At 43.9% G+C, this 72,089-nt stretch overlaps 1 protein-coding gene across 2 annotated transcripts; it reads left to right on the top strand.

Moving 5' to 3' along the window:
• The first annotated feature begins 24,169 nt into the window (after positions 1-24,169).
• LOC147901933 (uncharacterized) lies at positions 24,170-71,165 on the top strand. 2 transcript variants are annotated; one of them, XR_015541043.1, is made up of 9 exons: positions 24,170-24,290; positions 24,682-24,920; positions 44,007-44,052; positions 44,369-44,580; positions 44,926-45,118; positions 45,191-45,355; positions 53,506-53,585; positions 65,749-65,869; positions 70,074-70,204. XR_015541043.1 is itself a non-coding variant. In XM_087375302.1 (8 exons), exons 1-8 carry the CDS (start codon positions 24,236-24,238, stop codon positions 70,752-70,754), a joined length of 1,671 nt encoding a protein of 556 aa, XP_087231428.1. In that variant the 5' UTR covers positions 24,170-24,235; the 3' UTR covers positions 70,755-71,165. The 2 variants fall into 2 exon arrangements, 1 of the variants encoding a protein (XP_087231428.1); XM_087375302.1 differs by lacking the exon at positions 65,749-65,869 and having other exon boundaries at positions 70,074-71,165.
• Positions 71,166-72,089: the final 924 nt, after the last annotated feature.

The raw sequence follows: 72,089 nt of genomic DNA, 5'->3' as shown, positions 1-72,089 counted from the left end.
CTGTGGCTCCAATTTCATGCTGATGTTTGGAGCGATTTGTGCTTGGTTGATACTCATTGAAATTCTCGAGAGGTCCCATCCTCCTCTTGACTGCATGTTTGTGTATTGCCTCCAAAAATCACCAATGGGATTACCAGGCATGGGAATCCTATCTGTATCTTGTTGCAACTCCCTTGTGGGTGTGCAAATTGGATTATCCAATTCTTGAAGCTCATTGATGGAATCATTAATGGTGTCTTCTATTGAAAACTCAAGGGAGATTGGAGGAACATGTGGTCTTGGGGGAGAGGAAGAGGTTATAGGGGAAAAGTTTGAGGTCGAAGCAAGTAGTGAATTCGAGAAGTTAGAAGTAGGGATGTTGGTGGAAAGTGGAGGGAGAGTAGGACAAATTGATTTAGCAACCTGATAATCCTCAAGGGATGGATTGTCAAGTGTTGGAAAAAAGTTAGGTGTAACTGGATGATAGGAGTTAGATTCTTGGATTAGGCGATAGTGTTGAGAAGCATGGGCAAAGAGGCATGGATAGTACTGGAGTTAGGTAGGGATGTGATAGATCAGAATAGAGAGTGGCAAGAAAGGGGAGATTAGATTGAAGGTAGACCACATATTCCTCTAGCAGATCCTTGTCGCTTCTGGTAGGCATTGACATCTTTAATTTTGGATTTTTCTGGGAGTTGTATCCCATGGAAGTTGCTGGTGATTGTTCCAGTAAAGGTAGGAGTCTGGCTACTACCCGAAGAGGGCGGCTTCCCATCAAGCATTCATATAGAAGTATTGCATCAATCTTTAACCGTATGAGATTTGCATGCACTGAGAGATAGAACACATTCCTCTCATCTTCATCCATGTGTTGGCATAGATCTCGGAGATTCTCTGTGCTTACTGGTCTAGTCCAATCAAGACCAGATACTGCATGTAACATTTTGATTTGCAAGTGTCTCCAAAGTATGCGTATTCTTCCTTCAAGGTGATCCTTGTCAAAGAAGATAGCATAGCGGAAGTGGGAACACCCAGGTATGAGAAAGAACACCAGGAGGGCAAGCAGCCTCCAACACATAGTCTATTCCATACTAGAAGGAAAAAAGATAGTACATCAACCAAGTGAACACACTAAAAAGAACTAAAACCACAAGATAAGACCTAACATGACTGATAAGAACTAACCATGGGTATGAACCATGGTCTAACTACTACTAACTACTAACACACCAATCATAGTGCTGATAGGCATATCCAGCTATCTGTAACATATTTGTGGGATAGCATACCCAAGCTTGTCTTCTAACACTCCCCCTCAAGAAGCTCTCGAAAGCATGTGAACTTATCTTTACCCAAGGACATGCAACCTGATCTTCAGTCTGAACATGAATGAGGTCAACTTGCCTCATCAACACCATCTCTCTGATGAAATGGTAGTGTACCTCAATATGCTTTGTTCTAGCATGATATACGGGATTACTTGCCAATGCCTTATACCTTTCTACTGATCCATCAGATTTGCATTCCACTTTGTATACTCATTTACATCCAATGGGTGTTTTTCCTGCAGGAAGCTCAACCAAATCTCAAGTCTTATTCAAGGCAAGGGCATCCATTTCTTCATCCATGGCTATCCGCCACCACTCATCATGCACAGCATCATCTAGATGGCTTTGTATGTCCCACAACTTTTGCCATGTATGCACAATGTTTTGCCACAAACCCAGTGTATGTCAACCTGTCAACAGGGTATCTTACCCTTTGAGATCTTCTCACAGACTTTCCAGACATTGATTTTTCAGCTTCTCCTCTCTTATGAGGAGGCACATACCTGCTGCTTTTCGCACCTAGTGCGGAAATAGAAGGAATGCCCAATTCACTATCCAAACTGTCGTTACCAAAAGAATCATAACCTGAATTAGATGGTCCAGGGGGCATATCAACCTCAATCTGAGGCACTGAAACAATCTCATTCACCTTATTCTTCCCTTTATCTCTCCCCCTCACTGACATAGAGGTGTCAGTGGTGGAAGAATGCAACCTGCCTGACCAAGGACTCATAGTGGAATCACCACTGGCTATAGGTCCTGACATAGAAGTAGTATGTGGCTGATTTTTATCATTCAACTGAGCATCCAAGGCTTGATGTGGAACCACTATATCAGGTTTGCCATGCGAAGATACCATCTCGTCAAAAATAACATCACGGCTGATCAAAGTCTTCCTAGTAGAGGGATTGTAACACTTATAGCCTTTCCGGTCTTGAGCATAGCCTATAAACACACATTTTTTAGCCTTCGGATCTAATTTTCTCCTCTTCTCATCTGGTATATGCACATATGCCAAGCTACCAAACACTTTTAAATGACTGACATCAGGCTTCTGTCGATACAATTTCTCATATGGTGTGAGCATATGAATGCCAGCAATAGGAGTGCGATTCAGCACATACACTACAGTTGCAAGTGCTTTTGCCCAATAATAATCAGGTAAGTTCTTTTCATTCAACATGGCTCTACCAGACGAACCAATCACCCCATTCTTACATTCAGCTAGCCCATTCTGCTGTGGTGTATATGGGCATGTAAGCTCCCATCTAATCCCATGATAGGCCAAGAAGTCATCAAATTTATTTGACAGATATTCACCTCCATTATCTGATCTCAAGCATGTGATATATGACCCAAACTCCTTTTCAACATGTTGCTTGAAATGCTTGAAGGCAGGCAGGACCTCACCCTTATGTTTCAAAAAATACAACCATGTATACCGGCTGAAATCATCAATAAATGTGACATAATATGATGAACCTCCCATCGAGGTAGTCTAAGCAGGACCCCAGACATCAATGTGAATCAATTGTGCAAGGCTCTATTAATTTCCCACATATGCCTAGTAAATGGCAACCTGGATTGCTTCCCAAATTGGCATGCAGGACATACATGCTCCAAAGCATTATACTTAAACTTTGGTAGGCCAACAACAATGCCTTTATGCTACATATTTTTCAGCTTCTGAATATTAATATGACCAATGCGTTTGTGCCAAATTTTCAAGTCCTGAACAACACCCGTACCATGGGTGAGCATGCCAGCCTTCAATTCCGGTATGCCTGCATCTAAAATGAACATTCTTCCTTGTATTTTCCCTTTTGCAATAAGTTTACAGCCATTATCAAATTCTTCAATGAAATAGCCATGCTTTTTAAACCGCACCTGCAAGTTTTGCTCAGCCATTTGCCCAACAAACAACAAATTCTTCGTGATAGAAGGCACATGCAACACATCAATCAATTTCTTAGTTTGGCCATCATGCATAGCCAAAGATACAACACCCGTATGAGTACTATCATACTGAGTATCATCACCGGTGCAAACGGATCCACGCAATCCAGGAGTCATCTGTTCAAACCACTCACCATGTGGTGCCATATGGTTAGATGCTCTTGAATCTATGTACCACACATCCTCAAAGCCACCATCAGTAGCCTTATGATCTTGTACATATGTCATAGCAAACAACTGGTCTATGGGTGTGTCATGTGTATGACTTAAAGAAGCGAAATGACCTTGCTAATTTGCCCTTCCTCTCTGATTCGCTTGCTTCTTGAAGCAATCCCTGGCAATATGGCCAATCTTCCCACAGTGGCATACCTTATCCTTATTGGGCTGATCCACATGGTGAGGTGGTTGCCAAGCCCCTCTATATCGTGATCCAGATCTCCCCCTACCTCGGAGAGATCCTCCTCGTCTATGAGGCTGATTTTGATTGCTCCAATTATGGGCTTGAGCCTGTGATGTATATCTGACATCACCTCTACCATGAGAGGCACTATTGCCTCTACCACCTCTACCTCTCTGATTAGAGTAAAAAATAGCATCTCTATTTCTAGAGCTACTAGCAACAGTATTCAGCCCAAGCTTCACTTCTTCACGTATCAAAAGAGCAACCATTTCATTGAAATCCGGCATATCTAGCCTCACCGAAATGGAAGTGTCAAAAGACTTATATTCAAGACCAAGTCCATTCAAAGTGACTGCAACCATGTCATCATCATCCACAGAAGCATCAATAGAAGCTAATTGATCAGCTCTGCTTTTAATTTCAGTGTCACGTACTCCTGTATTGTTCTACCTTGCCTTGACATATTGTTAAACTTTTGCTTCAGCTGAATTTTCCTGGCAGTTGTAGTTGTGCCATAATATCTTGTCAAGATATCCCATGCATTCTTGGGAGACTTGCAATTGAGAATTTGCATAACCATGGCATCTAAAATAGATATTGAAAACCAGTGAAGCACCCTCCGTGCTCTTTCTAGCCAAGCTTTATGATTCTTAACTTGTTCTATAGTAGCATTTCTTTCTGGCAAATTAGGCTCTTTCTTATCACCTATAACCAAATCCCAATAGCCTTTTCCAATCAGAAAGTTCTCCATTCTAAATTTCCAAATGGGATAGTTATGGTAATCTAATTTCTCACCAACAATTGGGATGATATTATCAGACCCACTTGCATTTGCCATAATTACAAAAAAACAGATTCCTACAACTTTTTACTATTTTGGACTGTCAATATCTTTCACAGCTTAGCTTAGATGCAAATACTGTCAAAAGCAAAAATGTAGCTAGTGCATGGCTCTACAAACTTCTAGTTCAGTGCAGATCCAAATTCCTTAAGAATTTTTTGATATCTGCTGCTGAAAGCAGCCACCTACACACTTTTGATTGTAGCCCAAGAACTTCCAGTTACCACTGCACAGCTGATCAATTGGAATCAAAATGCCACTTTTCTCCTTTCAATGGCAAGGCAAAGCAACACACCAACCAATAATGGCAATCAAGGTGTCCAATAATGCCTCACAATATTCCAACAATTAATCACTAGCAGCTCATAACATGAGCAAAGAAAAATCAATATGTAGCCGGAATCAGAGGCATAAAAAGTACAACCGCTTGCTAGGCATCAAGATCCTCAAACCAACCACTGTATCACAGCAAGATCAAAGGCATCTGATCCATTGCAAATATTCAAATATCATTGCAAAATCATGCATCAACCATGGACCATATCAGGCCCCAAGATGCATCCACCAGTAGTATGCCACTAGCATAGGATCACCTGGCAATATGACAACAAATAAGCATAACCTCATGCATAGTAAGGCATCAACCACTGTCAACCATTGTCTCTGTAAGTGTATGTACCTACAAGAAAACCTATCCCCAGGCATCTGACAACATGGTAGCAAATAATTCAGACCATTGTTGTAATTGTTGGCTATGATGTTGTATGATCTGGAATGTGCTATGGCCTTGCTTGTATTGGACATACAGTTGATTCCCATGTGCCCATGTGGAATTTTGATCTATGTCTTGAATAGCAATCTGTTATATGGTGCCACTAGAGACATTTAGGGGTTGTGACTCTAGAGTCGTGGAGTCGTCAACATTAATGACTTGTGATTCCTGGAGAGGTATGCTATTTGGCTCTCTTGCAAAGTCATTATGTGGAATGGTATCCTCTCGGATTTCCATGCTCGAGTCCTTTTGCGGGAGCAAGACTGAACTGAGTTGCAGTATTCTTTGGTAGAGTTCCACATTGTCATTCTCTAGAGTCTGTTCAGATATTGTTGCCCTTCCATGCTATCCTCATTGAGAGTAGGTGGAGGGTCTAATTCCCATTCTGGCAACAATATCAATACTTCAAAGTCCTCTATATCTTGTGTTGAGAGGGGTGTAGAGTCATCCTCTTGCTCTATTGCAAACCCAATTATTATGGCCAATAGATGGGCAATGTAGTTTTTGCCATTATGGGTAGTGGATACATAATTGGTTTAGCAGCAAGGATATGTGTTGAGCCCAATCTTGTAGTTTTGCTCTACCAAGGAGTGTAAGAGTTTTTACTGACATATAGTTTTTTCTCACTCGTGAATGATTGAAAATGTCAGCCAAAATCTTAGCTACCTCTTTGCATATGGGGTCCAGAATCATATCATGGTGTATTCCCCCACTTTGTGACTTTGTGTTAGGTGGGAATAAATCCTGAATTTCAGAGAATCTTGCATCCAAATATTTCTTTAGATATTCTTCTTGTGCATCTGGAAATGAGAAAGCCTCCTACATAGTGGATCTACTGAGTTAGATATGTAAGGTCTTTTCTTTATATGTTCCTGTTCCATACTTATCTTTCTCCAACTCTCTACTTTTATATGATGTTATGAATTGACAAATGTATTCTATCATAGCAGGTGTTGGTGGGAAGGATTTTAGCTTCTCAAATTGCAAGAAGTTGTAAGCATTAGGTGACATGGCAAACGTTCAGACTCGTGGCCATATAAGTTGTATTGTTCCATGTTGCTAGCTCTTTGTTGGTCTAGTCCTCAAGGTGTTCTGCACCTGCATCCTGCATAGTCAATTGCTCTGGCTCAATTTCTCATGCCTCTAGTATCCCTTGGTTCTATGGCATTTCTTATTGGCATGTTGCATTTATTTGCTCATCAGTATCACTGTCCAGAACCACTAGCCGTGGTCATTTTGGTGTTGACCTTTGGGTAGGTGATTCTGGACCGTGTCCTTCTTTAGGTTAGCGATTTGAGGAGGGCTGTTGTGATTGGGGCTTAGGCCATTTGGCATGGTGTCGCTTTGCCGATGGCGTTGTAGACCTTTTTCCCATCTTATTGAACTATCTTCACAGTGGCATTGCACACATGAATCAGGTCCGAGTTTGACAGTGCCAATATAGTGCCATGTGCCAAGAGTGCATGTTTCTTTTGTGAGTGGCTAATGCATTTTACTCTTTTTGATGAGGGTGCCATGTGTATGGATTTAAAACAAGTATCTCTTGGGGCTTTTATTTGTGCAATTTATTTGTGGTGCTCGAAACGTGTGGGTTCTCTATGCATGACTAGTGAGGTAGGCATTCCTTCTATATGCTTAATTTGCTAAGGGAATCATAGGGCAGCTAGGACTCAATCATCACCTCTGAGCCCTATATGTGCATAATTTGCTAAGGGAATCATAAGGCAGCTAGGACTCAATCATCACCTCTGAGCCCTATATGTGCGAAGGCATACATATGCTAGTGAGTGCAAATGAAACAATCTAGTCCTAACTATGGAAGACTTGGGACCCCCAAATCTTCATTATTGTCGAGGATGTCTTGCATGTTGATGTAGTAGCGCTTCAGTCGGCTCCCGTTTATTGATGTTGTGAACTAGACTCCATCCAGTGTTTCTAGCAGCTCCGATGGGATTCATTTTTTTGACTCTATAGGGTCCTTGACCTAGAAATTTGAGCTTACCCTTATGGACTTTAGTATTGTACAGCAGAACCAGGTCATCTTCCTTGATGTCTTTGTCTTTGAGGTTTCTATCAAACCATGCCTTCCTTCTTTGTTTTTCTGTTGTCATGGCATGGTAGGCAACTAATCTGGTCTCTATATGTTTCTCTAATTGGTAGAGTCTTTCTTTCAGTGATGCATGATCTCCCATGCATTCTTGTACTGCTATGTGTAGACTAGGTATTACAAATTCCAGTGGGACCACAGCATCAAGGCCGTACACCAATTGAAAAGGTGTATTTCTTGTACTAACCTTGAGTATGGTTCTATATGCCCATAAGGCTGCATTTAGTTTCTGTGCCCAATCAGAACGCTTTGGTTCTACTACCTTGCTGAGGACAATACATAGAATTTTGTTGGGCAGGGGGACGAGGCCTTATAAAGGGCCTTAAGGCCCCTTGTCCATGGAGCTAGCGGGCGGGCGTCAGGCGCCGCAGGTGGGCGTCGTCGCCTATGCTAGCGGGCGCCGCACCTGGCTAGTGGGGTAGCCAAAGCCCAAGGCCTTCAAAGGCCTTATAAATTAGAGAGAGTGGGGAGGGGGGAGGGCGAGAGAGAGAGAGAGAGAGAGAGAGAGAGAGAGAGAGAGAGAGAGGGAAGAGGGAAGGGGGGGGAAGGAAAAGAGAGAGAAAAAAAGTGGGGAAGAGAGAGAAAGAGAGAAGGGAGAGAGAGACGAGGGAAGGGGGGGAAGGAAAAGAGAGAGAAAAAAGGGGGGAAGAGAGAAAGAGAGAAGAGAGAGAGAGAGAGAGAGAGAGGGAAAAGAGGAGAGAGAAAGAGAGAGAAGAGGAGGGGAAGAGAGAGAAAAAAGCGGGGTGGAGGAAAGAGAGAGGGGGGTGAGGGGGATGGAGGGAGGGCGTGGGGGAGGTGGGGATGGAGGGGGTGGGGGAGGTGGAGGGGGGGATAGGGGTGGAGATGGGGTGGGTGGGGGTGAAGGGGGGGTGGAGGGGGGGAAGGGGGGGTGGAAGGGGTAGGTGGAGAAGGGGGGGGAAGGTGGGGGAGTGGAGGTGGAAAAGGGGAGAAGGGGTGTAGAGAGAGGTAGAGAGATGGTGGAGATGGCAGATGGAGGTGAGGGAAGGAAATGGGGAGTGGAGGAGAAAAAGGGGAGATGGGGTGTAGAGAGAGGTAGAGAGATGGTGGAGTAGAGGTTGATGGAGATGGGGGGTGGAGGAGGTGGGGGATAGAGAGAGGTAGAGAGATGGTGGAGTGGAGGGAGTGGGGGATAGAGAGAGGTAGAGAGATGGTGGAGTGAAGGGTGATGGAGATGGGGGGTAGTGGAGGAGATGGGAGGTAGAGGGGGAGGGGGAGGGGGAAAAGGGGAGATGGGGTGTAGAGAGAGGTAGAGAGATGGTGGAGGGGAAAAGGATGGTTACCTTGAGTGGGGGAGATGGGGGATGGACGAAAAAAGTGGAGGTGGTGGGGAGGAAGACGATGGGAGGTGGAGATGGAGATGGAAGGGGGGCGTGATGGAAAAAGTGGTGCTGGAGGGGGGATTGACGGAAAAAGTGGTGGTGGTGGTGGTGGAAATGTTGGACAGAAATTGGAGGACAGAAAATAAAGAAAGACAGAAATTATGAATGTGGGGAAAGAAATGGGGGGGTTGGTGTTGCTTTTATAGGATGTGGGGGGATTAAGGGTTAATTTTGGGTGTTTAGTGTATTAATGTGATTTATCCTTTTGCATCATTTGTAAGCATTTTTTCACTCCTTTGCCTTGAGAGATGTATCTTGAATGGTTTTTCAAAGGGGTTCTTTTCACACATGCAAACACATGCTCCACTTTTGCTTCAGGCGCTAACCTCCCCGCGGTAGCGGCGCCAAATGTTGTCACTAATTTACCCACATGCAGGTTCTGAGGGCGTTGGTCACCTGGTGTTCACAAGTGTAGCATAGGTCCTTGGGTCATGTTCCAGTGAGAGGTGTAGGCTAAAGCGTGGAAAGCAGATCTCATGTGTGCGTGAATGAGAAAGGGGGCTTTATTATAACGATTGATGGAGGCTCTTGCCTCCACGGGAGTTCAAGGGTTTAGAAGGGGATTTCAGGGTTAGAAAGGGGGACGGGGTTGAGAGAGTTAACTAGGAATTTTAGGGTTCAGAGGGGGTTGCAGGGTTTAGGAGGAGTCCAAGGTTGAGAAGTGGAGAGCTAGTCTCCTTCGTGGATTCGAGGGGTAAGGGTTGAGGAGGAGGGAGGGAGGAGGAGGGAGGAGGAGGAGAAGGGAGGAGGAGGAGGAGGAAGGAGAAGGGAGGGAGGAAGGAGGAGGAGGAGGAGGAGGGAGGAGGAGGGAAGAGGAGGATAAGGAAGGAGGAGGAGGAAAAGGGAGGAAGGAGAAGGAGAAGGAGATGGGAGGAGGAGGAGGGAGGAGGAGGAGATGGAGGAGAAGGATGAGGGAGGAGGAGGAGGAGGAGGGAGTTCAAGGGTAGAGAGTGCAAGGGTAAGAGAGTTCAAGGGTAGAGAGTGCAAGGGTAAGGGCATGCTAGAACACGATAGTGTAAGAGAGCATGGACGCAATGGAGATCAATCGCATGAACACAATAATGAGCTTGAACACTGAACCCCAAAGAGTGGGAGCTTCGTTCCATTGAGAGATATTTATACATGTTGGTCTCTACACAATCCATAGGTACCTTCGTGGTGGGACCTCTTTTATAGGAGACCTTTTGGACAAGAGTCCCTCCACTTTTGGGGGGGACCTTTTGGGCCTCTACACAAAGTGGGGGGACTTTTTGGGTCTCTACACAAAGTGGGGGGACCTTTTCGGTCTCTACACAAAGTGGAGGGACCTTTTGGGTCTCTATACAAAATGGAGGGACTTTTTGGGTCTCTACACAAAGTCGAGGGACCTCCGAAAGTGTAGGCTTTTAGTTTGTCTTTCTTTCTCTAGATCCTCATTTTGCAAGTATGATTGGATCTTTTCTAGAGAGGATTTTGGCTATCCTCATTCTTTAAGATTTATCATACCATCTTTCAGGCTCAAGATATTACAAGCGGAGCTTTGCCGCTACTCTACACACACAATGCTCTCATAGTTGTTGTCCTCGACTGCACTTCTGGCCATTGTTGCCATAGGGTTAACAGTGGTTTTGTATAGCTAATCATTTGAATAAGTTCAATACGAATACAAGCTAACTAAGGTCGTAGGAGTAAGCTTTGATCTCATTTTGATGATAAGGTTTTAGCTCTCCTGATTTTGTGCTCATTGCTAGAAAGTTGGGATGGCTTGGTCATAGATGTAAGTAACTCTATCTCTGAGTCAAACACTTTAAAGTTTAATGATGCAAATCCAAAGGGAACCTGGAGTATTGGCATTGTGGGAAGAAAGGACACCTAAAGAAATACGGTGGTTGCAAAAGAAAAAGGAAGGAGATGGACAACAAGAGAATATGGAGAAAGAAAATGTAGCAGGTACTATGCTGCAAGATGCCTTAATTCTTTCATTGGGTAATATTACTAATGCATGGGTAGTAGATACAAAGGCTTCATTTCATGCTACAGCTCATAGGAAATATTTTCAAGACTATGTACAAGGTGATTTCGGACAAGTTCATTTAGGTGACGATGAAGCATGTAAGGTTGTTGGAAAGGAAAAGGTGCTAATAAAATTGCATAATTGAAACCAATGATTGCTGAAGGAGGTAAGGTATGTTCTACATTTAAAAATAAACTTCATTTTAGCAGAACAATTGGATGATGAAGGTTTCACAACCACTTTGCAGGAAATTTATGGAAGGTCACTTAAGGATCAATGGTAATAGCAAAAGGAGACAAGGTAGGTATGATGTATTTATGCACTGGTAATGCTTAATCCTCTATTGTTTTAGCTTCTATAGGAGAAGATACAGCTTTGCGGCATCATAGGCCTAGACACATGAGTGAGAGGGGATGCAGATTCTTCACTCATAAAATTGTTGCTAGATTTAAAGCAGGCCCCACAGCTCGGGGTGGCAAAGAACAAATGGAATTTGCTACGAAAGCCGGCTAACAGGAATATTCCTGCGTATGGAGACGTAGTAATAGACGAGGTAATAGCTGAAATAGGATTAGTTTTGGCTAAAGCGCCTGAATCCGATATATATTTGACACGGGTTTAACTTAATGCTAAAACTGTGGCAAATGCATTGGTGGTCATTAATACATAAATAAAGATACCAATTAGTGATGGTTAAATCCCTTCTATGGTTCCACGTGAAAAACCAATTGAGGGATAACCTACATGTCCAGTAGGACTATAAGCTAAAAGTCTTTTTACTTCTTTTTAGGCCATGGCGGCCAGTGCTCCTGGGATCATGAAAGCGATGCTGCGGAGAAAAAAGAGTTATTGCTGATTTGGATTTTTGTAAGAACTCTGTTAATGGAAAACAAAAGAGAGTCAGATTTCTCAAAGTTGGGAAAGAAAAGAAGATAGAAAAGCTAGAGGTTGTGCAAACAGATATATGTGGTCTTCTTGATGCACCATCTCTTGGTGATTCTCATTACTATGTTACCTTCATTAACGATGTAACTAGGAAAACTTGGGTTAATTGCATTCAAAGAAAATATGATGTCTTTGAAACTTTGGAAGCTTTGGTTGATAATGAGACAAGAAAGAAGTTTAAGGGTCTAAATTAGGTATGGAGGTGAATACTGCAATCAAAGAATTTGATAGGTACTGTCCATACAATGGAATTCATAGAGAGAAAACAACTCCAAGAACACCATAACAAAGCCTTATGTTAGAGAGGATGAACAAAAAAATCATGAAGTGCAAGGAGTATGAGATACACACAAGGTTGCCCTTACAGTTTTGGGCTTAAGTAGTGATTAAACATGTTTACTTTTGATAAATAGGTGATCTCCAAGTTCCTTGGATGGTGGCATTCCAAAAGAGACATGGACAAGTTTAAAATTCTTTTCTGAAGGTTTTTTATTGTGAAGCATTCGTCCACGTTGATAAGGAATTTGAAAACAAGGCTTGAGGCAAAATCCAAGAAGTGCATCTTTTTTGGATATGAAGGTAGTGATTTTGATTGTCTGTGGGATTATGAAAGTAATAAAATCATTTGGAGCATAGATGTTGTATTCAATGAGACTATTATGTGTAGACATCACTTGAAAAAAAGGAAGAAAGAAAATGTAGATATAGAATACACAACTCTTTATGAAATCACCCAACTGCACTTAGAAGGTCTATCGAGATAAGTTGACCACTTGAGCAATTTTCTCCTTCTTTTATTCATGTTCTGTTGAATTATTTTGATGAAACCATAGAAACGTATGAAGAAGAAATAAAAGGAGTGGGGGCTAGGCATGAAAGAGGAAATGGAATCTTTTCTACAAAACCAAACCTGGGATCTAGTTTGCTTGCTTATGGGAAAAATAGCATTACAAAATAAATGGGTTTACAGGCTAAAGTAAGAAGATGAAGGAAAAACAAGGTACAAGGTAAGGCTTATTATAAAGGGGTTTGCACAAAGGAAAGTTATAGACTTTGAAAACATATTCTCTCCTATTGTTAAAATGACTTCAATCAAAGGTAATTTGGGTTTTATGGCTGTAGAAGACTTGCATCTTGAACCATTAGATGTGAAGACAGCTTTCCTTCATGCAGATTTGGAGAAGGAGATTTACATGTAATAGCCACAGGGATACGAGGTCAAAGGAAAGGAGGAATTGGTATGCAGGTTGAAGAACAGTTTATAAGACCTATTGATAGCTCCAAGGCAATGTTATTTGAAGTTTGATAGGTTTATAATAGAACAAGGTTACAATAGATGTCATTTAGACCATTGTATGTATCCTCAAAAACCATAAAATGGCAGATACAAGATCTTGTTATTGTATGCTGATGGCATGCTTATTGCAAGCTCTAACATGTAGGATATGAATGTGCTCAAAAGGAAGTTGGCAAATACACTTGCAATGAAGAATTTGGGTTCTACAAAGCAATCCTTGGACAAGGGGCTAGGGCCATGGGCCAATTACTAATTAATAATAAGCTATGGGCTAATAAATTATGGATGAGGGCATATAAAGCCTTGTGATATCTTGAGCTCACTCGCTTTCTTCTCCCTTGTTCCATTTGACTCCCCTTGCTTATAGTTTGAATTTGTGATATGGTTGATTTTAATTTTTAATTTCATGATAGCGGCATTAGAGCTTTAATATTCTTGAGAGGGTAGTCTCAGCAAGCATATGGATAAATGTGTAATATGTATAGCTGTAAAAAAAAAAAGAGAGAGAGGAGAAAATGGAGTTTGCACCTGTCAAAGCAAGCTGCAATAAACATGAGACTATTTGCCAATTTTTCTTGTAATATTGAAGTCTCATAGCTGTACAATGCCTAGACTCCATAGTCTCATATCTACTTGTGGTTGAAGCAGATTCCAAAAGGTTCAAAACTTCTCCTACCATGCCACTCCCATCATCTCTCTTGTCACTCTTGAGTGGTGTAGCACTGAGCTACACTCATTCTTGTCATCTCTCTTGTAGATCATCCTGAGTGGGTGTAGCACTGGGTGTAGCATTGAGCTTAGGATCACAGCATCATCCCTTCCCCTCCTTATCCCCTCCTTGACCCTCTTAGCCCTAGTCCCAATTTGCTATCGCTCGTTTGGTGGTTGGCCTATGGGTTTCTCATAGTTGAATGTTGCTCTTGGTCCTCTTGGTCACTTTCATTATTTGAGCAAGCCAACCTACTTCGTCTCCAAATCCGAATGTGGCCGAGATGGTTTGTTGGGGTATTTTGATTTGTTTTGGGTTTAGGGGCAGTAAATCTCTCTACTTTTGCTATTTTTGTTTCCTCCCTCCCTTGTCAGGCACACTCTTTGGGAAGGGCGTCAAGTGTCTTATTTCCCCTTTTTCAATCTGCCCCGGTTGCATCAATGGAGGACTTCTACCACTCCCATCAACACATTGGAAAAGGATAGGTAGGGGGACACACTCTAACTTCTTCTATAGTATGTTGTAGGGGCTTTTGTCCTTAATAGGCTGGGGATTGATTGTTTCTCCCTGTCTATGCCTTTTTTCTGGTTTCTTTGTGGAGTTTGTGGGATGGAGATTACTCTCTGAACTCTACAATAATCACAAATTAGTTTTGAAGCAAAAAGATATTTTTTTAACGATTTCCCTATTCCTTTCGATGAGACTGAGAGTCTCAAGAATGACTTGTAGAGGCAACCATTGCTTGATTTTGGTATCCATTGCATTTCGAGAGTTTGAAAACCACTTCATTCTTGAATTTGAGATGTTCAATGTTTTTTGTACATGTGTTGGAACAGTTTGAAGCAACTGGTGGACTCAAGAGGTCCTAAAACTTATGTGTTGCTCATCATTCACACTCCAATGGTGTTTACAAATAGATCGGTTTGCTAAAAAGTTTTTCAATCTGGGTGTTGGACTCGATGATTGGGACCACGGTTTTCAAAACCGTCCATTCCATTGCATTTTAGAGGCGTGAAAGCCCTTATTTGTCAACTCTTGCATGATTCCGTGGGGAGAAGTTTTGTCTCTTTGAGACGTGAATCGTCTGTTTCTCTGTAAAAAATTCATTCAAAGGTCGTACCTTAGGCTTTCAAGGTTTCATTTATAGGTTAATTGCATGGGTTGACTCCCCGTTTCCCATTCATCGGTTGGGATTTTGGAGTTCTAGCAAAAGAGATATATTTGCAGAGTGTCTTGCTGAGCTCAATTATACAATGACGACCATGTTTTGAGGTATCTCAGGTCTTATTTTTAGTGGCAGTCATTGCCATGGGGCCTTGATTTTTGGGACATACCTTATGCAAATCACTCTGGTTGCAGTCTAAGTCGTGTGCGCTCATTCATGGTGTGCATTGGGTTGAACTAGATGCTTTATAGGCCATTTAGATGCATTGTAATCCTTGTTGGATGCACTGATAGGCCTAGATTGCCTTGTGCAATGCTTTATTAATGGGACGTTTACCATAAAGATGCTATTTTATGCTGAGGGACAGCTTTGACACATTGCAAACTAATAGTGCTATGCTCCCTTGGATGAGATATTATTGATGCTTATGCCCATGGATGGTATTTATGCTTGAGGCATTTGGCTCTTATTGGCATTGGTTTTGCCATTGTTTTGTCATTTTAGGTTGCCATTTTCTTTTGGGCCAAATTTGCACATATGGATGCATAGTATATGCACATGAGTTAGTTGCATTTTTCGATGCTTTGATCCTTTGAGGTTTGGTGATACTACCTCCCATTGTGGCATACATATTTGGGTGCATCTGGTATTTGGTGTGATTTCTCTTTTGCAGGCACTAGCATTTGGGATTTTGCTTTATTTGCATCATGGCATCCTCTTCGCTGTCTGAAAAGGAGTTTTTCAGTATTAAAAAGTTTGATGGGACAAACTTTTCTCCATGGAAAGAATAGATAAGGGATGTGCTTATTCAAAAAAAGCAAATTAAACCCTTGGAAGGGATTGCAGCTAAGCGTGCAGCTATTTGAGGATGATTGGAATGAGTTGAATGCATTAGCAAAGTCTAATGTTAGACTTCATCTTGTAGAGTCAATTTATTTCATAGTAGCAACAAATGAGTAGACTACGAAAGATTTGTGGAAGAAATTATGTGCCACTTATGCGAAGGAAACTGCCTCTAATAAAGTTTACCTCATGAAGAGGTTGTTTAAGCTGTAGATGAAGGAAAGGGTCTCCATTGCTTCTCACTTGAATGAATTCAATATTATTTTCAACCAGATTCAGGTTTAGAAGCTGAATTTTGATGCAGAGACACAGGCAATATTCCTCTTGTGTTCATTTCCATCCTCATGGGATACCTTCCGTATAGTTGTTTATAACTCTGCACCTGGTGAAGTATTGAAGTTTGATGATGTTGTGGGTAGCTTGTTAACCGAGGAGATTAGACAAAAGTCTATGGATGGCAAAAAGCAGGATGTAGCCTTGAATGTGCAAAGGGGCAGATCACAGTTCAGGGGGAAATCCCAAGAAAGAGGAAAGTCCCGTAGCAAATCCAAGGCACAGAACATTGAGTGTTACCATTGTGGCAAGAAGGGCCACATGAAAAAGGATTGCTACAAGTTGAAAAGAGAGCAAAAGGATAAGAACAAGCATGCAAATTGGGGTGCAAATAAGAAGGAATAGAGTATAAGCGAGGATAAAGCAAAAGTGAATAACGAGGAGATCAATGCATTCTCACGGATGATAGTAACAATGGCATTCTCTTCATGTCTAGTCTATCCTGCAGAGTTGCTTACCACTTCAGATGATGCATATTCCCAAGATTGGATTTTGGATTCTGGTGCTTCATTTCATGTTACTCCCCATAGGGAATGGTTCTCCACTTATGCAGTGGAAAGACAGGTTGTGTGCATCTTGGAAATAACTATGCATGTGACATGGGGGGACGTCCCCTTGTACTCCATAGCAAAATCCAATTGCAAAAAATATGAACCGCACCATTCAGGAAAGGTTGCAATGTGTGCTTTCCAATGCAAGTCTTTCTGGTGGTTTTTGGGGTAAGGCAATGAAGACCGAAGTGCATGTGATCAATAGATCACCTAGGAAGAGTTTGGATGGTGGTATTCCTGAAGAGGCATGGAGTGGCAAGGAGCCCTCTTACTCTCAATGCGTATATTTGGATGTGAGGCATATGCACATGTGCCAAAAGAGCTTCGGAAGAAGCTAGATCCTAGGTCTAGGAAATGCATCTTTCTAGGTTATGGTGAAAGTGGAGAGATGGGCTATCATCTCTGGGATCTAGAAGCAAAGAAGATCATACAAAGCCATGATGTGGTCTTTAATGAGAAGAAGATGCATAAATCACCCATGAGGGATGTGGAAATGAGGAGAATCACTTTCCAGGATGTGAATCCACGTACATATGTTGATAGATAACAAGCTATCCATGCACAGAATGTGTAGGAAATGGTGCCACTAGGTACTCCCACAAGTACACAATCAAGGGCAGATGATGGATCATCTATTGGTGGAAATAATGAGCCCAATGAGGCTGATTTGCAGGCGGGATAGCAAGCTGAAATTCCCTTGAGAAGATCAGCTAGAGTGTCTAGACCGCCTGAGAGATTTGTTCCAGGGGCAAACTATGGAATGCTTAGTAATTGCGGGGAGCCTTCTTGCTATAGAGAGGCTATGATGTGCAAGGATCAGTGCAAATGGGAGTATGGTATGCAATCAGAGATGAATTCACTCATGAAAAACCAAGTATTGGGACTTGGTTTCTTTGCCACATGGAAAGAAAGCATTGCCATGTAAATGGGTCTATAAGATGAAGGTCACAGGTAATGATGTGGCTAAGTATAAGGCCTGTTTGGTCGGTAAAGTGTTCAAGCAAGAGAAGGGTGTGGACTTTAATGAGATCTTCTCTCCAATTGTGAAGATGGCCACACTTAGATGGTACTTGGACTTGTGGCAGCAGAGGATATGGAGCTTATGCAGATGGATGTCAAGACAGTTTTCTTGCATAGGGATCTGCATGAGGAAATTTACATGGTATAGCCGGAAGGCTTTGAAGAAAAGGGCAAAGAACATTTGGTTTGCAAGCTAAAAAAGAGTCTCTACGGCCTTAAACAAGAACCTAGAGAATGGTATCAGAAATTTGATGCTTTCATTCAATCCCAGGGTTTCAGAAGAAGTGAGATTGATCATTGCCTCTACACTAAAAGGGCTAAGGATAATAGCCTGATACTCCTAGCACTTTATGTGGATGATTTGCTATTGGCTAGCAAGAACACTTATGAGGTAGATGCATTGAAGGCCAAGTTGCATTAGGCCTTTGACATGAAGGATTTGGGATCTACAGGTCATATTCTTGGTATGCGCATCATGTGACTGGAGTAGGAAACTCCTTTGGCTTTCACAAAAGGAGTATGTTACAAAAGTATTGCAACATTTCAATATGGAGGGGGGGAAGGCAGTAAGTACTCCATTGCTTCCATATGTGAAATTGAGTCAGGCAGATAGTCCCAAATCAGATGAGGAGAGGACCATGATGGCCAAGGTTCCTTATGCATCAGTGGTGGGAGTCTTATGTATGCTATGATAGCTACTAGAACAGACATTGCATTTGCAGTGGGAGTTGTAGCCAGTATATGGCTAATCCAAGAAAGAGGCATTGGGAGGCAGTTCAATGCATCATGAGATACATTAAGGGTACCAAGGAGATATGCATCTGCTTTGGTAGAGGAGAGATGCATGTACTTGGGTACACAGATTCAGACTATGTAGGACATGTGGACAGTAGGAGATCCACTTTTGGCTATGTGTTCACCTTTGCAGGTGGTGCAGTGTTGTGGATGTCTCGTGCACAGAAGTGCATTGCTTTATCTGCCATAGAGGCCGAGTATGTTTCAACCTCAGAGGGTTGCAAGGAGGCTATATGGCTTGATTGGCTAGTGGGAGATTTGGGGATTCATACAGGTGTACCGACATTGCATAGTGATTCCATTAGTGCTATTCAGCTAGCATAAAATATAGTTTTTCATGCAAAGACCAAACACATTGAGGTCAGGTACCATTTCATCAGGGAGGAACTTGAAGACAAGCACATAGAGCTTGTTAAGGTTCATACATATGACTGACAAAGAGTCTACCTAGTCAGCAATTTGAGTATTCTCGTGTATTGATGGGCATTGGATAGTATGCTCATTGGATGTTCTCCCTTAAAGGCACATTGGCCTTTAAGTGGGAGGTTAAAGGCCACCGTGCCTTAACCCCATTTATGTACAATAGTCAAATACATATATATATGGATGACATAGAAGATTAGGGTGTTTTGCACCGACCAAAACTTGTGTGGTTCTCTTCTGGCTCTCCCTCTCTCTCACCCTATTCTGTTTCACTTCTGTTGAGAGCACTCTCAGCTTCACATTTGTACTCATTGACTCAGAAAGTGAAATACACATAGAGGTCAGTTGCAATCCAAGCAAGTGGGATGTTATTTACTACAGTACTTGCTAGGGATACTATTTTGCTTTATAGTCATGTTGACCATGACAGATTATTCCATAAGAGTGCATCGAATGTGGTGGGGTTCCTAGTGGATGCTTTAGGTGCTTTAGTTAGGGATGCATAGCTAGTTTGCCAAACGATATTGTATGTGGTTGATTCTATGTTAATACTAATGTTGTTAGTGTTATTGGTGCTATTACAACTATTACACTATGTATTTTGATGTTTATATATTAAACATAATTGTGTTGGGATGTGATGATTGTTGTAACTAGCACAATTGGTGGCTTGAGTATAGATTATGAGTTGGATAACAAGGAATAAGGTGATTTGGGTCGATCAAAGTATTGAATGCTTGATAAAGGTCATGGGCCAATATTGTAAAAATAGTGAATACTAAGCCATGGGCTAATTCATTTCATTAATTATGGATGAGGGCATAGTAAGCATTGTGATATTTTGAGCTTATGGAGCTATGTTGAGAATCCTTTCAGTTGTGGACATGGGATACTTCTATTATTGGTTCTTTTCTTTTTGGAATCTACAATTATAAATACTCTAGATAGGAAGTAAGAGCCACCATCTAGAAGTGGTAGATTGGACCCCATGATGCATTGCGTTCTCTCTCCCTTGTTCCCTTTGATTCCTTCATTCATAGTTTGAATTTGCGACATGATTGATTTTCAATTTCATGACAAGGTAAGATCCATATTCAACAACAACATAACAAGATCTAGAGGTGTACTAGACTTGATTCACTTAGATGTATGCAGATATGCACAAACTAGCAGCATTAGTGAATCAGTTTACTATCTTTGATGCCTTATGGACATCCTTTGTCTAACTAAAACAATTTTTTGCTAAGTTTCAAACTTATAGGACAATATTGATGTATATGTACATGTCCATTGGAATTGATCCTTTTACATGGATTGGATTGGAAATATTGTCAAATATGTAGATCCTTGTCCTTGGATTGGATTGGCATTATTGTTAATTATTTAGCTTGGATTGGATTGGTAATATTGTTAATTGTGTAGATTACATCAATGCATGCTTCAAGCGGTTTCATCTTTGTGAGCCATGATTTATGGCCTATTATGTGAGATCATGCACTGTTATCACATATCATGGATCTTGACATTCTTTGTTTTGTCCTACATCATGATAGTTGCATGTTCCTTCCAATTGAGTATTCAAGCTGAGAGTATACATTCTGAAAAGTTGGTTCTTGTTCATCAAATGTGGTTTAACGCTTTCTATGATATTGTAAAGTGCTTACTTGGTATAGTCTCTATGAATGAGACCATGAGAATGGCATCTTTCTCTAAAGTGTCCTCTAATGTTATTTTATTTTAACATGCATTGTAGTGAACTCATTTTCATTTGTTGCGCTTACTCAACTAGAGTGGACTATTAATGTTTTATTGTAGAGGATGCTAGTGCAAATGGAGTTTTTTGTTATTACTATTTTGTAACGTGATTGGTCGATGTAAATTGATAGATCATGGGTTCTTGTTTCATTTAGGCATCAACAAAAGGATTTGCATTTTGCCTTTGGCTATCACAAGATCTTTAGGACCTTTTAATATTCAATGTGATTATTGTTTTACTTCTTTGATTTGTCTTATAGAAGTTGTGTTATGATGGTTCCTTGTTGGTATTATTGGTGGATGCCATGATCATGGGGGACTTTTGGGAATGATGTTTTTGTGAAGTCAATGTAGTGAGTAATACTTTCCAAAGCTGAGTATAGGATATTTAGTTTGATGTGTTGAATGAATCCTGATGTAATTCGAGCTCAAAATGGTTTTACAACATGAAAAAAAATCATAAAATGATGGTTTGTTTAACCTTTGAATGGTTGAAAGTGCCTAAAAGTGATGGCAATATCTTGCCATGGATGTGCTTGAAGTAATAATGAAGTTGAGCTCAAATCGGATTTAATTTCGTTAAGTTTTGGGTTGCATAATTGTTTGTCGAAGTCCTAAAGGATGAGAACCAAGCATCGTGTTTGCTCTATCTTGCAAGTGCTCATTCATGAGTATCATGTAGTAGAATTTGCTACTCTCTATTGAACCTTATCTCAGTTTGAAATCATTAACTTGTATGCTAATTTCTATTATCAATAATGCAAGTGGTGGAGTGTTGAAACTAAGGCATTGAATGCTTACTATCTTGTGCATCAAAGGCTATGCTATGCCTTGGTGCATGCTTAGCATTAGAGTTAACACATAGCTATTGGCTCTTTTGGGCCATCTATTTGAGCAACATCGAAGGTCTTTGTTGATGTGTTTGCTATCAGAATAGATTGCTATTGATTGAACTTTCTTTAAAGCTCTGTCTTGCTGTTGATGGCTTTTTGTAAGCTGACTGTGGTTATTGAAATGTCTTCAATTGTTATGTTATCTTGGCACCCTTACTTCTAGCTTGTTTGCCTAATGCTATGGCTATAGAGGCTTGTGGATGAGAAGCTTTGTTGCTGAAGCTCATTCTTTCCTACTACATCTCGAGGCTTAGTTATTTGCAATTGTCTTCAAGCATATGGGGCCACAAGCCTTTGTTGAAGGTTGTCTTGTGCCAAACTATGAGATTGCTATGTAGACTAGAAATTGCTATTTTGGGCAAGAAAGGTTTACCCAATGACAATTTTGCAATTTTAAAGCCTAAACATAGGTTATTTGCTTAGACTTTTGAGACTCTAAGTGGTCTCCTTCAACATGGGAAGACCTAAAATGATTGGATTGAGGCTATTTCTTGGCTTCTGATGGGTAAGAGAGAGTCCAATGATGGAATTTTAAATTTGGAAATGAGAGGAGGCTGCTTGTAAAGCCTTGGGATTGTCCCATAAGTGTGCATGCTTATGATTGGCTTGTTAGAAGGGGTCTTACCTTCTCTTTCATTTTCTCTTCTCTCATATACCCAAACTTCTTAAGCCCATTGCAAATGGAGGAGCTTACCTAAACCTCCTTTATTTAAGCTAGAAAGCTCCAAAATTAACTAAGCTCCCTCTACAAGACTATGCTACTCTAATGAGAGCACCCTCATGAATGGTTTTATGCTTCTAGCACATGAAGTTTTGCTACAATGAAAAAACAACAAGGTGAGAGTGCATGTGACTAGGTAATGCAAGTCATCACAAAACAATAGACTAACATAGTGTAGAATGTTGTTTTAGCATTCTCAATCATGTTGATGCATTGATCAATAATATTACATATGTTACACCTAATGTGGGATTGCATCCTCAATATGTTAATAGATCTAAATAGATTCCAATGACTAGAAAAGTAAAACTAAGAAGATGCTCTCATTAGAGTAGCATAGGATGTTCTACTACAATTAAAACATAAGGAGGTGCGAACAATTGTAGTGCTCATGGTCATATAATGTTGTTTACCACTCTCAATCATGTTAATGCATATATCAACAATACTACATTCATTAGACTAAATGTTGGGTTTGTGTCCTCAATATGTTGATAGATCTTAATAGATTCCAATGGCTTTCTATGTCTCATTATGAGTCCATATAGGTATATAGGACAATTTAGTTCTCTAATAATAACTAAAACCCAACCTTCATCTTAAGTCATTGCTATATAGTTGCATAATCATTATTTTTAAACACACATTCCAATTGAATGGATATGCTTTGGAAATTTTTAAGTATTGTTGACCCCTGGCCAACCAGATCCTGACCCATGCAGCAAGTAACCAAGCACCCTGGTTACCCCACCTGCATTGGAAAGATCAAGGCAGAAGAACAAGTAGAGAGTATTGGCTTCTGAGTACTACACCGTGTCAAGAGTGAACTGGTTCCATGAAGGCACTCAAATTCACCTAGAGGCTTTGACTGAGATGCAACCTTCAGGCATTTTCTAGAAGAATATGAGTAGTCATCCATAGAAAGTCTCGTTCCTGAAGAAGTGACCCACCAAGTCCCAGTTTCGAGCTATACGCATAGGTTCAACAAGAAGGACACGTATCCAGAATAGAAGCAAGGCATGTTCCAGACCAGGAACAACAAAGAAGACCTGCCATGAGACAAAGCTGGAGTAGGAATGGGATTAGGGTCAAGGTTGAGGTGTGACCGAGAAGTAAGGACAGGGGGCACCAAGGGCCAAGTATCAAGCCCAACACTATCACATTCATAGACAAGCAAAGCCGGAACACGGGGATCAGATCAAGAGGAACGCCGAGTACTATGGAAGGTCAATGTGGTCAATCGGCAGGCATGTTCCTACCATGAGAGCCGCTTGTTCCAAGATGATGTCATGAGCATGTACATACTCGTGTTTGCTGACATGGTGGGCCACATTGCCGACATTAGCATGATCTGGTGGGGCCCAAGCGGATAGCCACCAAGCCAAAGACAACTACTCCAATTAAGGTGATATTTCAAGATTTCAAAGGACCCGACGATGAAGATCCGTACAATCATTTGCAAGTTTGCCAAATTAATAAGACTAAGACCAAGGAGGAGTATATGAATTACTTCCCTTGCACCTTGGTAAAAAGTGTTCAGAGATGGTAGAATCAACTCCCGATTGGTTATTTCATAATTGGGAGCCTTAGTGATATGCCTTTTCAAAATGCTTCAAGCAGGAAGACAATGAAGAGGATGTTTACACCAGGCTAAAGCGATCTCAAACAAAAGGAAGACTACGATTTAGTTTTGAGGATGCGGGCTCTCATTAACCAGCTTAGTACACCTATGGATGATAAATCATTGCATACTTGGCTTTTCACAAGTTGTACCCAGATGGACTCTAAATCTCCTACTTCCTTTTAACCCTGGGCCCTCCAATTTTATGGGCATTTAAGATACAAAGAGAAAGGCCTAATGAATGATAGATATATTATTCACATTGTTTATTTTTAAAAGGTATACTTTAAAAGCACGCAATATTTAAAAGCACTCAATATCCTTTACTTCTCCTTAAGGAAGGACCAAGAGAACTCATAGTTTGTGAAAGTTGATTGTCGACCCAGCCATGGCTGCCTCTTCTGCTACGCCCCCTCCTCCTCAGCTTCCTTCTTCCCTTCCTGGTAAGCATCCCAATTCTATCTTTGCTCATTTGGGTTTTACCTTACTCGCTCCCGGAAAGCGGTGGAACTCAATTTCTGTGCCAAATTCTCCTCCTTGGTTGCCTTCCTCTCTCCTCTTTGTGGGTAGCCTTTTCTGAACAAACATTCATTGCAATTAACGCTGTCGACGCTTCTAGACTGGCTGGTTTTGCTCTCTACCGATGGGTGGTGTATCTGGGTTCTCCTTGGTTCAGAGCGGGAAGTCCTTTGAGAATTGGATGTTAACCGAAGGAGAACACACCGCTCTTCCCTAATGAACAGTTGTCATCCTAGTGTCAAAAATCGAGTCTATCATGAGGATTACGCAAAATTTTAGTTTTCGGTAACTCTTACCACTTGAGGTTTTCTGCAGGAACTATGACACAGGAAACGGATGGTAGCCTGGAGGCAAAAGGCGATCCACCTAGAGCAAAAGACGACAAATGGTCTTTCATTGAACCACAGCCCATTCGAGAGGAGCAAGTGCAAAATGCAGTGAAGTTTCTTTCACATCCGAAAGTGAAAGGTTCTCCCATAGTACATCGCCGTTCCTTTCTTGAGAGGAAGGGATTGAGCAGGGAAGAAATCGATGAAGCATTTCGACGTGTTCCAGTGAGCGAAACTTCCCCCTTCATTTGATTGCGAACTTATTACATAGTGTCGATTAAAACTCTTGGGCAGCCATTATTTAACAAGCTAGATCACGGGATCCAAAAGCAATAAGTAATTCCCTTAGTTTGGAAGTGAAATATCTAGCTGCCCTGAATTGGAAGCTACCTCGATTGGAAAATATGTCCCCCATCCTCCCCCAATCAGCTAGAGGGGAGCTCAGAGGGATCCAAAAGCAATAAGTTATTCGCTTAGTTTGAAAGTGAAATATCTAGCTGCCATGAATTGGAAGCTACCTCGATTGGAAAATATCAAACCCCCCTCTCCTCTCCCCTCCCCAACCACCACCACAAACGTCCCGTACGTGTAACCAATGTGGCTAGAAAGGTCATTTTTGGTGTCGATGTCCCCAAAGGACCGGAGGGGTCCAGTAACCAGGTGGCCAATAGTGTGACTGCTGCGACCACGTACACTCCAGCATTCTAGTAGCACGGTAGGTGCTGCCAATAGGCTTTCCGGATCTAAATGGAGGAGTGCTTGCTTGTTTGTGGCAGCAGGACTCGCCGATCAGGTGCACCGAGCAGGGAGTCATTTATCGAGGCAACCTTCAGGTAGACCTTAGGGTTGTTCCTGCTGACTCAGGTGGTAGTTTGTTACCAGTTGATATTTTGTTTGGACGTTATGACCTGGCAAAATCCAGAGGGGGTCTTCTAGTGTTCTGCTGCAGCTATTGTATGATGCTGTTGGAGATCCGGATGGGTCAGTAGATTGCCTGTGTTGGAACCCAGACACAGTTGATTGATCCTTGTGAGCTGTTATCAACCCGCTGTCATTGGAGCACTGCAGCTCATCGATCTGGTGACAATGTACTAGTTTGGACTTGACAAGGGGACTATGTAGCTCTACGATACAGGTGCTCATGCAGGGAAGTAGACCTTGCACCGGAGGCACTAGTAGTTGGATTATTGTTCCAGGATCCTCTGTTGGAGTCATGTACCAGTACCAGCAGTTGGATTGTTGTACCAATTGACCCAGTGTACCAGTACCAGACTAGAGCAGTGTAACTACTACCTGTGGCCTGGGAACAACAGCTCGAGGTTTCTAGTGATCGTGCTGAGGTGGTTCATGCCAGAGGGGGCTTCTTCGATAGTACCTGTGGCGGTCTTCAACGTTGGAGCATCACATGATGGATTCCTCCAGTTGTTCTAGCGGCGCACCCAGCTCCCTGGCGTCTCTGCTCCATCCAGGAGCTGAGAGGGGGTGTTGGAGGTCAACATCTCCTGATGTCACCTTAGAGAGAGAGGGCCTTGCTTGTGGGCCCAGTGAGTAAGGATAGCATAGAGGGTGAGGTCCTTTATTGTGGGTGTGCGCGCCCCCGTGAGTGTCGGTTAGTTTGGCTTTCGAGTGCCTCATGTGTTGCCACGTAGGCCACGGAGGTTCCCAGGAGGGGTGCAGAGCTGTGTGGGCAGGTATGCCTCAGTTTGCTGCTCTTAGGCGCCTCTTATGGGCCTCTTGTTCTGGGCTGTGGAGTAGAGTGTGGAGGTCGGCCACCTTGCTGGCCATGAACTGGGGCTTGAGCCCTCCTTATAGGGCAGTAGGCAGCCCTTTAAGTGGGTCAGCCCACCTGGCCTGGTCGGTCCATATGCTGCAGGGGGTCGGCCCCCTAGGTGCCCTTTTATAAGGCTGTGTGCCCAGCCATATGAGCTGGAGTCGGCCCACATAGGGGCAGTGAGTCGGCCTGCATGCTGTTGCCGACTGGAGCAGGGTGAGGGGCTATATATAGGCCCCTCCTCACTCCTTGTTAGAGCATCTTCTGGAGCTGGAGCAGTTTTTCCAGCAGTGCATCCAGTGGAGCTGTTCAGTCCATGATCTAGTGGAGCCTGGCAGAGGTGCAGAGCCAGCCCACAGCATCACTTGTGGAGCAGTTCATCCACTCCCTTGTGCTCCCAGTTCACTCGGTTGTTGAGTTGTGTGTTCCGAGCTCTCGAGCAGCCCATTGGTTCCGAGGTTTCCCCCCGTTTGTAGCGGGGTTTTCTCCAGAGATCACTTGCAGTTCTCTTGTGCCTCTCTCCTTTCTCTCCTTTTGTGTGTGTGTGTGAGGCATGCTATCTCTCTCTCTCTTCTGTTCATTTCCGCTTACTAAGTTCTGTTTCTTCTTTTTTATTTTTCTCATTCACTCAAATTTTTAAATAAAAATTTCATTTGTTCTTTTGCTTGTTCTATAAACGAAGTTAATTTGTAAGATTGGACACACACACACACACATAATGATTGAGTTCTTACCAGGCAAAGGATTGTTCTCTGTGTGTGTGTGTGTGTATGTACATACATATACATACATAATGATTGAGTTCTTACCAGGCAAAGGAAGTATTGGAGACAGACCCTAATAAATCTTACGGGTTTTGCTTTGGATCTTCCCGACAGTGCGAAGGCTCACTCTTGAAGTCTCGTGAGAAGTGATGGATTGAAACCAAATGGGTAGGCCCTCTGCAACTAATGTGTTGGATCAAAAGGTATGGAGGGATTGGGGTCTTTGTATATGACACCTTAGTTTGTGCTTGCCTTGCAATTCTTATGTGCTTTTGTCACTTGACAATCAATGTACCACATGCACTTGCTGCACTCACCAAACGAGCATTAAACACTTTACGATGCTCGCTAGTGAATATCGAGAGCTCTATGCATGTAAAATGAGTGATCATAGACATGCAGAGTCTAAAGACTAGAAAACCTCCACTCAATCAATAATACAGTGCAGGTTGTTTGATATGATGAAGGGGACTTAGTTCTCAGCCAAGTGGTAACTGCTGTGGAACATTGTGATACCCACGGATCACACAAAGCTTTAGATCCTACTCTACTATGTGGACACAAGCTGTGATCAAGCGAAGCATGAAGCTAGAAAGCAAATGAATAAGCATGTCCAAAATAAGGACATAATTTACAAGGAAAGGACCTTAACTCTACTATGGGGAGACCAGTGTGCTGCTCTACTGGTGTCAAGATAAAGGCCTGAGAACTTGCGACACTGCTGCTCACTTACTCCTACTGCATGCCTCTAGTGGAGGACTTCGTGGTGGCTGTCGGAGGAGTGAGCCTTAAATGCTCTCTGCTGTGTAGAGCTGCCAAGTGGTGGCCTGTGAAGCGCCGAGTGTGGGGGGTCCAAATCCCCCGCCTCCTCGCTCCAGAGCCCCCTCCAAAAGGTCCCGGGAGGGACGACTCTAGAGGGCCTTCAAGGCTCAATATATTCAAGTGTCACACAAGCACACTTGTGTGTAGTATATGGGACTAATGTCCTGAAAATCCATGTGTCAACCAGCAGCTGCCCCCCTTGCATTAAACCATTTTCCACGCACAATAAGTGGTGAAGGCCACCACCTCCAACACCTTTCTGTGGACAAATCCCGAAGTGCAGCTGATCAAACCAAAGGTGACCCCATGACCAAATCAAGGCGGGGCCAACCAAACCAAGGCCATGTGAGATAAACCAAACGGGGGCAAAGCTGCCCCAATCTCCACGCAACCAAACAAAGCCCAGCTTTCCACAGGTAGCTGCCGCCAAAGCGCACAGGAGGTACACGTGTCAAACAAATCAGGAGCCGCCACTACTGTCGACAGAAACAATCAAGTCATACTTTTAAATTTGGCAACACGGATCGTGACAATCTGCCACCAAAGTCCACAGCCGCCGCGTGTTGCGCACGCGACAGCTGCAATGCACAGTCCACCGGACAAACATGCTTTGATACCATATACTTTGCAAAGTGGTAGATTGTGAAGCGCCGAGTGCGGGAGGGTCCCAATCTTCCGTCTCTCTCTCTCTCTCTCTCTTTGCATACGTCCTCTCATCCTTATCTCTCCCATCATTTCCTCCCCACCCACTTGCTTTGTCCTCTCATATCGCTGTTGGCCACCACTCAAGAAACTTTCACTATGGGCCACCGCACACGAGAAGGAAATGCGCAATCCAGAAAGAGAGAGACGAATTTGTTCACACGCTAAAAAAGCATCAAACCATTTTCCACCCACAATGAGGGTTGAAGACCCACATCTCCAACATGCTGGACTCAACTGAGGAGCTCGCAAGTTGAGCCTTAAATGGGCTCTACTGGACTCAACTGAGGAGCTCACAAGTTTATCCTTAAATGGGCTGTACTGGACTCAACTGAGGTTTGCAGGTTCCCATTTATAGGGAGGACACTTTATGATGCTCGCTAGGGAATATTGAGAGCTCTCTGAATGTGGAAACAATGATCACAGACATGCAGGGTCTAGAAACTTGAAAACCTCCACTCAATTAATAGTACATGTGCCGATTGTTTGATAAATGAAAGGAACTTGCTTCTCAGCCAAGCCCTAACTGCTATGACCCAGGTGGATCACACAAAGCTTTAGATCCTACTCCACAATGTCCACACAAGCTATGATCAACCTTGCACATATTTAAGGTGATAGATAGTGAAGTGTGAAGCTAGAAAGCAAATGAATAAGCATGTCCAAAAATAGGACAAGACTGTCTACATAGAAAGGACGATGTTGGAGGCAAATCTTAGTGGTGTCTAGTTAGGTTAGAGGGGAGTTGAGTCTTTTGCCATGTGATGATTGCATGGAACTCTCCTGCATGGAGTTAGGGCAGTGACGGGCGGGAACGCTTATCGTGGAGATTTGTTATACTGGCTCTGCTTGAAGCGTGGTGTGATTTGCTAAGCCCCACCTTCGAGATTCCAGCTCGCAGTGGCCTTGGGAACTCTTCTTTAACACTCATGGCGAGATGTGGTGTGGCGCAGTACTTCATCCGAGATGTGGTCGTTTACTGTTATGAATGCAAGTGTTTTATTTCATGCAGTCTCTCTACTTTACTTCTTGTGAGCTTTCGTATGTAATGAACTAAGTGATTAGTCTTGAATTCATCAGCTAGTATTAGAGCAAGTGACGAAATGGAGTCTAAGTAAGAGGCGGTGAAACTCGTGACGTTTACTGGAGAAAACTTTTTTGCATGGCAATTATGCATCCGCTTATACCTCATGGAAAAAGGTCTGTGGGCTATTGTTTTGGGATTAGAGAAGAAATCATCTGGTAAAGCATCTCAAGAGTCATCATCTGCCGGATGGGAAAGTTGTAATGAAAGAGCGCTAGGAATCATTGGCAGAGCTCTTGGAGGAAAATACAAGCACCATCTCGATTTGACAAAGAGTGCATCTGAGAACTGGTTGACATTGGAGACCTTATTTGGCTCTTGGCTTAAAAACTCCAAGGTAATGCTAAAACATGATCTATTTAGCCTGAAAATGGATGATAACGTTGCATTGGGTGAACATTTAAACAGGATGAGGCCCATCTTAAGGTAACTTCTTGATCTGGGTGTCAAAGTCGCTCGACGATGACGATACCAAGGCTGCTCTCATAAGTTTGACAATAGTGCATGGAGGGATAGTGAAGATCTTGCGGGTGAATGGAGACTTGTCTTTAGCAGAAGTGATCGCCGCTCTCCTTGACGATGAGCGACGTCAGAAATTGGACCAAGAATATGTTATGGAACGAGCAGGTGCTTCAAAGGTATCTATTAGCAAGGGAAAGGTTGTAAAGAAGGATAATAGACCCGACCTCAAATGCAGGTACTATGGCAAGACCGGAGATTGACTCACTCTTGCTCAACACTAATTGAACTGATAGATGATGTACTCAATACACAAGTGATGCTGTGGATGTGAGTGAGAATCAGAGGGAGAGAATATAGCGGGCCTCCGAAGAGGAATACATAACTGAAATGTATGAATGCCCAAAGGGCTGAATACAACTGTATGGAGGGGCTGAAACCCTCACTGCAAAACTAGAAAGAAGTAGACTAACTAGAGGAGGTGAATCCTCACTAGATCCCTAAAGAGGCTGAGGCTACCCTAGTGGGCTGCTGTGGGGAGGCCTAGATGTTGCTTCACTGAAGGTTGGAAGGCCTAAGGTGGGATGAAGAATGAGGACCAAGGGGGCTGCTTTTATAGGCCCCCCTCGGGCCCCAAAATGCCGATCAACAAGCTGTTGCTGACCGATTGGCTCCCTCCTATTCACCGACCATGCGTTATTGGCATAATGATTTACTGACTCGGTGTCCCCTTGGCATAGCTCATAGAAGTGACTTTGGAGCCTGTCTAGGTATTGAGGTGGTAGGAACTGTGATTGAAGATCTTTCATGAATTTTGTCCAGCTGTAAAAAGGTGTCTCCTTGTATGCATCATAGTGGTCTTTCTGCCGCCTGAGCCAATAGGTGACCCCCTCGCCTGTAAGGTGCATGAATGCTAGGATGCACCGCTCGTTGTCCTTCATAGTCATCACTGAAAAATAGCTTTCTAACTGATTGAGCCACAAAGACAACACTAAGGGTTTTTTCTTACCATCGTACTGTGTGAAGTTGAGCTTCTCGGGAAAGAAAGGCTTGGCTGGAGGTGGAAGTCTCGCCTTGCTGGTTGGAGTAGAGAAATGAGAAGCTGCTGGTCTTGTTCTTCCTTCTCTTCTCGAGTTGTACGTTCTCAGAGCTCCTTGGCCTCCTAAGCCTCGCGGTCCAGAGTTCCTTGGCTTCATGAGCCTCTCGATCACGTTCGTCTTGTGCTTCCGGAGCTGCCTATTCGGCTTTTCAAGCTCTTCTTTTGCTTTTGGAGCCTCCCGATCGTGTTCTTCCTTTGCCTCCTGAGCTAACGTCTCACACTCTCTGGCAGCCTTCTCACGATCTTCACACATCTCCTGAAGTTGGGTCATGGGGGTGAAGAGGAGCCTCGGAGTGTTGTTGCTGCATCTACATTATAGTCTGTGCCATGGTTGTCATGGTAGACATAGAAGTGTCTGCAGGGTTCTGTGGTGGTGGGGGGTTGGAACCTGATCCCTCCTCCCCTTTTGTTCCCTAGTGCTCATGGTGTCCGTACCGGATCTTGTCTAGACCATAAACAATGGGAGCTGTCCCTAAACTGACCCTCCCTATTTTAGGAAAGAAAATTGAAGCTCTGATACCAATGTAGCTGGAGATAGGCTGACTCACTCTTGCTCAACACTAACTGAACTGATAGATGATGCAGTCAATACACAATTGATGCTGTGGATGTGAGTGAAAGAATCAGAGGGAAATGATATAGCGGGCCTCCGAAGAGGAATATATAACCGAAATGTATGAATGCCCAAATGGTTGAAACCCTCACTGCAAAACTGGACAGAACTATCCTCACTAGATCCCTGAAGAGGCTGAGGCTACCCTGCTGGGCTGCTGCGGGGAGGCCTAGATGCCGCTTCACTGAAGGCTGGAAGGCCTGAGGTGGGAAAAAGCATGAGGACCAAGGGGGCTGCTTTTATAGGCACCCCTTGGGCCCTAAATACAGACCATGTCAAGCACCCTTGATTAGTTCTCTATTTCGTATCACGGGAGTAGCACCATGTATGTCCTCCCAGCCATATCTCGCTGAGGCTAACAAGCAGACAGATATCTTCGTTCAAATTCTACGTGAATAATTCACTTCTCTTCTCTCTCTAGCCTCAGCAAGCCCCAATTCCCTAGATAGATCTAGATGCCACATGTCATCCATATAGGGCCTTCCTAATGCAATATTTCACCCCTCTCTTGGGATGCATTAAATTCTTTGCCCCTAGGCACAATGTGTGCACTAGGCCCTTGGCCTTAGATCTACCTAGTCTGGTGCTATCAGCCCTCACCTAGGACCTTGACATTAAATCCCTCCCGATCATTTACATGAAGCGCAAACACATATATTACAGAGATAGATCCTTTAAGGGAAATGTCGACTGATTCTTCCAAGGTCATGCTACCTCAGCTAGAGCGTAACAATCCTTCCCTCTTTACACATCAGCGTCCTCGATGATAAAATCTGGGAACACTCTCCGCAACTGATATACGGATTCCCAGGTAGCTTCGGATAGAGGCTGACCATGCCATGCAACCAACACCGTGGGTATCTTCCGATTTCTTATTTGCATTGTTCCTCGGTCCAGGATTCTTGTTGGTTTGCGCCTCGCATTATCCTCTATCTCCTGAAACAAAACCACACCTTCGATTAGTGAGTCACCTGTATGTAAAAATTTCTTTAAGCGCGAAACATGAAAAACCGGGTGCACCTTACACCCCTGTGGCAATTCTAATTTATAGGCCACCTTGCCTATTCTCTTTAGAATTAACCACGGCCCACAGTATCGAGGTGATAACTTAGCACACTCTCCTGAAGTCAACGACTTCGAGTGCGAAGGAACTCTGAGAAAAACTTTTTCTCCTTCCTTAAATACTCTTATAGACCGGTTTTCATCCGCATACACCTTGGCTCTATCCATAGCCTGGCGGATATTAGCTCTCGCAAGTGCTAGCATTTCCCGCATCTGAACCACAAAGTTTGCGGCACTAGGCACTTTCTGAGGTACTCCAACTATAGTTGGATTGGCTGGTCTATAACCATTGTTCAGCTCAAACGGACTGAACCCAGTAGAGGAATGTTTTCTATCATTGTAGGCAAACTCCAGCAATGGCAACCACTTGTCCCACGTATGTTGCCTCAATGACACATATGCCCTCAGCATATCCTCTAAAGTTTGGTTGACTCTCTCCGTCTGACCATCCGTCTCAGGATGATCCCCACTACTCATTCCCAACTCAGTCCTTAGTGTCTCAAATACCGCTGTCCAAAAATGACCGGTAAATCTGACATCTCGGTCTGACACTATGGATCTAGGCAATCCATGCAGACGAAATATATGTCTGATAAATAAATCCGCCACTTGCGGGGCACTAACAGACTCTCTAGTCGGAATGAAGTGAGCCATCTTGGTTAGACGATCAACCACCACAAGGATAGAATCGTACCCTCCTTGTGTTGTAGGCAGCCCTACAATAAAGTCCATGTAAATGCTCTCCCACTTACTTAGTGGTATTTCCAAGGGCTGTAAAAGTCCGGGTGGCTTCACCCGCTCGGCCTTACTTACCTGACACGAGAAACACCGTGTCACATATTCATGAATATGCTTTTTCATCTTTGGCCAAAAGAAATCTTGCTTCACGAGATCATATGTTTTCTCGACTCCTGGATGTCCCGCACACGGGCTATCATGGTACTATCGAATGACTCTCTGCTTGAGATCATTCTGACCAAGTACTACAACCTTGCCATTTCTAACTAGCATACCATCGCTTATGGTATATCTTGCATAAGTTTGGCCTTTTCTGGATGCCACGTCATCCTTCTCATTTTCCCCGGGTTTTAACACATGAGCCTTAGGCCATAAGCTCTGGACAAACTCGTCGACTTTTTGAGTTTCTCTAATCTCGGTCATTAGAGCACTCTCTAATACCGTGAAACTCAGGTTGTGCATAATGCGAGACAACGCATCAGCAACCTTATTGTCTTTTCCTCTTCGGTACCGAATCGTTAAATTAAACTCCTGCATGAGCTCTGCCCACCTAGCTTGGCGGCCCCTCAAGTCAGGCTGTTTATAAAAATGTTTCAGAGTATCATGATCCACATCCACATAAAACTCTGAACCATACAAATAATGCCTCCATGTTTTCAAAGCATGGATAACAGCGTACAACTCCAATTCATGAGTTGGCCAATTCCTTTGAGAGGGAGAAAGCTTCTTGCTTTTAAAGGCTACTGGCCTTCCCTCTTGAAGGAGGACTGCTCCTACCGCAATGCCACTCGCATCGGTTTCTAGGAACAACGGTTTCTGGGGATCAACTATTTTTAACACCGGTCCTGTGACCACAACTTGTTTTATGGTGTTAAAACTTTCTTGTTGATTCTGTCCCAAAAAAAAAGGTACTTTATCTGAGGTCAGATCAGTCAATGGCGATACTATTCCGGAATATCCTTTGATATGCCTTCTATAAAATTGGACAAATCCCAAGAATGATCGCAACGCGGTCAGACTCTGAGGGATTGGCCAAGTTAGTATCGCAGCCACTTTCTTCGGATCCATTTCTACCCCCTGTGGAGTAATTATGAACCCTAAGTATTCAAGCCTAACCATACACAGTATAGTTTTCTTTTTATTTACATAAAGACTGGCTTTCCTCAAAGTACTGAACACTACTCTTAAGTGTTCACGATGCTCAGTAATACTTTTACTGAATATCAGGATATCGTCAATAAAATGTACTACGAACTTTCCGATATACGGATGTAGTAAATCGTTCATAAGCATGACGAATGTCGCTGGAGCATTGGTAAGTCCAAAGGGCATTACCAAAAACTCATAATGACCAAACCTGCTTCTGAAAGCGGTTTTATGCACATCCTCGGCTCTAATCCGGATCTGATGGTAGCCACACTTAAGATCTATCTTATTGAAAATCACGGCTCCATGTAATGCATCTAGCAAATCATCAATCCGAGCCATCGGATACCTGTGCTTAACAGTGATATTATTCAATGCTCTGTAATCTATACAGAGGCGAAACGTATCATCCTTTTTCTTCTTTAATATCACTGGCGAAGCAAAAGGTGAGAAACTTGGTTGAATCTGCCCCAACTTGAGGTATTCTTCCAGTTGTCTATGCACCTCCGCCTCTTCAGTAAAGCTCATTCTATAGGGAGGTCTATTTACAGGTTCTGCCCCCGGGATCAGTTCTATCTTATGCTGAACTTTCCGCTCTGGAGGTAACCCATAAGGTAGTTCATCCCTAAAACATTCAGAGAACTCCTCTGTTATAAGATTAGCCAGCTTGGCCATCTCACCACTTTGCGTAACATCAGTACTAGCCGAAGAATCATCAACCGGCTCTACCGATGCTGTGCAAAGGAATAAAAACTCTACTTGAGCTTTTCTGATTTCCATCACGGAAACCAACGGTCCCTGAGGTATATCTTTTTCACCTCGCAAGACATAAAGCACATCATTCATCTTGAATTGATATACGTGCTTTTTCCAATCAATGGCTGGATTCTTCTTAGAATGCCACGCCATACCCAGGGCTATATCTGCATGAGCAAGCTTGGTCATTTCAAAATCAAGCTTCTGGGTAACCCTTTGGTCCCATACTTCAGTTGAACTTCCATCCGCCATCCTGACTGTATACGCATAGTCAGATGGACTTGTCTTTAATTTCAGCCTCTTCACGAGCTTGGAGTTAATCACATTGTGAGTTGACGCCGAGTTAAACAACACAATGACATCATGATTGGCCACTTGCCCTTTCATTTTAATTAACTCCGTATCATTAAAGGCTGTATATCCCGTTGCTGCGGGCTTAGATAGGATGTTATCAGGTGCACTCGTCACTAGCTTAGCAACAGACACACATAACAAACAAGGTACTAACCTCTGAGAAGATCCCGCTAGCTGAATCTGCATCTCTTCCGCTCTGGGACTTCCCTCCATCTCCACGTCGCACTCTGAGATCACCATCTCAGCCATCCGACGATCTTTGTTACGTGGACAATCCTTCCACTGGTGAGGCTGAAGGCAACCAAAACATAAGCCTTCTCTCCTCGCTTTTTCCCTTTGTTCTGGGTTCAAGGGAGACTTAGACCAAGCCCGGGCTGCCATTGGGGTTACTTTCCTTTTCACTCCAATGGTGGTACTTGGTTTAGGAGTTTCAGCTGGTCTCGCCTGCTTGGCTTGACCACTCGGCTGCGAACCACTCCCTCTACTAGCCCACTTTTTCTTAAACCCAGATTTCTTCGGATACCCATACTGGGTTCCGACGTGTGCAAACCCACTTGGTTTGCTGCCCTTGGCATCCTCGTAGTTCAGGGCTATAGCTATTGCATCATCTAACGTGTTCGCGTACTTAGCCCGAACTTCCATTTTTATTCGATCATTCAATCCAAATATGAAATCTTTCATTTGGATTGATTGAGGCAGGGGTTCGTCAACCTTCATTACACTCTCTCGAAACTTATCAGTGTATTCTGCCACTGATAAATTTCTCTGACGAAGGTTCCTATATTGATCCCAAGCTCGGGATGCTTCGTCAGGAGGTAAGAAGTGTTTCATGAACTCTCTTTTAAACCCCTCCCAGGTAGTGGATGCTATCCCATCTTTTTGTTGTTTAATCCACCACCGATCCGCTGCCTCACTAAACATGTGGGTGGCCTCGCGGATCTTTTTGATGTCATTTCTGATTTCACAAATGGCGAACGCCTCGTCCCATTTGTGTAACCAGGTCTCAATGACATCGGAGCTACGGTCGTTCATCAGACCAGAATACTTTTCCGGTCTGTAATTGGCAATATTTGGCACTTTAGCCTTTCTAGGCTCGACCGTATGAACGCTAGACTCCGGTTCCATTGGAGCCTTTCCCTTCTCCTCTCGAGAAGGTCTGGCAGACATACTATGTATCGCTCTCCTAAGTTCGGACTGCCCTGCATTGGCCTGTAATTGCTGCGCTAACAGCTGTTGCAAGGCATCCTCCAGCAATGCAATCCTGCCAGATAAAGTATGAGCTACTGGGCGCGACACCTGCTGGGTCGGCCGGACTCCTGATTCACCAGGGCCCCTCCTGGAAGCTCCTTCTTCTGCTTCCATTCTGTTCAATGGGTGGTTTGGTTGGTTTTGTTTTGTTTTTTTTTTAAAACACCACTAGAAAACTGTATTTACAAGCTGACACAATTCAGTGTACTAACAGTCTGGCACAATTCCCTATACTAGGGAATTCCTGCAATCCCACATGCACACTGACTAGGCATTTGATACATGCATAATCCGTGTCCATTCCAGCACCTTCCCTTGGGCTTCCTATTGATCTGGTCAGCCACCAAGTACCGATGTCGAAGGACCATCCAGGAACCTTCCACTCCAACACAGCTTCACCGCCTGCGTGCCCCGCTCCTGCACTCTATGACCTGCTTGCGTAGGCCAGCGCCAATCAATTTGACGCTCACGTCCGTCGACTCGCCACCTATATGAGCCTACAAGCTCACGAACACGACCTTTCTTCTGCACGTCACGTATCCCTTGATCTCCCCACGAGCTCTGATACCAATTGTCAAGCACCCTTGATTAGTTCTCTATTTCGTATCACGGGAGTAGCACCATGTATGTCCTCCCAGCCATATCTCGCTGAGGCTAACAAGCAGACAGAGATCTTCATTCAAATTCTACGTGAATAGTTCACTTCTCTTCTCTCTCTAGCCTCAGCAAGCCCCAATTCCCTAGATAGATCTAGATGCCACATGTCATCCATATAGGGCCTTCCTAATGCAATATTTCACCCCTCTCTTGGGATGCATTAAATTCTTTGCCCCTAGGCACAATGTGTGCACTAGGCCCTTGGCCTTAGATCTACCTAGTCTGGTGCTATCAGCCCTCACCTAGGACCTTGACATTAAATCCCTCCCGATCATTTACATGAAGCGCAAACACATATATTACAGAGATAGATCCTTTAAGGGAAATGTCGACTGATTCTTCCAAGGTCATGCTACCTCGGCTAGAGCGTAACAGACCAGCAGGCTTTTGCTGACCGACTGGCTCGCTCTTGTTCACCGACCCTGCTGCTGCACCACCAATTAGGGCTGAGGTGGCTGACTGGCTGCTGATGTGGCACTGACCAGTCCATGTGGCAACAGACTGATGAGCTGAGCTGGTGCCTATGCTCCGCCTGTTCCTGTGCTGTCCTCTCTGGCTGACTGCGTGGCAGTCCCACGTAGCAGCTGCTGACGTGGCAGGCCATGTGGCTGCCTACGTGGACTGCTGATGAGCTGGCTGCCTGCGTGGTAGTCCAGCATGGCCACGGGCTGTGGATGCCCATGACATGCTAAAACAGGAATTCTTTGGCCTGAAAAGGGATGATAACTTTTCATTGGGTGAGGATCAGGTCCACCTAAAGGTAACTTTTTCATCTGGGTGTCCAAGTCGAGGATGACGAGACCAAGGCTATCCTTCTCATAAGTTTGCCATTAGCGTATGGAGGGATAGTGAAGATCTTGCGGGTGAATGGAGACTTTTGTCTCTGGCAGAATTGATCGCCACTCTCCTTGACGACGAGCGATGCCAAAAACTGGACCAGGAATATGTTGTGGAACGAGCATATGCTTCAAAGGTATCTATTGGCAAGGGAAAGGCTGTGAAGAAGGATAATAGACCCGACCTCAAATGCAGATACTGCGGCAAGACCGGACAGCGAAAGAAAAACAAAGAGTCTGCCCATGTCGTTGCCAAAGAATTGCAGAGATGTGTGTGGCTGACGACTCGAACTACGGCGACTATGCATTCTGAAGCTTTTTTGATCTTGGATGGTTCAATACACAGTTGTAAATTGTAATAAAGCCAACAAGACCTGGTAGGGCTGAGGCTATCTAGTTTCTATCTGATAGGTTATGTCAATTGTAGAATTTGTATGGTATTTTGGTTGGATGTGTTTTACTCAAAGTAGCATGCTTTTGAAAGCTTTCACCTGGCTTTGTGAAGCTATTTGGTAAGCTGCTTGAGGTTTATGTTTGTCAGCTTGATTACAAAGGTCCTTTTGCTTTGGACAATTGTGGCAGCATGCAGTTGGTCTTACAGACGCTCCACTCTCGATTCAAGAGGGGGCATGGAACTCTCCTGCATGGAGTTAGGGTGGTGATGGGTTGGAGTGCCTATTGTGGAGATCGCCATATTGGCTCTCCTTGAACCCTGGCGTGATTTGCTAAGCCACCTCCGAGATTCGGCTGCCTTGGAAACTCTTCATTAACACTCATGGTGAGATGTGGTGTGGCACGGTACTTCATTGGAGATGTAGTCAATCTGTTATGAATGCAAATGTTTTATTTCATGTAGTCTCTCTACTTGGTAATGAAGTAAGCGATAAGTCTTGAATGCATCACTCATGCTGCTCCACTGGCGTCAAGATAAGACCTGAGGACTTGCTACACTGCTGCTCTCTTACTGCTACTGCATGCCTCTAGCGAGGACTTGTGGCTGTCAGAGGAGCTCACAAGCTGAGTTTTAAATGCTCTCTGCTGGACTAGCTCACAAGCTGAGCCTTAAATGCTCTCTGCTGGACTCAACTGAGGCCTGGGGGTTCTCATTTTATAGGGAGGAACCATCCCGCCGCGGCCCCCCCTCGCCCCCCAATACCACCACCACCACCACTATCAATGTAAGGCCTGATAACTTGCTACACTGCCGTTCACTTGCTTGCTTGTGTGAGCGTATGTGAGGGAATGTGGGATTGGGCCCCCCTTTGTAGAGAGTATTTACTGTTTATGAGTACTTTTTGCCAGTAGAGTCTGAGATACAATGGTTGCCAAATGGCAGAGATACAACTGTAGATGAAGGGCTGTCCCTTCGTGGAGGATGGAGATGGAGAGAGGCAGACTGCTCCTCTGCGCCCTCTCCCTAACCGACACTCGGGGCCTGCTGCTGCTTTGGATCTGCTGGAGGCTGAGGGCTGCGGAGGCTGCATCAACATCAAAGGTTAGGACACAAACAGGGACACACATGGTGTAGGCTAGCGCGTCACCACTAACCATAGATCCTCACAAGGATCACATTTGAGCTAGAGTTCAGGAAACCGCAGACCAGTAACTCGTAGGTAAGACTATGCGTCCCATACCACAGAGCCCCATCCATGCACATATGTCGCTAGGCTTGGATGGGCTCCATCCTAGTTGGGTGTTTACAGGAGGCTCCACTCCCCAAGGATCCTCAAATGAGCTGAGGCTCACTCTTATGTAGGCATAGGGTGTTCTAGGCGTCTCAACCCTTTGACTACCCTAACTATAAACAAAGCTAACTAACTGTCCCAAGGTTATACATGACCATAAGTTGACCTGACCTCCCTGACACTAGCCACTTATGTCCAAACATGGGCATAACATTCTTCCCCCCTTATATAGAGAAACACTGAGACATAAGCTTTGGAATGGGCATCGAAGAGAATCAATACTTCCAAAGTACTATCCTATTCTGAGTGAGTCCTCCACTTAACCTTCAGCTCTGGAGCAATACTGTTCCTATTGGTCCCTATAATCTAGAAGACATACCATTCATAGGCACATAGTAGACAGTTTGACGGGGGCAATGCTATCTCAGATAACTTCATGGAAGAAATTCACAAATCCAAGAAAGGGTTCGACTTTGGTAAATAGGCCACTCACATACCTTCCACACTCAATAGTCATTATGGTCACTATGGTCGAATCACATATGAAACATGGTCTTATAGACATCTTTTTCAAATATCCTTATTTGATGATAGCCGTTCTCAAATGGATCTTCATAAGTACTTGGCTCTGTAGAGCCGATTGATGAGTACATCCTAGGTAAAGGGTATCTGTTCTTGATGGTCAACCTGTTTTCAAACCCTTATAGTCTACACATAAGCGTGCACCCCAAGGTGACTTACTAGGTTGCACTTGACCTAGTCAGAGGTGTTCCTGAAGTCAACGCATAATTTTATCCTCCTTAGTCAATCTAGTTTGTATCTTGTAAGGCAACCTGAACACAGGCTGCGCACTAGGTACGATCATATGGTCAAGGTGCTTCGTAGGAGGTAGACCCAAGGGAAGGTCCTTTGGAAACACGCCAGGATGCTTTGCAAATTTTCTCGAATTAGTTGAGCCTTGGGTGAATCTCACCCAATTGCTTCGACTAACCGAGTCAATCACCTCAGTGATTTGAGCGTCAGTTTCAGATGGCTGATTCTTATTATAATTATAACGAGCAGTGGGTAGTCATCCACACGGTGCTGACCCAACATCGAAGCACCAGTGCGGGCAGCCATATCCAGTGCTGAAGTATTCATATCAAAGATTCACTGGAAGAAAACTTCTCTCTTTTACTTTTTTAAAGGATAGCAAACACATTTTCATCATTATTGCGTGTGGAGATTACTTCATAGGTGTGTTATTATATAAAATCAATTCAGGTTTCTCAACACATCAGAAAGCATCACATTCACTCGATTGCAATAAATGAAATGTTTCCACAGCATGACAGAAAGGTTGCTCACTTTGAAAACATGAATTCACATCAATATGCCATTGGACATCACCATGAAGAGCAAAAATATTTCCATTATATTGAAAATGAATTATATGATTCAAACGATCAAGAGGTCTCTTGTTCAAGAACTACTCCATCCCCAACAAAATGTCTACCCTATCCAATTTCATGACATGGAATGACAGGTTCTCCGAGAAGTCCTGGATCTCCACATGAAGATTCGGGACCATCTCCTTCGACGTTTCCGAACAACCATGTGGGAGATTGAGAACATAGCAATGGCTACTAGGAACTGCAAATCCAACCCACCATGCGGACCAAATCATGGGGTCCAATTATATTAACATTAAATGGCAATGCTTACAGCTTCTGTCAGAAGAAACGATATCAAGACTAACAATGTACAAAGGATTACCTGGAGTCTTACTAATGGACAGCTGCTTTACCCTTACCACGGTTTAAAGTGCACACATTTGACAAGCGACCAGGCTTGTTGCACTTAAAGCAAAAGTCCTCTTGCCCGAACATGCTAGAGAATTGGTGTTAGGCTTCTTTGCAAGAAGCCCCGTAGTTTTCTTAGCCTTTTCAGGCTTGGGATTAGTGGGTCGATGCCTCTTTCGGTTGTTCTTTTTCTTTGGTTTTTGACTTCAACTGGATGTTGAAGGTCTTGCATTCTGTGTGCTAAGGTGCTGTTATAAGCCTTTGCGAAGTGGATCGCCTGATCTAGTGTCTCTAGTATTTTACTCCTTATTTCAATCTGGTACTCTTTCGGCAGATTACAAACGAAGAAAAGCAGAGAGCCTGCTGACTAAACTCAAGGACTTTAGCAGTTATCTTCTTGAACTCGTGGTTGACCAGATCTGGCCAACCCCATCTCTTGTAACTGCCTGGGCCCTGTTCTGGCTGAGCCAGGCTGACCAGCTTGGCTGGGGGCCTGTAAACCCCCTTAGTAGCAGTCATTTGATTTCTGCACATGCTTCAGAACAACAAAAAATCTAAATTTGTATGATTGGACTTATTCTAGTCTTACAAAGTTATATGTATTTGATTTCTGCACATGCTTCAGCCCTTCTGCCTTCCATATGGGCCTATTTTGCTAGCCTTCCTGCCCTAGACCCCAGCTGACATGAATGAGCAGCATCATGGCAGTCGCACTTGGACTAATCTGCCCTCTTGGGTCGACCTAAGTAATATTAAGAAGGATCTGCATCTGCTTCCCATGTGGCAGCCGTCTTATCCCTCTCTCTTCTTCTCATGTGGCAGTCTTCTTTCTTCCTTGCCCTATCCAGGTGTCACTAGTGACTCCCTTCATGTGGGGGCTCATGGTTGGGGAGTCGACCCATCTAACCCAACACACATAATACAAAACAAATGTAGCACTTGAATATTACCCTGACGTTTAAACAATGGGAATGTAAAAAATAATTGGGTTGTGTAATCGCTTGTTAGAAATTAGAATTCCAATAGGCGATTCCTGTGACAAGGGTCAATTTGATTGCCTTCGGACAAGAATTGACTTTTTATTACTTGAGTTGCAACATGGGCCAGCTGGAATATGCTCTTGGCCATGCTTTATCACTCAATGAACTAGCATTTTTAATCAGACAGGTGGTTCTAGAGAGTCGTTCTAGATGCATAATACATGCACTTGCGACAAATAGTAATTTAAATATGTCATTTTCTGTTAAATGCTTTTGTCTTTGCAGTTTCTTTACTATGAATAAGGCTCACATCAGGGCCTTGACTTTATTATCAAGCAACTTTACTAGGCATTTTCTCATATGTCATTTATTTATTTAGAACTACAAAAATCAGGATTTGTACAATTGGATATATTCTAGTCTTACAAAGGTATATATATTTATTTGATTATGTCGTTTTGGAAAGTGAAGTCACACATGGAGCCATTGTTATTCCACTTCTCATGATACTATTTGGTGAATATGCTATGGAGTCTTTGGGTAATTGGTTAGCTCTTTTTTACATCTTGTCAAATTTTTGGTGAAGTATCATAAGTTTATCAGAAGTGTCATTAAGCTTGTGTGAGTCATAAGTTTGATTCTCAATACCTTTGAAGTGTCATAACTTTCATTCTTAATACTTATGTGGGTCTTATAAAGTTTTTTTGGAGCAAGTCCATCTAAGTGTGGAAATAATTTATCCTTATGATTGCAGGATTCTACTTCAAATGAACCAACAACCAGTGTTGTTTCTCCTGAAGGTATGCTGTCGAATTTGTTGCACACACAAGTGCTATTAGAATTTATTGGTTTTTAGCATCACAAGGTAAACTTTTTTCCCATGGACATTAATTTTCTAGACCAAACTTGGATGGCATCTCTGGACATAATTCGTCATGCCTAAACATTGGACAAGGTTAGAGAGAGCCTCTATTAGTAGAATGGGAAAGAGAGGGAGATTCTTGGTAGACATTAGTGAAAATTAAAATTTGAAGGTTTCTTTGTAGACATCAAAATACGACTCACTCCCTTACTCTCATATTTGATCCTTTTCACAACATTTCCCCCCCTGCCCAGGTGGATATACTATTCCTCCACCATCACAAACCCAGTCTGGAGTTTCCCGCCAAGAAGTTCCCATAGCTCAACAGCAGCCAGCAGCTCAGCAGATTGTTGGTCGCATTCCGTCAACAGTGGTGCAAGACCGTGCACGACCTCATTGGTCACAAGTAGTCATAGGAGTTGGTCTCCTCACTGCTGCTGGTGCCGGGACAGGAGTTCTGTTTCAGGTCTTCTCCAAAAAGCCTTTGCATTGCAATTTAGTATTTTCATTGAAAGTGTGCAATTAAGTGAACATTGGGATGCAGATGACAGACTATTACATTTGAACTCCAAGTTAGGGGTCAAACTGGATGCTCATTCTTCTCACATTGAATAGGATTTGGACGTGAAGTTACAAAAATAAGCTGCCATTTTCTGTCAAAACCCTATTCCTGCAGTTGACAGTCAGTATATGCTCACACTCTGAGGAAGGAGCAAAACGACTTTGATTTTGTATGATACTGTGATAAATTTGCTATTGTTAATATTTTATGAACCCGTGTTGTCTGATGTAATTGGTTGTGGGTTTGCAGAGGATTTTGGTTCCCAAGTTGAAAGCGTGGATATGCAGTGTAGTTTCTGAGAGTGACAATCAAGAAAAACAGGGGGAACTAAGTCCAGTTGAGGAATCTGCTGCTGCAGCCACAGCTGCAGCTAATGCTGCTGCAATTGCTGCAGCTGAGATGGCTAAGACAAATCGGGAAATGCTCAAATCCCGAACTGAAGGTACTTTTTAACGTTCCCTTCACTCACATCTGGAAAGTTCTTTATAGATTCTGATCCAAAATGTGCTGGCAGAATTGCAGCATCTCTCTAGCATTCTCAAGTCTTTAGAAAAGCAGACAGAAGAGCTTAGAAGTACTTTTGTAAGCATGGCTCCTGTCCCACAGAATTTGCCAAAACAAGTGCTGCCTATTGCCAATGGCCATTTAGAAGAGCCAGCTGGTGCAGATTTTCACAAAGGTGATTACCTTACACGATTTAATGTATTGCTTCAACAGTCCTGTTATGAATAACCCTTTTTGAAAGAAAAAGGAATTACTGGATGTATTTTAATATTAAAATTATTTGAGCATGGGGTGAAAAGGTTCTTTTTTGAGCAAGTATATACATCCCTTAACCTGTGAAATTAATTAGGAAAAACGTCATAGTCATGACCTAAATTTGCCAGAAAAAGATGCCCTCCTAGCTGCTCCACCTTTGATAGGTCTACATGGATCAGAATCCTTGACTATGTTATTTGTCCAATGAGCTCTCGACTCCAGTGTTGGACTTACCTCCTGATTCGCTTTGCTGCCAGGTCAAATTGGTTGGGGAAGAAATCTGCAGGCCCTATTAGGAGTCGTCCTCTTTCTGATTGTCATGCTCATCCTTCATTTCTTCCTCCACCATTGCTTTGTAGGGAACCCCTGCATGTGCAGTCTCAACATCTTGGCCACCCATCCTTTTCCCTTGAGTTGCCTTCGTCTTTGCAACTCTATGTGTGTGTGGTCCCTACCCTCTTGTTGCCTTCTACTGCCTTTTCCCTATGTTGTGAATTTTCTGGATTCTGCCCCTTGTTGCTGGAATTGAAATTTCTGCTTCCATGTCCTTCATATGTGTGTTGATTCCAATGTTATGCTGGTTTGGATAACCCAAATCTTCCTTTGAGCTGATAGTTCATCCTTTCTGCTGTCTACTTCCCTCATAAGCTTCATTTGGACATATGTTTGCAGAATGTCCCACCCTCTTGCACCTGTTTCATATTCAAGGGAACATTTCAAAATGCTGCCTTACTTAAAACTTCACAACCCCTTAAAATACAGGAATTCTATAGGGAGGCTCATTGCCCATCTATTAGAATCTAGGGGTGCCTGAGCAAAGTATAGATTCCCTATGAAGCAGTAATACGTTGCCGTATCCTGAAATAAAGGGGGCCTGGAAATGATACCCAGACCAGGTCATGATGCTGAGTTCCCTATTTGATGACATATCTGGCTGCACGCAGTTGAGAAAACTTCATATCCTGAAATAAAGGGAGCAGTAGTACTCTGCCCTATCCTGAAATAGAGGGGTCTGGAAGTGATACCCAGACCAGGCCACTGATGCCGAGAACTCTTTTTGATGACATATCTGGCTGCACGGAGTTGGGAAAACTGCTAAACACTGGAATTCGATGCTGTAGCCCAGCAATCTCAAGCTCTCAGTTTGCTCCTAATATAGAAGCCTTTGCCACCAGGCCTAATCTGCAGAATGCCATAGCCACTAAAGATTGGCTTTCAGACCACTTTGCAAGCTTCATATGTGTTAGGGGGAGCTCCACAAAGTACAAACAACACAATGCTGGTGTTAAAAATGCACTCCTTCAGAAGAGAACCTGGTTCCTGCTCTATCCAGAACTTGCCTGTCTTTTTATATCCCTCCTGCATCTGCTCAAGTTCTGCTGTCCACAGCCATGCTTCGTCATCAGAAAGCTCATTCTTGGTTTTAGCCTTTGCTTTCCTCTTGTGCAGAACTGTTCACTCTTGGTGGCTTGGGAAGATCCCACCTTGTCCATTCCACAACTCATCATAGATTAGAGGTAAAGCTCCTGGCTTAATGTGTAGGCCATCTCCTGGTGGTTCTAGTGATGCCCTATAGGCCATGGTATGTGCCTTGTAGGCATAAATATAGGCACTTGTAGTGTTAGTGCCTTTTAGGCCACATAGGACACTTAGTCCTATGTGACACCTAGGACACTTAGTCCTAGGTCTAGGTACAAGTACTTTGTACTCTTTCTTTTTCACTATCCTAGTTGACGTGATGGCTAAGACTCTCGTGCGACTCTTTGCTACCTGCACTCTCTCTTTCATTCGATCCTACAGTGGTATGAGAGCCACGTTAATACTTGCTTCTTGCTCCTGGACTCGCACCAGCTCCCTTCAGCCTACCTGCTCCTCCATCCGTACAGTCCGTACGACTGTACGGACCCACATACAAACAAGCCTGCAATCAGGACCTCTGCTGTACGGAACAACCAGTACCTGCTACAGTCGTACGCTCTTCTCCGTACCTGTGATGCCGTACACCAGACGTCCATACGGTAGAAGTACTGCGCCATACACCTTCTGTACAGCCGTACCTTCTTCTCCGTACCTGTGATGCCGTACACCAGACGTCCGTACGGTAGAAGTACTACGCCATACACCTTCTGTACAGCCGTACAGAAGGTATCGTAACTGCTTCAATACTTTCGTAGCTGAGTTCAGTACATCATAACTGCTCATATATCGTCCATACTATTCCGTACATTGTACCTACGATGTGCACCGTACATTGGATCTGCTCCGTACAACCGTACACAGCAGCTGTCCGTACAGCTTTCGTACCTGTTCAGTACACCACCGTACAGGGCTCCGTACAGTCAGCATATCTGTCCCGTAATGTGTTTCCGTACAGCTGTACAGCCTGCATCCGTACAGCCGTACATTGGATTCTGTACTGTTCTGTACGTTTGTTCAGTACATGCGCCGTACGTTGTACTTGTTCCGGGATTTGGTACAACATTTGGCACATGTGAAATTACTTGCAGTCTTTTACTGTTTTTTGACAGTTTTTATTGTCAAACCATAATTTCCAACAAAAAATTTAGGGCTTTTGACATCTAAACCTTCAACCTGTCAATATAATACTTTGGACAAGGTTGACAACTGAAATCCTTCCAAAAATTGGAGTTTTTAGTTAATTTCAGGTTCAGGACTGTCACATTGTGCCACGCCATGACTCAGGTCAATAAAATTTGGGGCTTTTGTGTTGGGAGCTCAATTTCAACTGGTGTTTGGGATAGTAACTCATACTTTTGCAGCTTCAAGCCTTGAGGCTATACATTGAGTCGCATTTGCAGGACATCGAGTCAGATTTTCAGACATTGAGCCTTTTCTGCAGGACATTGAGTCAGATTTTCAGACATTGAGCCTTTTCTACAGGACATTGAGTCAGATTCGCATACATTGGGTCACATTTGCAAAAATTTCAGCAAAATTTGGGGCTTTTCTGCATTTGCCCTCTTTTTGGCCTATTTGCCCTCATTAAATTTGGGGCAGATTTGCTGTTTTTGCAGTGAACATTGCCTGCCACAGTCACATTTGGGTCAGATCTGCATTCGCCCTTTTTGATTTGGGTTGGAAATTTGCAGATATTTGCTGTCATTTTTGGACAGCCAGTTTTTGCAGTGATAGCCTTGAGGCTTTTGGGTTTTCAGGTCTCTTTCAGGGTATCACATTTGCTATGGCTGGGAACAATCAAGATCTATTTGGTGTTCTTCGTGAAGATGATAAGTTGGATGGCACCAACTATCCGATGTGGTCTTATCTCATGAAACATATTCTTGTTGCAAAGCATTTGTGGAATATTGTTTCTGGGGTTGATCTGAGGCCAGCCAATGCTACAGTGGTTGCCTCTACTACTGGTCCCTCTGCAGGGGGTACTCCTCCTGATGCCTCATCTTCTAGCACTCCTGCTGCTGCTCTTCCAAAAGAGATGCAAATGCACATTCATGTATTGCTTTATCATGCAAGAGAATCATTATTCCACACATCCGGTCTTGCAGGACAGCAAAGGATGCTTGGGATAAATTGGCTTCTCTCTATCAGATTCGCAATGAGGCACGTGTTGCATATTTGAGAAGGCAATTACAGGAAGTCAGTATGAATGAAGGTGACTCTATGGATGCATACCTGACAAAGGTCAAGGACCTCATGGAACAACTTGCTAACATCGATGAGGTGGTGCCAAATTCACAGCTTGTCGGTACCACATTGAATGGACTGCCAGATACATATCAAGGGCTTGCTACAACCCTTCGATTAGTGCCCATGGGTAATCCAAACCACTATTCTTTTGATCATCTAGTTACTTTGCTTTTGCAGGAAGAGCAAAGTCGAGCTAATAGACAAGCCATTATTCCTGATCATGCATTTGCTTCACAGCAGACATGAAGAGGCAAGGCTTCCAAGCCTATGGGCAAGCTTAAATCTGCGCATAGCAGCTGTAATTCCTCCCATGCATCTAAAAATACAGCAGATAAGTCAAAGAAGAAAAGATGCAACTATTGTCGCAAGCATGGACATGACATTTCAGAATGCAGGAAGCGCATTGCGTCGGAGAAAAAGAAAGCAGGATTGACAGTTAATGCCTCACATGCTATTGAATCCCATGAGCCAGCATATGCTTCACATGCACATGCTCTTCAGGATGATTGGGCATGGGTTGTCCATTGCTCATTTGATCCCTCCAAAGCTGATGCACTCTTTACTGCTAATGATGCTCAGTCTTGGTATTTTGATAGTGGTGCCTCCAAGCACGTCACATCTTGCAGACAGTTGTTTCACTCTTTAGCTGATACACCTCGAGGGGGGACTGTCACATGTGCTAATAATGCTTCATATGATGTAGAAGGAATTGGAGATGTGCAGCTCACATCTATTTCAAGTCATCTAGTCACTTTGACAAATGTTCTCTTTGTGCCTGGAATTGAAGTCAACCTGATCTCAATTTCAGCAATTGCTACTTCAGGTTTCAGAGTGATTTTTGATGGCTACAGATGCCTAGTTTATGATCTTCGTGATGAGAATGCCATAGTTCTCACTGGCACTTTGCAAAAGGGGCTTTATCACCTTGATTATCACTCAGCTGCACTTTCTATTGAAGCATTTGCTATTTCAGATTCACAGCTTGCTGAAACTCATCTTTGGCATGAGAGAATGGGTCATCTCAATTATAGAGCTCTTGCAAAGCTACATTCACAGCAGATGGCAAATGATGTACCTCAAACTCACACAGTTTCCAAACATGTGTGTGAGGGTTGTCTTTTGGGTAAGATGCATCGGTTTCCTTTTCAAAAGAATTGTCCAAAACTCACCAAGGAAATGCCATTGGGGGGTACAAATATTTCATGATTCTCTGTACATCACTACATCAAGCCAAAATTTAATGATGTCTGTGACCCAATGAGGACAAATGCCATTGAGGGGTACAAATATTTCATGATTCTCATAGATGATTTCACAAGATATTGCTGGATATATCCTTTAAAGCCAAATCTGAAGTTTTCTCATGCTTTAAGAGGTGGCTGTATGGTTGAGAATGAATCAGGATGCAAGCTTGTCACTCTCAACACAGATAGGGGGGGAGAGTATATGTCCAAGGAGTTTGATGCATTTCTGTCTTCACGGGGCATTATTCATTCATGCACTACTCCTTACACTCCTCAGCAGAATCCTGTTTCTGAAAGGAAAAACAGGTCCACAATGGAGATGGCCAGATGCATGCTTAAGGCCAAGTCTTTGCCCAATAAATTTTGGCTTGATGTAGTGATGTGTGCCAACTGTGTGCTGAATAGATCACCTACATGGGCATTGAAGACTGTTACACCTTATGAAGCATGGAAAGGCAGGAAGCCTTTACTTTCACACATGAGAGTTTTTGGGTCTCTTGCATATGTTCATGTACCATCTCAGCTGAGACATAAGCTTGATGACAAGGCAATCAAATGCATATTTATTGGTTATAGCCAGGAGAGCAGAGGGTATCGGTTATATCAACCAAATACTGAGAAGATTATTGTCAGTAGAGATGTAATCTTTGCTGAACATTCAGCTTCTCCTCTTCTGGACTGTAAAGCTAAGCCAGATGTTGACATGTTTTATGCCTTTGACTCTTGGTTACCTCTGCCTTCATCAGAGGAAGACTTTGACCAGCAACATGAGCCTCCTGTAGGGCCTTCAACAAGCAATGATCAGCTAGTACCCCATGCTGATTTGCAAATTTCTCTTCCAGCACAAAATGATCCCACCATTCATGATGCCGTGATTGAAGAAAGAGCTGTCAATAGACAGCAAAGGCAAGTTCCCAGATGGCTTCTTGATACATTGAGGGAGAGCAAACAAGATCAGCCTTTTGCTGCCCGGACAAGATCAGGGAATAGACAGATGCATGGTCACTTTCTTGAGTTTGCACTCCTTGCTACAGCTTGCAATGAAGAGCCTTTGTGCCATAAAGATGCTTTTGACAGCAAAGAACGGATGGATGCAATGAGAGCTGAGTTACATTCCATTGCTAAAAATGACACATGGGAATTAATAGATCTCCCTGCCGGCAAGCATGCCATTGGTACCCGGTGGGTCTACAAATTAAAAAGGAAATCTGATGGCAGCATAGATCGATACAAAGCCCGTCTTGTTGCAAAAGGGTATGCCCAACAACAAGGCATTGACTTTGAGGAGATATTTGCTCCCACATCTAGGATTACTACCATTAGATGTGTCATTGCCATTGCAGCCCATCATCATTGGCAAGTGCACCAACTTGACATCAAGATTGCTTTTCTTCATGGGGATCTGCAGGAAAAAGTCTATGTCACACAACCTCCTGGCTTTGAGGTTGTTAATTCTGAAAATAAGGTATGCCGGCTTAGAAAAGCCCTTTATGGTTTGAAGCAGGCACCCAGGGCATGGTATGCCAAAATTCATGCACACTTACTATCCCTTGGTTTTCAGAATAGTCCCACAGAACCCACTCTTTATGTCCGTGGGAGTGGATCTGATTTTTTAGTGCTGATTTTATATGTGGATGATATGCTCATCACGGGCCCAGATACTCAGCAAATTGCAGCTTTCAAGGCTGATTTGCAGCAGATTTTTGACATGTCAGACATGGGACAGCTCCATTATGATTTGGGCATTCAGTTTGCTCATGTTGAGGGGGGTATCATGATGTCTCAGTCCAAGTATATTGGACAGCTCCTTGATCGTTTTCAGTTTGAGGATTGCAAGCCAATCTCTACTCCAGTGGACCGTGGCTTCAAGTTAGCTCAGCTCATGATGGGAGCGCACCATGTGATATCACTCTTTATCAGCAGGCTGCTGGATGCCTTATTTATTTATGTCACACCAAACCTGACTTACAGTATGCAGTATCTCAGCTTAGTAGATTCATGCACATGCCCAGTTCACAGCATTGGCAGGCAGTGAAGAGAGTCTTCAGATATCTCAGAGGCACTCAGGATTTAGCCCTCTTCTATGGTGATCAGGGTTCACTTACCATGCATGCTTACATGGATAGTGACTAGGCAGGATGTTCCGACACCAGAGTGTCACATACCAGCAATTCATGTATCTCTTGGCTTAGCAAGAAGCAACCAACAGTTGCCACATCTAGCTGTGAGGCTGAGTACAAGGCAGCTTTCACCACTACAGTAGAGTGTGTTTGGCTTCGACAGTTACTTACAGATCTTGGTATACACCATACATCCTCCACTATGGTCTACACTGACAGCCAGAGTGCTTTGGCCATTGCGCATAACCCAACGTTTCATGCGCATACCAAGCATATTGAAGTTCACTATCATTATGTTCGGGAGCGGTTGTCAGCAGGAGACATAGAGTTGTCCTATCTTCCCACAGAGGACAACATAGCAGATATGTTTACAAAGGCACTTCCTCGTCCCAAATTCGAAGTCTTCAGACAGGTTTCCCTTTGTTACATGATCTGACATCCCTTGTACATTCATAGGTGGCTATATCCTTTTGGATGAACATGTGCCACCATGACCAGAAAATACCAGGTATTCTGAGACGTTTCCAGAGTACTTCAGCCCATCCCATGGAGGGGGGTTTGTAGGCCATCTCCTGGTGGTTCTAGTGATGCCCTATAGGCCATGGTATGTGCCTTGTAGGCATAAATATAGGCACTTGTAGTGTTAGTGCCTTTTAGGCCACATAGGACAGTCCTATGTGACACCTAGGACACTTAGTCCTAGGTCTAGGTACAAGTACTTTGTAACTCTTTCTTTTTCACTATCCTAGTTGACGTGATGGCTAAGACTCGTGCGACTCTTTGCTACCTGCACTCTCTCTTTCATTCGATCCTACATAATCCTCTTGATATCTAGATTCCGGAACTGCATTCCCTATCAACACTAGATTTTAATATTGGTGTCCTCTTGTTATCACTTAGTTTGGTATATAAAATGTTAATTAAGTGGTCATCTCATTGTTTTTACGATGAATGCTGACACAAAATAAACACCAACATGGTCTTCTCGTTTCTTTTTGGGGGGTTTACCAAATAGACATATGTTTCCTGTTCTAATGCAGTTCCTTTGAAAAGCGTTCGACGTACCATGCCACCTGTTGAGGTGTCACAAGCGAGGGAAGGCATCGAGACTAGTTTGAAGGTAACTTGCATTTTTTGTTTAAGGCTTCAACTGCTTCTCATTTTGCGAAATAGTATTTTTATGAAAATCCTGTTAGGTATGGGTTCTCTATTGTCCATGCAACCTTTAAAGGTTGCATGGCTCAAAATGGCAATTTAAGGGATGGTGAACAGGTAACTGTGTTTTATAAAAGTGAGAGATGCATGAAAGACATATTAATGCTTCAGAGCATTGTGCTAATCTTGAATGTATCGGTACACCTTTTTGATGATAGAGCTCTAGATATATTCTGTGATGCTATTTTTTAAGGAAATTGGAGGATTCAGTACACGAATATAGTTTGTCACAATAGGCACCTTAGTGCCATGGAGAAAGGATGAAAATACATAGGAGAAAAGATGCATTAAGTCCTAAAAATACATTACATCATAATAACAAAGAGAAGGTATGACATGCATCAACCAGTGGGGATATTCTTTTCTAAGAAACAGGAGTGGTTCAAGAGAGATGTGGCCTTGTGTCACATAGTAACTTGTGTTGGAATTTGATGTGTCTAGGTTTCTTCTGGCTTCTTAAGTTTGGCAACCAAACTCCAGCCTCTTGTAGTAGCTTGGCGATAAGGCTTAAGCTCTTACCTCTATTTGAAGTCGACCAAAACAAAGAAGCATAGGTATTGAAAACGAGTACCCAAGGCGAAGGTTTAGCTAGGCCCAAGTTGTGTGTAGTCCAAGTTCTCCTTTGACTCCCAAGTCCTGCAAAACAACCATAGATTAGGAAGACCAGATTGGGGGTGTTGGTGAGCTCTCCACCCAACTATAGATCCGGTATAAAAGATCACCCTTTGAGCTTGAGGCTAGCCAAGCACCATGCCACATCCATGGCCACAAGCCCCGAGTCCCATGTACCACGAGAGTCCACCAGTCCATGTGTTACGACAGATTAGACATAGGCCTGTTGTAGGTCCTGGTATCCCAAGGAGTCCATCCCAAGGGGTCCCCACAAATGAGCGAAGCCGCTCAACTAGGGGTGTCCTTATCCTAAGGGCACCCATACACGGGAATACTAACCAACCCCTTTTAACGGGTCATCTCTTGAACCTAACACCATCACTAAAGCCAACTGATGCTATGACCTTGGGGTCATAACATTATGAATTTGACCTCCCGAGCTAGGAGGCTTGTGGCTATGCTGAGTGAGGCAGGAGACTCCCTCAAAATTTAGACTACATTGAGGAAGTGAAGGAAAATGGTGAGCAATGGCTTTATTAGGAAAAACGGATTACACATACATACTGAAACACCTCCTAAAAGGTTAGTCACTACAAATTTGGATACCCTCAAGCTAACCTACAAGACAACCAAAGGTCAGTACACAAGCACAGGGAGACCTTAGGTGTAGGCTATTGCGTCACTACCCAATTGTAGATCCTCGCAAAGATCACTCTCGAGGTAGAGGAAAGGCTACCCTCGTGAAGGTCTCCAATTAACATCCTCATCCATACACAATCTACCATCTCAATGAAAGCTGCCCTCACAGGTATCGACGGCAATTAGTGGGTTGCCTCTTACTCAATGAAGATATGCATGAATTGCCAAGAAAAACAAGTCCCATTGGGTGGTTTGTCTAGTATTATAGCCACCTATACCATGACTTGCCTCAGCTTTGGTCGATCTCTGCTCTAGCTCCCTAAGCGTCGTGCAGTGGGTCGCCCTTGAAGTTGCCTCAAGCACCTACCTTCCAAGAACTTTACCAATCTTGTTCAAACAGCATCGATTCAAACAGCATCGATGAGCTGAATCGCTTGCAACAAACAGTTAGAAAACTATGGGGGCGGGATGGAGGCTAGCTGGCGGGAGCTCCAGTAGTGAGACCCTCGTGAAGGTCTCCAATTAACATCCTCATCCATACACAATCTACCATCTCAAAGAAAGCTGCCCTCATAGGTATCGACGGCAATTAGTGGGTTGCCTCTTACGCAACGAAGATATGCATGAATTGCCAAGAAAAACAAGTCCCATTGGGTGGTCTGTTGAGTATCATAGCCACCTATACCATGACTTGCCTTAGCTTTGGTCGATCTCTGCTCTGGCTCCCTAAGCGTCGTGCAGTGGGTTGCCCTTGAAGTTGCATCAAGCACCTACCTCCCATGAACTTTACCAATCTCGTTCAAACAGGATTGATTCAACCAGCATCGATGAGCTGAATTGCTTGCAACAAACAGTTATAAAACTCTATGCTAAAAAGCCATTACTAGAACTGCTATCAGCCGCTTGGCAATGAATAGCTATTCCATGCCTAGATACGCGTGGACTTGCAAAATAACAAGCTTTAGCTGCTGATTGCTACCTACATAACGAAGCACATTCAACGAGAATCGATTTAGGCGTGAGATCTAGAATAAATAGTCAAGATTGCAACTCAACCATGATACAACAAGGTTCCTTAGCAATTCGACTTTCATAAACATCGAATTTCTCACAATTTTTTCCTGGCATAGATTGTAACGTCTCACAAATGTTCGAAGCAAACAAGCAGACACAACATTCTAGGAGATAGAGAACCTTGGATAAGGCTAGTTAGTACTAAGGGTACCTTATGTCCTAACTGTACCAAGGTTAGGATACATAACCCTAGCTAACTAGACCTCCATAACACTAGCAATGTTATGTCTGAATGTAGACAACACCACTGGCACTTTCAAGAAATGGATAAAAATCCGTCAAATGCACATGTTGTTGCCCATTACAAAATGAAACTATTTATGGTGTCAAGCCATGCTACAAACATATTAACATTATTGATCTATATGTCCAACCAGCTCCATACCCTCGCTTGGATTTATAGGCAGCTTTTGATCCAATGAAGAGGAAAAGCTTGTGCATCACCACACAACTGGAAGAGAAAAGCTTGTGCATGACCACACAACTGGAAGAGAAAACTTGAGCATTGTCTGCTCTATTTGAAAAAGTGTGCCTGCATACATCATTTGCAGATTTACAAGTAGTCCAAAACGGTAATGGATTTATAGGCAGCTCCATACGCATTCATTTCGACCACGGTTTTACAACTAGCTCCATAGCATTCATGGATTTATAGGCAGCTATAGACCGTCTTTGTCGACCTTGGATTTACAAGCGGTTTCATACTGTCGATGGGATTCATAGGCAGCACAATATCAACTTGTGCATCATCCCACAACTGAGAAAATCCTGTGCCTCCATTGGACAACTGAGAACATCCTGTGCGTCCACCGCACATCTCAAGATGTTGAAATTCACAAAATTTGGCATCCACTGAAATGTCTTAGCTCAATGAAACTACTGGAGCTGGTGGTTGTTGGACCAACGGACTGACGACTGATGATGGATTGACCGACTGACTGATTGACAACCCGATTGATGACAAACTAGCTGGCTGTCGGGATTCCAACAATGGAAATCTGAGGACAGATGAGATGACGACGACTGATGGCTGAACGATTGGATGACCGATGGACGGAGGACCTACAAGCCAACAAGTCCGCTCGCACAATAAAGAATTTTTGAGACCGGTGAAACTTATGGGCAGCTCCATACCGTCATCGAAATATACTATTGTGATCAACCCGAGAGACCACTAAAATGCTGGCGACGATGATGTTGCATGCAAGCATGCAGGGGTCCTAGTGGACAGTGTGCAGGCATGCAGGAGTCTTAGTGGGCTGCATGCAGGAATTCCAGTTAGCTTGCATAGTATGCGTGTGGGTATTCTAGTTTGCATGCAATATGCAGGACATTGCATGTGTGTATGTGTGCCTATAGTACAACTTCAAGTTTCCATAGACTCGCCAGCCCTTCAATCAATCTTACTGACTAACCGGTTCTTGCGGCCCTGATCGTCAGGACATTGTAGGCCATTCTATGGGCTATCCATAGGTGCCACTTGTTCCTTGGTATGTGCCTTGTAGGGCTAGTTACAGTCAACTAGGATTGTTGGGATAGTTAGTTCATGTACCACCTAGTTCAGTTAGGACACTTAGTCTAGTTAGGGCATTTAGCCCTAGGGTTTTGTCATATTGGCTCCCTCTTGAGCCTCCATTCATTGTAGCAGCATTTTCAATACAACAGCTCGTTTTTGGCTTTCTCCCACTCATTTTTGAGCTTCCATTGCTTGCCATAGCCAACAGTGTTATCAGCGTAGGTTAGGGTTCCACCCTCTAGCCATTGGCAGCCTCCCCGAGCTCGTCCTCGCCTTTGGAGCTGTTTTGGCAACCTGTTCAGCCTGTACGGAATTGTACGGCCACACGTGTGAGCATTTATGAGCTCTCCAAGCTTTTATGTCGTGGGAGAAGGTATTACTGGAGCTGCTGCTGCATAGCCGCCTGTAAGACTGCACATGTCGGTGCATTTTTGTCTCAGCTGAGCTGGTATTTCGCATGTGAGGGCTGTTGCCATTGTATGGACTTCTGTACGGCACTTTAAATGAGTGTACGGACCTGCTGTTGCATTGTATGAAGCATATAAGACACCTGCCAGTCACACGTGTGAACCGTATGGGTCTATTGCTGCTGTACGAACTGTTCTGGACAGTTTCAGGCATTTATTACTGCATTTAATGCCTTGCTGCTGTAGTACGGACAGCCGTACACCACACGTGAGCTGCAACTGCTGTACGGTGCATTCATTGACTCCGCTTTACTGTACCGGATCTGCTTCGTGAAGCGTGCCAGGTTTTGGAGCACCTACATCAGTCGGTTTTGACATCTGGACCTTGCTACAGCACTTCGGGGCATCTACTTCCACCCACCTTGGAGTTTGGGCCTTGCTGCTGCACTTTGGCTTTTCGCATTTGGGACTGGTTAATGCATTCTTGAAGCTCTACTTCAGCCACCTTGCTGTCTTGGAGCTTCTTCTTGCATTTTCGACTTCTATCTACACCGATTTGAGATTTGGAGCGTTGCTGCTGCCAATCCAAAGACCTTTCTTGCTTTCATTTGCTGTTTTTTCACCTTGGGCTGAGAGTTTTTAACCTGTGTACATCTGCTGTACCTTTTTCATCAAGATCTTCACCTTCCTTGAGCTGAATACTTGCTGTCCACTCAGCATCTTATTTGGGGCAGCAAGATATTTGTGCAGTTGAAAGCCTTGAGGCTTGTGCAGTCACTAGTACTTGCAGTTGAGAGTTGTACCTCTCCTCTTTTGCCTTTGTGACTTGTGGTATTTGTTTTCTATTTGTATCAATGGCTGGCAGCAAAGATGACCTTTTTGGGATGCTTGGAGCTGATGACAAGCTTGATGGCACCAATTACCCAATCTGGTCATACGTGATGGGGATGTTTTGGTTGCCAAGAATCTATGGCACATTGTTTCAGGTTCTGAGGCTAGACCTACACGTAATGCAGTTGCTAGTGCTCCACCTTCAGCCTTTGGTACTACTTCAGGTGATGGGTCTTCAGGTGATGGTTCTAATGCTACTTCTAGAGCAGCTGCATCTACTACTACAGGTACTTTGCCTCCTACATAGGAGCAGATTTAGTGGGATGGTCGTGATGCCAAAGCACATGCCTTGATTGTTCTTTCAATCAAAAGGGTTATTATCCCTCACATCCGGTCTTGCAAGACAACTAAGCAAGCATGGGATCAGCTTGCATCCTTATATCATGTGCGGAATGAGGCAAGGTTGCCTATCTCCGCAAGCAGTTGACGGACTTTGAAGAGGGTGGTAACATGGATGCTTATCTTACTAATGTGAAGGATTTGAAAGAGCAATTGGCCAATATTGATGAGATTATGCCTGATTCTCAGCTTGTTTCTAATACCCTTGATGGGTTGTCTGATTGAGGTTGGTTTGCTACTACATTGAGGTTGGTTGCAGGGGGCAATGCCAACCATTTCTCTTTTGACTAGATGGTTGCTCTTCTCCTTCAGGAGGAGCAAAGTTGTGCAAACTGCAATGCTTCTATGGCTAGTGATCAACCCTTTGCTGCCCAGCATAAAAACAAAGTAAAGGCAAGGTTTTAGTTGGTAAACCCCCTCATTCACATGTTGATCATTTTCATGGTGCCTCTTCTTTAGGGGATAACAAAAAGAAGAAAAGATGTAACTATTGCAGGAAACCTAGGCATGATATTTCTAAATGCAGCAACCGAATCGCATCTGAAAAGAAGAAGAAAGACTCTGGTCTTGCAGTATCTGGTTGTCCTAGTGCAGAAGATTGACATGAGTCAGCTAATTTTGCACAAGACCATCATTGGGCTTTCTTGGTTACATGTCAGTATAATCGTGATGTTCATGATGTTCATGATGCTTGCATGGCAGTTTCAGATGTTCATGATGCCTAGTTCTTTGATAGTGGATTTCCTCTTTCAGTTTTGTGAATGTTTTTCTGACTCCCTACCACAGGAATTACCCTCGGAACGCCCTGAGGACCATGCCATAGATGTAATTCGAGGTAGCTGCCCGCCAAACAAGTCTCCTTATAGGGTTAGTGCAGTCAGCAGGAGGAGATAATGAACCACGTAAAGGATCTCTTGGAGAAGGGGTTAATCCAGCTCAATTCCTCGCCATATTGTTCTGTGATCTTGCTTGTGCAAAAGAAGGATGGCCCATGGAGGATGTGCATAGATTATAGGGCTTTGAATAAGATAACCATTAAGAACAGATTCCCGATACTTAGGAATGATGATATCTTGGATAGGTTAGAGGGGTCTGCCATGTTCAGCTTGATAGATTTGGAGAGTGCCTACCATCAGATCAGGATACGACCTAAGGATGTGCACAAGATAGCTTTTAGGACCACAGTTGACCAATGCACCTGCCACCTTCAATGGGATGATGGACAGAATTTTGAGAGAGCACAGAGCTTTTGTCGGCACATTCTTCGATGACATCATAGTATTCTCTAAAGCACGAGGTAGAGCACAAAGAGCACTTGGCAATTGTTTTTGCAGAGCTCAGGAAGCATGAGCTGCTGATTAATGCCAAGAAGAGTGAGTTTTTCATGCACGAAATCCACTTTTTGGGGCACATAATCTCGAAGGATGGAGTCAGCATGGATCCTGCCAAAGTGGAGGCCATACGGAATTGGCCACCGTTGAAAAACATCCATAAAGTATGGAGCTTTCTTGGTTTATGCTTGTATTACAGGCGGTTTATCTGCTATTTTGCTGAAATAGCATCGCCTCTCCATGCCCTACAGAAGAAGGGAGTGCCTTTCAGATGGGGTAGTAAGGAAATTGCAGCTTTCAAAGAGCTTAAGGAGAAGCTATGCTCCGATCTTGTCATAATTTTGCCAGACTTACGCAAGCGCTTTGCTGTCCAGTGTGAAGCCTGCGGGAACAACATAGGAGGAGTACTTATGCAGGATGGTAGAGTGGTTGTGTATGAGAGCAGAGTGCTCACCGATGCTGAGATGAATTTTGGGATATATGAGAAAGAGATGGCAGCTGTCATACATGCTCTTTCTACTTGCAAGCATTACCTCTTAGATGCTGATTTCTATGTCTAGACGGATCACCAATCCTTAAGGTACTTTCTCACTCAGCGAAAGTTGTCAGAAAAGCACATGCGGTGGGCAAACTTCCTCTTGATGTTTCATTTTCAGATTGTGCATGTGCCTGGCAAGAAGAATGTCGTTGCAGATGCACTTTCCAGGAAGTCCACTCCTAATGCAGTGTCAAAGAAACCGCAAGCTTCAGCTGTTACCATTGCATACCACACTGACCTGATGCCATGAAGGATTAGTATGCCAATGATGATGATTTTGCAAGGATTTATGATCAACTGATTGAGGGCAATCGGCATGAGCACTATATGCTTAAGGATGGATTTCTGATGATGCATGCTAGACTTTGTGTCACAAAGCAATTAAGGCTAAAGGTTTTGATGGAGAGTCATGCCCCACCATATGCAGGACATCGAGGCATTGAAGCCACAGTCAAAGGTGTGGAGCACTTCTTCTACTGGCCGACTTTGAGGAAGGATGTAGAGGCTTATGTCAAGACATGCATCACTTGTCAGAAGGTAAAGTTTGATAGGCAAAAGCCAGCTGGATTGCTACAGCCATTGCCCACTCCGGATAGACCCTGGCAAAGCATTGCCATGGACTTCATCTTCGATCTGCCTCGTACACCATCATGACATGATGGAATTTGGACCATAATTTGCAGATTCAGCAAGCAGGCCCACTTTATTCTAGTGCGGAAGAGAATTACAGCCGATCAGATGGCAAGATTATGTTTCATATTTTCAATCACCAGGGGATGCCTCAATCTATTGTCAGTGATTGAGACCCCCGTATGACGAGCCTTTTCTGGAGAGGTTTGTTTGAGAACATGGGACTACGCTGAATTTTTCATCTTCTTTCCACCCCCAGTCAGATGGATAGTCCGAAAAGGCACACTCTACTGCCCTTGATCTTCTCAAAAGTTATGTTTCAGATCAGCAAACAAAATGGGAGCAATTTTTGCTACTGGTTGAGTTTGCCTACAACAATACAGTGCATTCTTCCACAGGGAAAGCACCCTTCAAAATTGTGGAAGGTGGAAGAAAGGTACCACACATTTTGCACACCAAAGAGAAGATCTTCGAAGCGGACAGATTTGTGGGGAGTTTAGATGCAGCTTATCAGAAGGTAAAAACAGCCCTTCAAAAAAGCTAGGAGAAGCCTAAAAGAGCAGCAGATAAGCACCGACGTGAGTTGGTAAAGACGATGATTGGGTGTTGCTGCGTTTTCAGAACGCAAGACTTAGGCGAATGAAAGGCAAGGATAAGGTGTACACCAAACTGAAAATGCGGTACTATGGCCCTTTCCAAGTCTTGCAAAAGATAAATGATGTAGCTTATAGGCTGAAGCTACCACGCCATTGGACAATTCACAATGCCTTTCATGTGAGTTTATTGAAGCCTTTCCAAGGAGATGTGCCAGCAGATATGCTTGATGAGCAACAGCCTGAAGTGGAAGAAGTGGATGAGATTTTGGTTCCGAAAACAGATTCTGGCACACCATGACAGGAAAGTCGAAGGTAGAGTTTACAGAAGGTATTTGGTAAAGTTTCAGAACTACTCACCACTGGATGCCAAGTGGATCGAGGAAGGTGAATTGGCAGATTTATCGAGGGTATTGCAACTCTACCTAGAAGCATTTCAGCTTGAGCCCACTACGGTACAGGTTCATTCAGGCTCAGCAAAGTGGAGGTCTGGAGCATTGCTTGATGCTCGAGAGGGAGGTAGCACATCCGCTCCCTCACGATACATGCAACTAACATGATATCTAGAGGTAGCTTGGTGACACTGCATGTCTCACCCGAGGTACTGGTTGCTGACAGTATTTCTGCCATGGAACCTCTATGATGTGTGTACTAGTCACTCCACACAGGTGATGCATTGATGTTGGATGGAATCGTGCGCTCTCCTAGACCATATCACCAATGCTCGTTGTATCCTACATATCATGTATTATCTGGTATGCGCTATTTATGGCTCTTTCATTGTTGTTTCTTTACTGTATTTTGTAGCAGCAAACGAGTTTGTTTGCTGTCTTAAGAGGGGGGTATGTCACGGGGACGTGAATTTCATGTGTAGCTAACCTCGTGGCTACTTCCGTGGTTACTTTGGCCGAGGGGATCGGTCTAGAGGAAGCACCCACTTCCTAGAAGTCCCTAGTCCATTTACCAATGCACCGCTCCCACTAGGCCCAAATGCTAGGAAAGTGAGGGGTCTAAATGTTGGGCCCAAGGAGAAACCAATGTTTCATTGGTTTAGAGGGTTAGGATTTTAATGTAAGGGGCAAACCAATGTTCCATTGGTTTGGAAGGGTTAGAGCTTTAATGAGGGTGCCACATGGCAGCCCCTCATGCATTACCTACCACCTCCCCTTTCCTTTCTCCTCTCGTCAATGTTACGGGATGGATTTTACGTTTCTTGAAGGTAAAAGGCTTGGCACGCTTTCCAAAGCTCCCCGCTCCACGCATTTCTTGGGTCTCCACGCATTTCGAGGCATTCTGTACGGCTGTACGGACTGCATGCGCTACATTCAAGGCCCCCGTATGGACTGTACGGGCCATTAAAGCTGCTGTATGGATCTGCTCCCTGTTGTACGGCCATTGAAGGCTGTTGTACAGATATGTTCCATGCTGTATGGGGTCCCAAATGCTGTTGTACGGGCCTGGTTTGATGCTGGTTTGCTGCTTGCACACCTCCCGAGACTTGTTCCGAAGCAAGGCTGTCATTTGAAGCTGCACGGGTCAATTTCCAAGCTGCAGGTGGATTTTGCCATCGAAGTTTAGCCCTTCTTTGCTTGCCCAAGCCTCTGCACCCGTGAGCCTTGCTCTTCTTTCTGTTTTCAGCTCTGAGAATCTGTATCTCTCACTTTCTCTCTCTTTCCCCTTGGTTGGAAGTCTTTTCTACACCTCTAGGGACCTGGGCAGAGGATAGGTGCAGGAAAAATCTTGCCCCTCTCCCATGGACAGCGGGTACGGACATTCTGATTTCCTTTTGGTTTGCTTTTGCTATCTTGGAAGTTTGTTGCTTTGCATTTTGTTGTATGGAGTTCTTTCTGGGCATTACAGGCTATAAGGAGATACCCAGTCACAGAGGGTATGCGTGGTTGGTGCCAGAGAATTGATGCCTTGACACAGTCAGGTGATATAGTTGATGAGAAATGACCCTGGCACTTGGGTACTAGTGGTGCACTGGAATTGGATGCAAGCAGAGGCCAAGTTTTGGCTCTGGTAGTGGAAAATGCAAGCAGAATAGTATAAGGGTGCGCCCTTGTTGTAAAGCGGAGTTCCACTTTTCGAGGAATTAAATAAATACCGAAAGGGGCGCCAAGATATTTGGGGCCAGTGTGGTGTCTCGTGTAATGTTTCTTTGAGCAAGGGCATTGTAGCCTCCATCCAGTTGTCTTCAGTTTATTTCTAAGTGTTTTTCAGTGGCAGTTAGATAACGGAAGTGATTGGGAATGATGCAAGGTGGCTGTAGAGGGTATGAATGCTATGATGGCTAGGGTTTACTGCCCTTTAGTTAACTGAAGGCCGGTTTCAAGTAGACATCCTTCACTTGGATAACCAACCAAGTCAAGTAAATGGCTGAACTTAATGGGATTCAGGTTTAAGCCAAAGTGATCAATCCCGCAAGCAACCCGTAAAGGTTTCACCTTCCCGGCCGTAGGCTCAATATGTCGAGCCACCCTGTGTTGGAATATGAGGGTCACTTTCCCACGTGTGAGTCCCCATATGATGAGGACATGGGAGAGGATGACTTATTGTACTAGGTGGGACATAGAGGGAGAGATTAGAACTGCCATGTGGCAGCAGACTGGCTACCACATGGGCAACAGATAGATATATTGTTAGGTCAAGGTTATGAATGTACCTGGGCTGGTGGTACAACAGCAGGTACAAATGGTATTGAAGCAGGTACAGTAGGGACGTGGTAAAGTAGGGCCTGGAGATGTCTGCAAGAATGCCAAGGAGTTTTCAGACAAGACGCTTACAGCAGGACAGTATGGATGTATGCTACTGTAGGTTGGGAAATGCATTACAAGACTTGGGCAGGGCAAAAGGCAGTCAGGCAATGTCCAGAGCCATTTATAGGCTCCAGGGATTGGAAGGCTGATCTAGAAAGGGGCAGACTGGGTCATCTGGCGGACTGGTCGGTCAGTTCCAGTGCCCTACATTCAGATGTCAGTTCTGCAAGATATGCACCATTTAGTGCACACAAAGAGGCACATCTACAAGGATCAACAGCAGTGTCACAGAGATCAGTCTTTCGGCAGACCAGCCTACTCCAAGGTGCAGACCAGCAATCTATTGTAGAGCATAGGAGTGGCTATATGCAGTAGAAGAGGTTCTCACAACTAATGCAAAGAAGGGTTATGAGGAGACTTTCCCTAGAGCAGCTCTACTACTGAAGTCCATTGAGGACACCCGGTGATCTAGAAGAGGTCTACAGCAGAAGGATAAGCAAACACAACCTAGAGCAGCTATTGAAGTCTATTGAGGACACCCATTGATCTTGAAGAGGTCTACAGTAGAAGGATCAGCAAACATAGCCTGTTCTTGGTGGCTTACCTAAACACATGTTTTCTGAAGGTGTTGTTATATTTTTGGCTGTCTTTTGTGCTTGGACATTACCTCTATTTATGATATTTGTCTAGCTGAATAGTTGTGTGTATTCTCTCCATGTCTAAAGTGTTCTCTGTATAGGCACACGGCTATGAAGGGCAGGCAATGGAGAGGCTACCCGGACAGAAAAGGAGGATAAACTGACGGCAAAACAGAGGCAGAATGGGCAGCAGAGATGGCAGCTGTGCAGAAACCCTAACAGGTAGGAGGCAGCTGGAAGGAGATGAAAATGAAGCTGGTTTTGCATGCAGCATCCTAGAAAGATGATGGAATCCCCTTGGAAAAACATCACATTGACTAGACATGTTACACAAAATGCATCGACTACACTCCATCTAAAGAATAATAACAGAGCATAGCATGCACTCCTTTAATGTATGCTGGGAGTTGGGCTCCCCCTCCTTCATAAATTTGCAATGAGAGGGTCCTTTGATGGAAGAAAAGCCCTTATATTTGGAGCTTTTTATTGTCTATGAACTTTGTGTACATGTAAACCACTTAATTCCTTGCAATGGACAGACACATAACCTTGGAATGTCAGAACAGGTATCAAGGCCCTTTAAACAGCTACTGATGTTGACACCCATAAGCATACCTGGAGTGCCTGAGCTGCTTCCTCGGGTGGCCTCTTCTGCTCCCTGTGAAGTCTAGTCATATTGTCTTGTAACTGAGAGGTGAATGATCAGGAAGAGTATTGGCTGTGTCTAAATCACCTGTGGGTGGAGAAGTTGGATGTCTTGTGGGTGCTCATCGTGAACACATAATTGGAAGTCCTGAAGCAAGAGCACGTCAGTGGAGAGATTTGCCGAACATCAACACATCGTGGGATTAAGACCTGAGATGCTGTCATCCTTAGTTAGGCCATCAATCCATACCTGAGCTAGGAGAATATCCATACTCCCTGTAGCTGAGAGTTGCTGTGTGCTTTGTGAAGGATCAGGAGGAGTATTGGCTGTGTCTAAATCACCCGTGGATGGAGAAGTTCGACGTCCTGTAGTTGCTCATGCTGCAGATTTAAGTAGAGGTCCTGAAGCAAAAGCGCATAAGCTCTAAATTCTGTCATCATGCGATGAGGATATGGCCTGCTCCCTGAAATAAGTAGAGGATGTGATCGAGCTTCTGGATGGCATGTGATGCATGAGGCAAATAGGCATGGGTATGTTGGACGTGCAATTTGTACTGGAATTGTGCAAGAGGGGATTCCTTGGGAGCTCCTAATAATGTATGTGGAGAAGAGGAGCCTGGGACATTACTGTGTGAATCCGTTCCTTTGTGAGGGGCTAGTCATTTGCTTTAGTATTTGTTTGGTCGAACATCCAATATTAATGGGTATGTAGACTCAAAAGGGATGGAAGTAGGCCACCTTGCAGAAGGACATCAAGGCCATTTGTTGGTTGCTTGGGGGATGTTTCAGTCCTGGGTGTCGTGAAATTGCATAGAAATGCTCGTTGCTTTGCTGAAACTCTTGGTAAGGAACAGGGTCAAATTCGAACCAAAAGGGGTGCTGTTGTTGAGGCAGAGGTTGTGCTGTATTGCAGGTGCGTATCCCTAAGGAGAATCAAGGTTGCAGGGTCACAAAATCCAAGGCAGCACAGGCTGTCTGGAAGGTGCATTGCAAATGCTGTACATCAAGTAATCAGGGCAGTACGGCAGGCTGGCATATGGTATGTAGGCTGGAGGTGTATATGGCCAGCAGATTGGTGTGGCAGCTTGCAGATGTGTACGGCAAAGAGAAGGATTGGTGCTGCTGGGTGCAGATCTGCAGGGGGATTGCGACTAATTTGCAGAGGGGGAATTGTGCTGCTGGTTGCAAATTGGGGTCATAGTTGATTGGTGATTGGGACAGGATTTAGGTGCCCTTTGGAATGGGGGTAATGTCGGGTGAAGGGGTAGGTGTCCTTTGGACTGCCCTTACGGTGCTTGGCACACTTCTTGTCATGAATGTTGGAGAAATCATAGCCAAAGATTGTGTGTTGGTGTGTTGTTCTAGGAGTTCTAGTAGTGGTTCATGCGTGAGTGCCACGTGTCACCTTGGGAGTTATCCACACCCTAGCCTCTCTCTCTCTCTCTCATCACCATGTTTCCTTCATGGTATCGGAGTAGGTCGGTCCTGCCCTAATTCGTCCTGCCATGTCATCTTCCTCTTCAGCTCTAAACCATATTCTGGTCGGCTCATTTCCCAAGAGGCACCTGCACGTGTGGACCCTCGAGGTCGTCTTGGAGCATTTCATCGCCAAAATCAACGTTTTATGTGCTGCTGCTGCATAGCCGCCTACATCAAAACCACCCCTGAGCTGTTTCTAGCCTTCTACCACACCTATATCAGCCGACTTTCAGATTGGTGTCCTGCTACAGCATTTAGGAGTGCCCTGGTGAGCTGCCTTGCCTGCCTTTGCATTTTGGAGCATCTCAGCCCATCGACCAGTTGCTGGAAACACGTATAGGAGCACTTCTTCAACCGCCTTGCACACGTGGAGTCTGCTGCCCTAGACCAGCCGACTTACTTGCTGGTTCTTCATTTCAGCTTGCTGCCCGCCTTCACGAAACTTTTTTCCATCATGACCTTCTAGCTCCTTGCTTGTGGAAAAGTTCAAAGGGGAAGGCTTTCCCACCTGGCAAACAAAGATGCAGCTGCTCCTTATGCGTGAAGGAATTTGGGATGTCGTTGAGGAAGACCACATTGATATGAATGATCAGCAACAATGCAAAATATGGAAGTAGCAGAATGCAAGAGCAATTGCTCTCATTGGTCTTTGCTTGGGCGACTCTCTCATTCATCATGTGGACTTCAAGTCAACTGCTAAGGAGACTTGGGATTGCCTTGAGACCTTATTTGGTACATAATCACCAACTCTAAAGTTTTTTTGAAGCTTAAGTTCTGAAGAGCCCCCTAAGGAGATACATGCAGCCACAGCCGAGGTTCACAGTCTCTCTTGAGGAACATTATGATTGGGATTCTTGGGCTTTCTAGGCCCTACATGCTGTGTGTTTTTGTGTTGAGTCAATAAAGATTCTCAGCCTTGAGTAGTCCCTCTAAAATGAATATATTTGGAGTCAATAAGGGTACTCTGGGTTGTATACCCATAAATGATTGTATTGTCTTTTACTTTGGTATGATTGTCTTCACCACCCAGTTCAGGGTAAGAGGGTGACGAGGAGTGATGTACTCTTGCCGGTATGAGAAGTCACTATCACACAGGAGGTGTTGGATAGTTGGACTTGCTCTTTGCAGTATTGCGGTGGAGGGGATCGGTCTACTCCTTATGTGTTGGGTCTCACACTCTTTACGGTGGAGAGGGGATCGGTCTACTCCTTACGTGTTGGGTCTCACACTCTTTGCTTTGAAGGGGGGTGTTGGAGACAGCCAAAGAGTGTGTGTTGGTGTGTTGTACTAGGAGTTCTAGTAGTGGTTCACGCGTGAGTGCCACGTGTCACCTTGGGAGTTATCCCATATGCACTTGGCACTAGAGTGTGTGTGTAAGGGTGCGTCCATGAAGTGGTGTGTACCTCTTGTGAACGGGTGCAACCCTTGAGAGGGTACATTACAATGTTACAAATAGAATTGTCTTCATACGTGTATGCCATTTTGGAAGAGTTGTAGCTCTTTGAAGGGTTGTGCCTCATGGGAAAAGTGACTCGTCGAAAGGACATACCCCTCCACAAGCGTTAGTTCATTCATCCAACCATCCATAATTATAAGGTTTTAGGAAAGCAATACGTTATGGATTGTGACAGGATGTGTAAACACGCATCCCCAAAAACACATATCTGAATCTCTTGAAACATAAAACGCAGCATATGCTTGAGACTTGATGAGAGTATAATCACAGTGCACCCATCCCCAAAAAATAACTTTGCTTATTAAATAAAATTTCCCTTCTACTCTTCCCTTTTATGGGTGTTTTGTTTTGTTTTTTGGGTTTCTTCTCCTCCTCCTCCTCCTCCTCTCTCTCTCTCTCTCTCTCTCTCTCTCTCTCTCTCTCTCTCATTTCTTCTCTTAAGAACAATTCTCATTATGTAAGATGGAATATGTTCTAGTCTATGAAGGTGTGTGTGCACGCATGTATGTGTGCGTGTGACACATGCATGCACATGTGTGAACACACACACACACACACACACACAGATATGGAGGTCCTACATGAGGCAACCTTTTGCTGATCAGGTACACATGTAGGTCGAGTTACAGGCCTTTTTTCTGTTGTTTGGGGGGGGGGGATGTAGTCTTGGGTAAGGTAAACATGCAACAGCTTAAATTATGCATCTCTTGATTTTTAAGATAAAAAAACTAGTCTTGTTTCAAGATTTTTAAATTTGAATTCTCTCTTTGAGGTCTGATTCTAGAGGGACGCTTGTGTCTGCAATTAGAGTTCAGGTCATGCTAACTAGGGCGCTGCCCTTTGCAGCCTCAAGGGATTGGCCAGGTTCAGGTCAGCAACAGTGTATCAAAAATTGACATGGTGAATGGCCATGTAGGAACCTCTCAGGGTACTCTGCTAACTGCAAGATCTCCTGGCAGTGAAGTTCGAAGCCAGGGCACGACATTGGTTACACAAGCCAAGGTTGCATCATTCATGGACTACGTATCGCAAACTGACATCCATAAAGAAGAGCCATGGTGGAGACGCACAAAGGTAGAAACAGAAAGTTTTACCTTACCTGAACGACCAGTTGAAAGCACAGTCCAAATAACTGAAATTGATGCAATAGCTGATGGGGATGCAGATGGAGTAGGATACTCCAAATCACCCAGCAGGGTAGCAAGTGGCCATAGTCTAATTGGTTCAACCACCAGTGGCTTTAATACCATGGGTCGCCAGAGTTGGGTACCACCTCCTGTTCCCCAGACCGTGATGCCAGGAGCTGCTTCTGCAATCAGATATCAGAAGACTCTTGCAAACGATGATTCAAGGTCAGTACCTGTTATGGAAGAAAAAGATCCAGATTATCATTCTGGGCAGCTACCGGAAGCTTCTACTGAGATGCCGTTGTCAGCTCCTGAGTCAGTGCCACTTGATGGGCAGGAGATGCTTTTTTCTGAAGACCCAAAGTCGTCTTATGCAGACGTCGTAAAGGAAGGACCCTAGACACCTCAGTATTTTGAAAATCACCTCTCCTTGGTATTGGGTCATCACCGCCGCTTTAACGAACTCCATACTCGAGATGCAAATATGCTCTCTTATGCAAAGAAAAAGCTTTAGTGACATATTAGCTGTTCATCATAGACTCTAGATAGCTACGTATAAGGCATTCTGTTATGGCATCTCAGAACGTACTTTCACTTGGCGTACAGCTGTTAATATTATCTTGAGCTTTGGGCATGTTTTCTTCTGTGAATGATGCAAACATCCTTGTAAACTGCGCTGACAGCAAGTGGTTGTTTAGGGGCATGGAAATATGCTGCCACCTGGACTTGCGATGTCAGAGACTTTTTATCCTCAGACTGTATGATTTTCCATTTAAATAATGACCATTAACAATTACATAACAAATGTTGTGCAGGAGTGATGGTAGTAGTAATTTCATACGATTCCATTTTTCCTCTTGTGGATCTGTTTTTACTGAGAATCTTGTAAACTGCCATGCATGGCCAAGTGTCTGGGAAGCTAGTCTTGCTGCGGTTTTTTAGGGGCATGGAAATATTCTGCCACCGGGACATGTGATGTCAGAGACTTTCTGTCCTCAGACTGTGATTTGCCATTTAAATAATGACCATTAACAATTATATAACAGAGGTGGTGCAGGATTGATGATTAGAATTTATAGTGAATGCGAAGTGCAATCCTTACTCATCGAGACAAAACTTGATTCACATAAAAGGACGACAAGTTGCAGTAGAGAACAAGCGAAACACTCACAGCTATCTTTCCGCGAATTCAACAACTCACAAAATCAAGAGGCGAGGGCTACCCCACACAACCTCCTGCTCACCTCTACAAAGTTTGTTGCAGGTTTACAAAGGACTAACAATTTCTTTGACATCTGAGAGCAGCTGCTTGTGACCAAACGACTTTGCTAAAAAGACCTCAGAGAGCCGACTCTCATTGAAGAGGCTACACAGGGTCGGGGCTTGGAAAGAGGAAGCTTCTGGACTGCAGCTCAGCACCTTTGTACAAGCTGCGACTCCACGAACCGCCTTGCCATGCAACATGTCTCCACATGCATTGACCAGCCCGTCACCAATTATCATCATAGATGAACCAATCCCCTTGCATTGCCACGTTGAAGTATCCAATCGACTTCTGGGTTTTTCAAACTCTTCATTACCAACACCCCATGATGGATTCTCTCCAACATTCACCTGTAGAAGCCGAACGGGGGAGGAAAACAAAGTGAGACCTACTACTAAAATGCTATAGATAAAAGGAAAGACTAGACCAACGCTAGTCAAGACATGTATAACAACAAGCAACATAAGAATT

The sequence above is a fragment of the Dipteris shenzhenensis genome, chromosome 5 (assembly GCF_047967505.1).
Source record: "Dipteris shenzhenensis isolate YYH24624 ecotype China chromosome 5, Dip_SZ_1.0, whole genome shotgun sequence".
NCBI lineage: Eukaryota > Viridiplantae > Streptophyta > Polypodiopsida > Gleicheniales > Dipteridaceae > Dipteris > Dipteris shenzhenensis.
This window is presented reverse-complemented; position numbering and strand designations above follow the sequence as displayed.

Bases quoted from the DNA above. Each gene is read 5' to 3' on its own strand.
- LOC147901933 (XM_087375302.1), top strand. From the start codon at position 24,236: ATGGCTGCCTCTTCTGCTACGCCCCCTCCTCCTCAGCTTCCTTCTTCC. The intron at 24,921-44,006 runs GTGAGCGAAACT...TTATGATTGCAG, and splicing joins AAGCATTTCGACGTGTTCCA to GATTCTACTTCAAATGAACC. The intron at 45,119-45,190 runs GTACTTTTTAAC...ATGTGCTGGCAG, and splicing joins GCTCAAATCCCGAACTGAAG to AATTGCAGCATCTCTCTAGC.